Source organism: Aotus nancymaae, unplaced genomic scaffold (genome assembly GCF_030222135.1).
Source record: "Aotus nancymaae isolate 86718 unplaced genomic scaffold, 86718_ANA_hifiasm-v0.15.2.pri h1tg000019l, whole genome shotgun sequence".
NCBI lineage: Eukaryota > Metazoa > Chordata > Mammalia > Primates > Aotidae > Aotus > Aotus nancymaae.
In genome coordinates, this window is record NW_026988431.1 from 41071035 (window position 1) to 41142146 (window position 71112).

General features: G+C 44.1%; 2 protein-coding genes across 5 annotated transcripts; one reads left to right on the forward strand and one right to left on the reverse strand.

The window, feature by feature from the left end:
- Window positions 1-12091: 12091 nt before the first annotated feature.
- On the reverse strand, window positions 12092-32818 carry ZIC4 (Zic family member 4). 4 transcript variants are annotated; one of them, XM_012437144.2, is made up of 5 exons: window positions 32413-32818; window positions 28754-28838; window positions 21804-22421; window positions 16962-17277; window positions 12092-14881 (listed from the first exon to the last, which is right to left on the reverse strand). In XM_012437144.2, coding segments are annotated over exons 2-5 (1005 nt in total). In that variant the 5' UTR covers window positions 28824-28838; window positions 32413-32818; the 3' UTR covers window positions 12092-14880. The 4 variants fall into 4 exon arrangements, with proteins under 4 accessions (XP_012292567.1, XP_012292566.2, XP_012292571.1 ...); XM_012437143.3 differs by lacking the exon at window positions 32413-32818 and adding an exon at window positions 30011-30489; XM_012437148.2 differs by lacking the exon at window positions 21804-22421.
- A 3328-nt stretch (window positions 32819-36146) lies between these two features.
- ZIC1 (Zic family member 1) lies at window positions 36147-40003 on the forward strand. Its single transcript, XM_012437149.3, has 3 exons — window positions 36147-37128; window positions 38565-38728; window positions 39397-40003. The coding sequence occupies exons 1-3, from the start codon at window positions 36147-36149 to the stop codon at window positions 39592-39594; spliced, it is 1344 nt and encodes a 447-aa protein (XP_012292572.1). The 3' UTR covers window positions 39595-40003.
- The last annotated feature ends 31109 nt before the right edge of the window (window positions 40004-71112 follow it).

Genomic DNA, 71112 nt, shown 5'->3' on the forward strand with positions numbered 1-71112 from the left:
ATGAAACTATCAGAAACTATATGCACTTAAATACATGACCAGCTTTGTACATCACAAATGGTGGTATATTCACCTCACCTTCCGTGACACTCCATTTGAACAACTCCGGAGACCCCAAAAGTTTGCACAAGACAAATCCTGTTCCCACTCCCAACCCACAATCTCTCTCTTAATTCTCACTTGTTTGTGGCTTTCTAACGTTGGGCGGTATCAATGGAAAAGCACTCTCATGTTGGGTGACTAACATTCCCATCCACCAGAGATGGGGTCCTGGCATTAATTGTCCCAATAAATTGAGATATACTGTGCATAATGCAATGGAGCAATATGGTTATGGTCCACATGTATGACTTAATTAAGCTATTTGCAACTTGATGTTGCAAGTCAACGGGTGTGCAAGTGGATTAACAATTGCTGGCTTCCTTATCCTCAGAATGGCGCATAATTACTTTACTAGTGGCACATATTAATTTTTGATGATTGCAGAATCCATGTCCCCTGCACCAAGAACCCACTTAATAACTCTCCATTGTGCATTAAAAAAAAGTAGTGTTTGGAAATATTTTGAAGTCCCTCCCAACATTTTAATAAGTTCTTATTGTGGCTTTTAATGGGCTGCCGTTTTATTCCTGATGTATTTTTTATAAAGGGGCAAAGGCTAAACTCCAAGTTCTTCCTTTGAGAGGGAATGGGAGTTCTCCTCTTGCCTTCCATGCAGAGATTTCCTCTTGCCTATGCTCTAGATGCCAGGTTGCCAGAAGAGGATGTAGTGACCAGTATAAAGGTATGCAGCTGAGCCACTGCCTCTAAAATTGCCTGACCCCTCATCTCTCTCTCTCTCTCTCTCTCTCTCTCTCTCTCTTTCTCTCTCGCTCTTCCTTTCCCTTAAAGATAAGTGAGGACTGGAAGTGCTCTGCTCCTTCCAGCACCCCTTTCCCAATTTCACCAATGCTACAATATCCCAAATGCCACAAAACTCTTCATGATCTAGGCTTAGGAAAGCAAGGCGTCTGGCAGCCCCACGGGTAGTGTGTATTAACACGGGTTGATGAAATTTGCAACCAAGCTAATAAAATTACCCAACCTGATGACAGAGATGTCGACATTCCTACTTCCTGGGCTCCTTGCCCTTTGTTTAGAGTCAGATGGCTCCAAAACCCTAGCTCACTTTCACTCTGGCTGGGGATGGGTGGCGACGATGTGCATTTGTTCTATGTGATTAACTATTTGAATCTTAAGTCAAGGTTGCTTGTTTGACCTCTCTGGATTGAACTAAATTCATCACCTATAATTTTATTAAAAAGCCCAGTGGCCATCAATCATAATGAGAGCATGGGGAGCCAACATTTTCCAGGAAAACGTGTCAACTTCATTGGCACATGGTGCTTCCATCATCCCTTTTCTATTGTGAGTTGAGCAGGCATATACCTGGGGTTTCCTCTGAGGATCCAAGGTCAATGCAGCACCCAATGGGTGGTGGCACTTGGGACGAGGGTTTGTTATGATTATTATTATTTTCCTTGACTGGATGAGTTGGTGTCCATTGATTTAAGTCAGTTCTAAACCAGCTCCCTACTTTAGATTAGTGAGAAAATTTGGCAACTTTGTGTCCTAGCCTTAATCCAAATGATATTTCATATAATTCCAAAAGGTGGAATTAGGATCAGGGCTGCTCTTCACTATTTCTGATAATGCTGTTATAAATCACTTTGAAATCACAGTATATCAGCCAGTACATATGCTGGAGTATTCATGTTATTGCCTGCTAGTGAAATAAATATAACAGCAATCTCATTAAAAAATTTAAGAAGGGTAAAAATTTCCAATGGTCTTTTAACCCAACTCGGCATTAATTCTTTAAAAGTAAGGTTGCAGAGTCCCTGTTTTGAATGTTTTCTGGTCAAAGTCGATTTGTTCTTATACCTGAAGCAGGTGATGTTTCTGTAGAGACATCTGAATGACAGCGGGAGCGAAGGACAAATCTAATAAAGCCTAATAAAGCGTGAGCGCCGAAATGTCATTAAATTTACAAAGATGAGACTCAAAATCACTAAAAAGGTAAATGTCTTCATTAGTCTGATCTCTGAAGACTGTCGAACATTTCATTAATTTATAATTTATGATTGTTTGACAAATATTGAAAAGTATGTAAATATGAGCGGGATAATGTCTTTTCTGCGGGAGATGAGGAAATGACCCAAACTGTACGTGCCTGCAAGATTACACACAGGACCTAGCTCTCTGTTATCAAACTGTGCCGCCCCTTTAGCCAACATATTGTGCAAGTGACAAGTGAAATAGTGCAGATAAACCAATGGTTTAAAACGTAATAAAGACAACAGCCATTTGCATTTTTTACATTTTATTACAAAGGTAATTTACTATGACACATTTCTGAATGTAATTTATGAAAACATGTTAAAGCAATTACATCGTGTATACAGCCCTCAGAGCTACAAAATTCAGATAAATAATAATATTATAGATCTTTAGAGACTTTCACTATTGAAAACATATCATAAAGGGAATCTTCTATTTAAAAAATGGTTTGTACTGGAGAATATAATGACATTAAAATTTAAACTTAAGAATAAAATGTTGAAGAACTATAGAAAGTAAATGAATACTATGCTTTGCTGGAGTTGCAAAATTAAATCTTCATGATGACAATTTGCTTATTTCCCAGGGTTTATTATCAACAATGTATTTTTTTTCTGGAGTTGTTAGGCACAAAGTATTAAAGGCTTCTTGGGAGGGAGATACAAGATGAATGCATGATTCCTTTTTCAAGTTTGTGAGCTGATTCTTCTCTCCATTTCTCTTTCAAACTAAAGCACAGGGCTGTGCTAACTTTGAAAAGTAAAGGAGGAATCTATTCCCTTTTGGTCAGTACTGTCTGAACCAATCCTTCAAGCACATCAGACTGTCAGGAGTTATCAAAAACGGGAGAAAATTTCATGGAGGAAGATGAAAGAAAAGTTTGCATAATAAAACATAAAATGAAAACTAGGGACATTTCATACCTCCTCCCACTCCCCAGATCAAAATTTATACTGTAGTCATTCCTTAATATATTCTAAAACTGGTAGTGCATGATCAGATACTATAGATTCAGCCTCTAACTATTCTTAACAAATTTTTTTTTTTTTGGAAGGAGAAATCTTCCTTTCTTCTGTATTTACAGGAATGACACTTTTCTTAAACATTTTAGCTTTAAAAATCAATCCTAATGCAAGCCTGAAATGGGACCTTTTCCTGCCTGTGGGGAACTGCCCTGAGTTTGTTTCATAACTTTGAGATAATCTGTAGGGTCTTCTGTACGTTTGTCTGAAATATCCCCCAGGGAACCCTACCTGCTGTGACAGACTTAAAGCCACAACACCCCTCCCACCTATATTAAATCTCTTCAACTAAAGAAAACAGCCCCTAGACCCAACTTGGGTACAAATTGTAGTGGCATTGGGAGCATGTGATAGTTGCACTGGTTTCTTCTCTTTCAGTTGGCAGTCCTAGCAGCCCACAGCAACTAGCTTCCAAAACTTCACATTCCTCTGCCGTTCAAACACTCAACATCCTCAAGCGTGGGTGTAGAGGCAGAGGCACTGGAACCTTTGAAGCATGTCCATGCCCACAGAGTCCATTCAGCTACCAAAGGTGGGCTATCGCTAAAGCTGGGCTATTGCTAAAGTTGGACCATCGCTATGTTCAGGTAGCCAACTCTTTGCGCTGAAAGAGTGGGCAGGTGAGTCCCAGATCTACCGAACCGGACTCCTGAAGTCCTTACCATATACTCTTGCTCTAAACCATCTCTTCCTGATAGGCGTTTTGGGACCCTACTGGCCACACTGCTGACGATCCTATCACCGTCAGGCAAAGCTAGCACCTCTCTCTTGTCAAGGATCAGGCAAGTCGGCATTGCTGGCGGACAGGCTGGCAGCTCGAAGGGCTTGAGCTCCAAGATGCTATCACTGACCCCTTTTCTTGCCTCTCATTGGCGTGGATCACCCTTCTACTTTGCATTAGAACCTATTCTCACATTAACACCAGGAATTGCCCCATCACCGATCCCTATCCCAGCCGAGGCCGGGGCCTAAGTAAGTCTGAGAGCTCCTGAACCGGGTCGCAAAGCTTCCCCCCATTACCCTACAAAGCTCGATCGGTCAAGGGGGTGGGCTGTGAGTTAGTTTTAACCAGGGTTAAAGTCAGTCCTCGGCTCCAGCCTTTGTCTCTCTCGGAATGTTTAGGGGTTGCATATGCTTTTGTGTTGCAAACAGCAAGCGGGGTCCCCAGGAGTCCCTGACCCCGTGCCTTGGCTGGAGCGCCGTTTCCCTGGACAACTATGGCTGGGCTGGCCTCCCAGCAGTAATCTTGCGCAGACACGCTGCCACGCGCAAGGGCGCCAGCGCAGACACGCAGCGCCCCTCACACATACAAAGGAAAGTTCCCTCTGAGAGAAAGAAGAAAAGAAGGAAAAGGAAAAAAAGGAGAGAAGGAAAGAAGAAGGAAAGGAAGGAAGGAAGGAAAAGAAAGAAAGAGGGTGAGGGGAGGAAGGAAGAAGAGGAAAAGGAGAAGGAGAAAAAGAAAAATGAGGAAAAAAAATAATAATAGATATGAGTTCATTTCTCAGGTAAACTACCCACCAAGGGGGAAGTGTAATGGGGAGGGATGTTGAATAAAAAGAGAAGCGGAACGGAGAGAAAAATGATACCTGCTGATGTGTCAACACCAATAGTCAAATAATCTCCTAGTAAAAAATGAAACAGTGAAATGGCTGCATTGTTTCCTGTTAAGCTTTCTGTGCATGACCCCATCTATATCTGCACCTCCAGGCTTTGATGGCTTACAGTATATGCAAAAACAAACTTTCCCTCAGTGTGTTTTTTTCTTCTTCTTCCCCTCTACTTGTCAAGCTTTTCCTTCCAAACTGTCAGATGGTTTTAAAAGAAGGAAAAGGAGAGGAAGAAAAAACCCTCCACCATCATCACCACCCAAGAAATGATAAATAGTGTTGCATAGCTAATCGCTGGAGGGCGCATTTACCAATTCATAATCATTTATTCTTGGTGATGTATGGCTCTTACTCCTAAATCTGAAAAGCTTCTATTTGAAGGTGTAAATAGCTTTTTTTCTTTCCTGCAGTAAACCTTCCTACATTAGCAGTGATTGATCTCGTGTACAATTCGTCCCAGAGTGCTATTTTACAGGGGGAACACTAGCTTTTGGAGATTAACTGGGGAGTCTGTTACATATTAATGAAGCCGGGAGATATACTAACGTTTTGGTAATTTAGTTATTTGTGTCTATAGCTATCGTCGTTATTTTCTTTTAGACCCCTGCGGTTGCTATCCATCGAATTAAAAAGTGGTCCTTAGAATTTTTTTTCCACTGGTAACTACATGCCATTTAATGTGAAAAACAAATGTTGACTTCTCTCTTGAAGGAAGTGTGTTTCTTGGCAAGACATCAAAGTGTTTTATACTGTATTAGTGGGTTATGTTAGTTTTCTTACCCGGAGCCTGATCTGAAGTAATAAACAAGGAGGAAGAAAAAAGAAGTCTTGGACATCTCTCTGCTAGAAAAACTATTTGATCTTCTATGATAAAGGGAGGAAGTTAAAACGATAGGAGAAAAGTGTTCTTGGCCAGAAGTTCCTCAAAACATGTAGTAATCCAAACTGAATCAATGTTGGGAGTGGAGGTGGGGGAGGAGGAGCAGAGGTTGCTCATTGACTTGCAACCTGATAATTAATATCCTGCCAAATGAGACATCAACGTCATTAATGCCTGTGTGTTCCTGGAGAGAGATTATGAGTGAATTCCCATCCAGAATGAAAGCCATATCCGACAGAGTTTGCTTCTCCGCCCAGGATAAAATGGTATTAATCTTCTGTTTTCCTGTAGGATTTGTATAGGGTGAGAGTTTTCCTAAAACACTCTGTTGCCACCCACAAAAGAGCTGGGGCATTATCAGTGGGCAGGAAGCCCCTCCATATGCCTCCACAATTCCCTCGGCTCTCTGGAGAATTCAGGACTACAGCTAATTGAGGACATGGGGTGAAGTGGGAAGAAAAGTTTGCAAAACGCCATGGTCACAGTGCAGTGAGTGCTGGCACCTGCCTTGTGTAAGAAATGTGGATCGCTTCTTTCCACTTTCATGAAGTCCAAAAACTGCCTGATGAGTTCCAGTTAGCCCAGGGATTCTGCATCACATCGCTAAAAGACACATCCTCTCCTGGGTGCCTAGTATATGAATATTAGCCCTATTGCCCTTCTGACCACCTACATCCCCCACCCACTAAAAAGGAGGTCCCCTACATTCCCCTCTCAGGGGCCAGTCGCCATCCTCCTCCCAGAAGCCCGGATCTGAAGCTCTGGAGAACTGGGGCCTTCCAGCCTAGCGTTTGCTGAGAGGGAAGCCTCAAGAACCAGCAATCTTTCTGGAGCCGTGAAACATAGAAGTGAGATAGTGCCAGTTGGGCACTCCCCTTTTGTTTTCAGGGGGGCGATTTATGTCCTTTATAAAAATGTGGTTTGGAAAAATAGAAAGGGCCTTGAAAACGTTGTTACAATGAAAAAGGGACAAATTAGAAGACATTTTCCATGATCAAAGGCGAGAGGGAGAGAGCGCATGGGCATTCACAAAGCTTGACTTATTCACTCCCCTCCTTTGCAAGCCAGGGCAACAAGCGTGTCCCCCATTGACAAGGAGCCCTATTCAGACTGCAGGTGCGAAGTGGGCCGGCGTGCCCGGCCACATTATGTCAAGGTTGTTGGAGATTAGTGTTCGGCCCTAATAACTAAAGCGCTTGATTTACATTGGAAAAAATCCCCCTCAGCCGTGAAAACAAAATCGTTGAACGCGTGATCATTGCGAGGGCGGCTGATATCCTAATACTTGCATTGTTCTCGGTCTGGCCCAGGCGTGCCCCGGCCTCCTTAGGAAGGGCAAGGCCTGGACTGCTGGCCTTGGACCAGGTCCCCAGTCACACACCCTATCAGGGTCTGAGAAGAAAAGGTAGTGGGTGGGGCCTGCTTTAGTGAGGCCTAAGGGAGGCAGAGAGAGGTCTTCCCTGAGAGTCCAGATCTGGGATCTGAACGGTGGCAAAGCCTGAGATAAGGAATAGTGGGGGCTCCAAGGCCTCCACAGGTCTACCACAGTCAAGTGTTCCAAGGCTGAGGCGGCTCCAGCTTTACTGTGGTGGAAGAGCTGGGGAACTTGTCTTGAAGTATTGCAAGAAAGTACAAGTTTACTCACAGGCGAAGAACACTTTGGGCTAACTAGGGAGCTGAAAAACTTACAAAGGACTAAGGCACCCCCACTGGGTTTGACTGCCTCCCAAAACGCCGTGGAGTGTTCAGGCCAAATTTATTTCCTGTAAGAAGAGCCCACTTCAGAAAAGCCCAGAACAACCTATATCCCATGACTTGGGGTTTTTGTTGTTGTTGTTTGTTGGGATTTTTGGGGGTTATTTTCTTATTTTTTTTTTTCATCTTTCCTGTTTTGTTTTCCCGGGAATGGGGTGGTCGTGTCCATTTTGGCCTTGATTCTTTGTGCCCCTGTATGCGTATTTCAGGGCAGATTTTATTCCCCCTTCCACTTTCTGTGCCTCCTAGACACCACCCTCCCCCACCCATGAGAAGGGATCCAAAGAACAAGAGATCTGTAGTTGGGACTGAAGAACAGGCATTTCAATATGGATATGTATCCATTCTAACTGCAATATCTTTTGTGGAAGTCAAGCTACTTAAGGCAATTTCCATAAGATCCGTCCTAGAAGAAAAGGTTCTGTGGGGACAAGGTGAGAAAGCTGTTAACTATTGTCTGGCCCTGAAAAGGTCGTAAGTCAGAGCCTCAGTAGCTGACCTGTCAGGGGAAGGTATAAAGGCTTTATTCATGCAGTTGCTGCAATGTTCTCAGCTCTCACAAAAGTGTTTTTATGATTCAATTTTCTTACCTCTTTTCTTAATTAAAAAGCTGAACCGTTAGAATAGCACCTGCATCGGTCTTGACAGTGCCTGCATACTAATTCCAGAGTCTTTACAGCTTGTAATTATAACATAAAATCAGAGATTGAATAAAACAGAAGGATTTTGCTCCCAAAGCCCCGCTAATCCCCTTTTAAAAGGGTCTGGTGAAATAATTCACAACAGTTCCCGGAAGTTGGATTACCACTCAGTTTTTTTTTTTTTTTAACTTTTTACAATGAAATGGTATTTTACACTTTTAAGGAGGCTTTTTTTTTTCTGTAGCAGTTTTTTATTACATTTTTTAAATAAAAGAGACTTGGCCAGCTTTGAGGACAATAGAAAACATTTCATTATGAATTTCTTATTAAATGCAGTGGCAGAAAATGTAGGGAAAATTTTGTAGTATGGTTGAAACATTTTACTCAGGTGAAAGTGGTTAAAGTGTGATGAGGAACTGCTTATGTGCATCAGGCAACACACTTCTCTCAGAGGAAATAAATAAGCAAACCTTTTGGGGGCAGATGCCTATTTTTCTTGGCTTAGAAATATAAACATTTCAGGAAAAACATTTTTCACCAAGATGCTGGGTGTATTCTTTAAAGGATTAATGAATACATTAATGAGTTCAAAAGCTAGAGGCCTCTGTTAAACCCCAAGTAAGACCTTGCAATGGCACAAATCAAGGACCTTGAGCTGTCTGCAGTTTCTCCTTAGTTTTGGCAAAGAACACTATTCTCATCTGGCTAATCTAGCCTTTCATGGGCTAGCCTTCAGTCATAGACAAGAGAAAACCAAATCGTCCTTCTGATAGCCTATATACATCATTTAATGTTGTTATTGCTGGATTTTTTTTTCTTATTTTTGCAATTGTACACTGCATATCACAGCTACGATGATAGATAATTCTCCAATTTTGCTTTCTTCCCTCTGCAAACATTTCCCAAGGCTGCTCATTCATTGTGAGGTTTGGAATCATGCACAGTCTTGCTCACCTTGTTTTGAATCGATTGTCCTGTATTTTTGCCCATGTAGTCTACACTGGCTGTAAATTAGAAGAAAAAATAAAAAAAGGAAGAAGATGGGTCAAGTTTCAAAATGCACCCTCATGGTCACAGTTACACTAGATTGACCTGTACCTGTACCTAAGGTATTTTTTTCTTTTTTCTTTTCCACGCAGTTGCTTTGGACGTTTGCAAAGCCACTGGACAGTTCAGGGACAAAACTCAAGAACTCCCCAAACTGTCCACTGAATTTCTGTTTTTCTTGAATGACTTTGGGGTCTGAGCTCCAAAACATTCCCAGGAAACACTCACTTGTTTTTCTCATTGGAGACATTTGGGTGAAAAGGCAAAGCTATCCTGATGCCTAGTTGGTGACTGGTGGAGTATGTAATTTGGGGATCTTTGGTTTCTTGTTGACTAAGATGTTATTAATTTTTATGAAATGAGGATTTAGTAGGAAAAAAAAAAATTGTGAAAAAGGTCCTGATTCCTTATTGGGAAAAATGTACCTTTGTGTGACTTGTGCTCAAACACCCTGTCCTCAGCCTCCCAGCTGCCTGCCCCCTCTCGCAACTCGCACTTTCCCATTTTACACACCCAAGGCTTGAAAAACCCAAACCGCAGAGCTTATGATAAAATAAATTGACACAAGGCAGGCTGAGCCATTGTGTTTACTGCAATGCCAGTCTTAACAAGTCATAGGGGTGACATTAAGGCGATTGGTTTCTTCAGCTTCTTTCCTCACCAAAATAAACTCAATTCTCTCTAATTTTTCTTGTGCCTTTAAAAACTAATTTACAATTTTCCCTCAGTGCCCGGGTGCCCCAGGCTCTGGAACTCTCAGAGAATAAACTTCTCAGACAGTTGATCTCAGAGAACAAAGTGACATCGGGGCTCTCAGCTATCCTTCAGACTGCCTGAAGGAGGTGCACGCTGCTATGGAGTTTAGGGTCCCTGAGAGCGTCACAATTTCTGTTAGTTATCTGATTCAATGAGGAGCTGGGGGAATGTGTCTGAAAGACAGAGTCCTAAGATAAGTAACAGTAATAACAACTAGCACTAGCAAGTACATTCTAAATGTTTAAAAGATTATTTTATTTAACACTCAAAACAAACTTGCAAAGGAAGTTCGTTTTAATTTCATTTTACAGATGAAAGAACTGAAGCACAGAGAGGTTTCATCACTCATCCAGGGGCACAGGGCCAGTAGGTGAACAAGCAGGGCAGACTGCTCCTCTTCTCCAAGATCTTTTCACCAGGCCAGCACAGTGTCTACCTGGTTCTCTAATTCATAATAGCGAAGAAGAGAGCTGGCTGAGGTGGAGGGATCATTAGAGCCTATAGTGCGCCCAAGCTTCCCTGAGCATTGCCACTTCAGGGTGGGAGCTGGGTAACTTCCTCAGAGAGCAAAAGAGATAATTCTAGGATGAGGCTAGCCAAGGGCACTTGGGGACCAGTAAATTCAACCCTCAGTCAAAGATTACACTATTCAACTCTTCCAAACAATAATGCCTCAAAGGAAATCTAAGCTCTCCTAGTGGCTGGGGGCACTGAGGTGTCTTTAAAAGCACTTTCTCTTTCCTCTTCTACTGCCCCGCAATTGGAACTTGGAAGATTCAAAGACAGGCCTTCCCTTCTCCAAAACCTGGTTAGGGAATGCCAAAGACAGCGGAGCCTCCCGGGCACGCTGTCTTTTTTCTGCATTCTAGGGAATGATTCCGGCCTCAACTCCTGGATGCACTCCCGTGCGAGGCTTTCCTGGGCAGAATGGGAAGGTGCGGGTAGAAGGGCTGGGATCCTCTCTGGAGCCAAAGTCAGGCACAGCTGTGAAGACTCCAGGCAGCAGGACTGAGCAGAGAACTCCGAGCCCCAGAAGAGCCCTGACTGGAAGTGCCGGGTTCATTCCTAATCCCCACTTGCTCCTCACCACAAAGCTCTGTCGGTTAAAGGGCTTTAATGAGCGCTCTTTCTCAAAGAGGCCGGGTGGAGGAGAGGCCCCTCTAACCTGGCCCTGAGCCGGAGGTACAGGGCATTCCGCGAAAGGAACGGGAGGGGGCGCTAACTCCAGTGTTAATGCCCAGGGGCCTCCTTCCTCAGGGATTCCATCTACTCGGACTCATAGTCTTGGTTTCCCCTCGTGGCCTCCTTTATCACACCTGCGCGTCACCCTTGCGCTTTGCGAGCTGGGGTCCTTTCTCTTAATGTTTTCCCCAGGACTGCAGCCCTTGCCCTACGAGTTGAGTCTCCACGGTGTTCTCTAAGGAGACCAAGCATTCCCACCCCAGGTGTCGTTGTCTTCCCACTCCATCCAGCCTCTTGCCCCAGCCAAGCCCACGAGAACCAACTTCTCAGGAGTCGAAAAGGTGTCAGGCTAACTGCTCGCTGAGGTGGCGCCTGAGCAGTAGGTGCTGGGGAAGCAAGGTATGCGAGTACCTAGAGGTCCAGTGACCGTGCAGTGGAGGAGGGAGAATGACTGTGGTGATTCATTTGAAATAAGTCTGCCAGTGGCTGGGCCAGATAAGAGTGTGCATGCATCAGATGCTGAAACCCACCAGATATTTAAATTGGGGCCCAGGGAAATGTCATGTGGGCTGTAGCCTCCAAGTCTTCAGGCATAGACCTTCGCAGTTATCTGAAGGGAGCCTTGAGGTCTGAAAAATCGCTTCTCCCAGAGGGGCGGGATCCAGCTAGGAAGATCCCTGCGGGCAACTGTGCCTGAGACACTCCATCAGAGCTTAGTCAGGTCTTACAGCCGAACTGCCCCATCTTTTTCTTTCCTTGTTTTGATTCCCACCAGGTACTGGGCTCTACTCTGGGAATTCAGAGGTGGTTTATTAGAGGTTGCTCTGATTTGGAAATGTAGAAAGTTAGCTTTTCCTGGCAGACACTGAGAGCATCCTTTCAACTTTTTGATTCTACACTGTTAATAAATTGGTTGGTGACGTCAGTGTCATTGGGACTAGAGAAATCTTTCTCACAATGGCCACTTTAGGGGGTCCCTCTATTTTTCTGTCTCAGAGATATTTGTGTGAAGCAGTGAAGAAAGACTGAGGAGAGAATTGGAGGCTTCTGGAGGGCCTCGAATCTCTCCCGGGATGAAGAAACAATAACAGGACACCAAGATTCAAAAGAGGAAGGGAAACGTCACATCATTTATTTCCAAAGAAAATAGCCAAATGGAGCTCCATGTACACAAAGGCCTTTGGAGGAAAAAGAAATCACAGATTTAATATCATTTACATTTACATATTTACAAGATCAAGCCATGGCTTTCAACTTTGTTGTTCATTCAACAATCACTTTCAGTCAAACAACTTTTTATTTTCAAGTTAGTTCATAATTTAAATGACACTAAGGAGACAGATGATAAATCACAAACAGTGTGGGTAGAGAGGGTACAAACAGTCTAAGGTCTCAGCCAGGCTTTTGTGTGTATGTGAATTATGATTACAAAGTGTTTGCCTGTCTGTGTAATTCACATTCATTGCAATTATTACATTTTCCCATAAATTAGCAATATAAACAAACATATGGAGACCTCCAGTTAACAAATAAAATCAATATCAGAAACAACATTTTGCAGCAACTATAATAACAGCATGGGTTACAGCTTGGAAAAACTTCTTTACAAATCATTTATTCAGCACACACAGTGTGGGGGGACCAGCACATCCTTATTTATTTAAATCACCTTTAAAACCACAACAGGAGGTTTTGGGAAACCTGAACTGGTTTCTTTCCTGGGCACAATATAAAATGAAGAAATGCACATGTGGATGAGGGGAAGGATGGGCATTTACATGCATTTTGGATCACTATGTTGTAGACCAAAGCTTCTAAACTTCAATTGCCAAGATTTTGAAGGAAACAGGAAATTAATAAAACATCTCTTTCCCTCACCTATTCTCCTTCTTATCAATGGCAGAAAGGGCTTTCTGATTGCTGCCAGTGAGAAGAAACACACAATGGGTATATTTTTAGCAGAGGTGTCTTTGAAGAAGTGGGAGATATTAACAATTGCTTGGCTGCAGTCTTAAGTTCCAAGGATCCTGGGCAAGAATATTAGGAGCCAGAGGGGTACCCAAAAACCCATCCAGGTGACCTAACTTGTGCTCAGTGAAAGCCAGAGCAGAAAGAAGCAGACACTCAATTATGGACTTAGGGTTTGTATTCTGCTTGCTCCTTCTCTGCATTCTTTTCCTTAAGTCCCAAAGCTTGTGCCAAGGGCCCCCCAACATCTGCATACTTCACCAGGCCAGGCCCTGACCCTGATGTCTAGGCATTGCTTTTGTTTATCCCTTAGCAAGACTTAGCCCTAAAGTTACGTATTGGTGCAGTGTGTGGATTTTTTTTTAAAGAAGTTTGATTTTTATCTCTTTAGAAACGGTTTAAAACTAACGGGGCAGAGGGAGTTTGACAGAGAGGAGAACAAATCGCTGACAAAGAACCTTTTACGTTTCATCAGCGTTGTTAGGACGACAAGCAGGAATGTCTCAGATAATAACTCCCACTTCAAAGATTTCTCAGCTCAATAGAAAGCGGACCATCCTTTTTATTCAACCACAAGGACTGGCACTAAAGAAGACTCCACTGTTTGATTTTTTTTTCACCGTGTTTATTTTTCCCCTATTCACTGGGGTACTTGGATAAAATAAACAACAAGACAATTAAGGGAACATGGACTTCTAACTTTCCTGCCATCTTCCCCACATCCCCTTGGCCTTGGGCTCTTGAGTTTGCATCTAGGACAAGTTCAGGCCTGAGGGTACCACACACACTGTCTTAAAAAGAAACAAGTTTGGGGGGTCGCAAGAGACTTCTGGGATGGAGAGGAAGAAGAGTGGCATGGAAGCCAGAGTGGAAATGTCCCAAGGGTACAATTTGAACTCCTCAGACACCCAAGGGTGACTCCCTTCCCCACAAGTCCCCACCAAATTTAAGCCTCCATCCTACTCAGGAGTCAGGCGATTTGCACAAAACTGAGCTGGGAATGCTCATTTGTTAAGCTTCTGAGGCTGCTTTAAAATTATTTACTTCTGACCCTGGAGCCTCTTTGGGGCGCAGTCAAGATGCACGGAGTCCTGCTCCTCCCTTTCCTGAAAGTGTCCCCTGAACCAAAGCCTCCCACATCAGGGTGCAGGGTGAACCCCTAAACGTGGGCAAGTCGGGTTCTAGGAAGGAAGTATATACTGGAGAGCGCAGTGACAGTATTAAATGGCGTGAAAGCAAAGGTCAGCGCAAATGTATCTTAATAGAGTGTCTGTAGTGAAGTGTGCCGCCTTTGAAGCGACCGCTCCCCGCGCGTATTTCCATGGCGAGCCTAACGCGGCATGCTGATGCACCGTCAAACTCACACTTTCAACCCTAAAACCCGACTCTTTGAACAACCCGAGCTTGATTAGACCTTTCTCCTTTTCTTTCCCCTCTTACAAACCATTTCCTCGCCTTTAGAAACTCGCCATCAAACCCAAATGCGCCCTCTGATCACCGCAGAAAGCAGAAACAAAGAGGGCTGAGCGGCGATTCAAGCGGCTCTTTTCTTCCTTCACATTATTATCCATTTTTATTATGATCGGGTACAAGTGCCCATTCGCGTGGGTTTTGTTTACCGGAAATTAAATGAAAATGATTTAGTCCGCGTCAAACAAAAATATATACTTGTATACACAAGAAAAAAGCTCTGTTAGACGTAAATATTATGTCCTTAATGAAAAGCCTGGACGGGCTCCAGGCTTGGCCTTTCAGGATTTCAGTGCGACTTGCCCATTGCCATAGAAATCCTAACTTACCATGAAGATGCACCGTGGCGAAGAAACACTGCTTTGTGCGCGGACCCTTTGATGTCGCAGGCGCAAGATGCGGGGCGCTCAGCTGCGCGGAGCGAGATTACCTTGCGAGCAACGCGGTGGACATCTGTAACAAGCAAATGAAAAATTAAAGGCGATTAGTGGCCGACCAAACATTTTTGTTTTATTTCATTATTTTAGATGGGGATAGAAGGCAAAATGGGGAGCCCACAAACAGAAGAGAAAGAAAGGAGTCCTACTTCAGGAAGGGGGACTTTTTAAACATCGGCAGAAGCAGCAAGTTCCGCAGATGCCCTCTGCACCTTAGTGGTGGGGTCGGTGTTTCACGGTGGGAAAGAGTTGTTTGTTGCCGACTGCCTGTGCTGGGTCAGGCAGCCTCTGGGCCCTATTGTGTTAGGGGGAGGCAGGAATTTCAGTTCTTTCTCAAGGACGGATTCACTAAGGGTGTGTTTGGAAGATTGCATTTTTTATTTGGAGCCATGAAAACAGTTCCACTCCAGTTAGGACGTTATTTCATCTGATGAAAGTTGTGGGGGCTGCAGGCAGGAGTGCTAATTCTAATTGTATCTGAATAGGAGAGAGCAGAAGAAAATTCATCAGTGGCAGGGCCAAGACTTGTTTGTTGGGCTCAGCTTTTAAAATTGAGCTATTTTGTGGGGTCCTCCCCAGAGGGAAAATCCACCTCCCTCCCCAACACACACACACACAAACACACACTGATTTTCAAATTCTTAGGGGACTGGAATGAATCTGCCAAAGCTTTATTATTTTATTTTCCTTTTCTTCTTCTTGTTCTTCAAATCTTAGCTAGGATTCTGGGTCAGCCCCCTTCTCCTGCAGACAGGAGGGAAAACAGGACCTGATTTTTTTCCCCTTTGGCAACAATTGCAAAGGCCTTCCTCTCCCCCGCCTTCAACATCTGGTTGTTTTTTTCTGGGGACTTCATACACAGCATATCAAATACACATTTAATCTAGACCCACTGGGTGTTTGCCTTTACAGTATTTATTATTGTGGATCATTTCTCTTGTCCCACCTCCACCTCTTTAAAAATAAGACCAACATTGTGCAATTGTTGACAAAGACCATCACCGAATTGACGCTATTCACCGAGACGCTGCCGCCTAGGTCAGGTCCTTCCACTTTAGAAGCCTCGACTCAGTGACGTCATCGGCTCGCTCTACACCCGGAGCCCAAGCACCTACGAGACTCCACAGGCAACGCCTCGACAGGGGTTGGGATGGGAAAAGGACCCGAGGAGGCCTCACTGCATTGAATCCTGAAGCCTCTCTGGCGTTCCTTTGTCTGTATTTCCTGTTGTTTTGAATTCACTCCCTACCCCAAGTATACAATGTATATCGAGTCTGTGGACGACAGGCAGATGTTTCTCTGTGTGCCCAGGCCACTCCATGGGGGTGGGAGCGTATAACCACCACCCACCCACCCCTGCCGAAAAGACGGTGAATCTCCCTTATCTCCTTTATAAGGTGGCTGGAAAATTAGTACTTCTGTATTTTTTGTTTCAGAGGATAGCTGGGCAAGGGGAAACCATAGGAAGGCAGAGAGGAAAGAAACTGGAGTCAAGAAAACGGCTCTGGAATTCCCTTTGCCCCCTTCTCTTGATCTGAACTTCTGAGATTGAAATTAATGTGGGGCAGGGGAGGATTGGAGTGCAGGTGGGAGCGCCCAGTCCTCGAGAAAAATATTTCCCATTCTGTGAAGCATGAGAGGACTTTGTGGCTTTACTTTTGCCACCTACAGTTGCCAGAGTTGCATATAAATTCTCCAGCTTTTTTCCATCGCCCTGTCTCTCTTCACCCCTAACACTGGTTTTATGCTACACAATTATGAAGGCACGAGTGGGGGTGACGATGCTGAGTGTGACTACAGAATAAATATGGGGACCATATTTGTCTTTTAAAATAATGGGCATTATATTAGTATATTCAGTGAGCTCTAACGACAATTATTGGTGGCCGGCCGGCCTTCCTTCCTTCCGCCCTCGCCCTCTTCAGGCCTCAGAAACCTGGCCTACTCTGCAGACGGTGTGTGCCGAAGCAGCAACCACAGAGGCAGCCTTAATACCGGAGGCAGCGGTGGCGGCAGCAACAAGGCCAGGTGGTGGTGCGGGGCTGAGGGGCGTGGCGGGGGCAGCCGCGGTGGGGCCCAAGCCCTGACACACGTACCATTCGCTCAAGTCGGCGCCACGCGCCGCCACCGCCGCCGAGGAGGCCACCTGAGACTCGTGGTCGCAGTCTGACGAGGGCGACACGAGGGCAGACGGTGTAGCCGAATCGTAGCCAGAGCTGGGCGGCGGTGAGCGCCCGTGCACCTTCATGTGCTTACGCAGCGAGCTGGGGTGCGTGTAGCACTTGTCGCAGCCGCGCACCTTGCACGTGTATGGCTTGTCGCTAGTGTGCACGTGCGAATGCTTCTTTCGGTCGCTGCTGTTGGCGAAGCGCCGCTCGCAGCCCTCGAACTCGCACCTGAAGGGCTTCTCGCCTGGCGGAGGCAACGCAGAAACATTAGTGCTCGCGGATCGTGTTCCCTTCAGGTGCTCGCCACCCTCCCCCATTCATCTCTCATTTTCTGGAAAACGACTACAAAAGATTTTCGGAAATCCCTTTCCATGGCGCCTCAGGTCGAGCACCCCTTTCCCTCGCGCAGAGAGCGCCCCCGGCGCCCTCTCCCGAGCGCCTCCATCGCTCCCCCCCTTCCCCGTCTGGGCTCTGGGGGAGGGTATGGAGGAGGAGCGACAGTGACTCCATCTTAGTCGAGTTTCCATCCTCGGAAATCCTGATCCACTCGGGTTGTTTCCTCCAAATTTTCTCCGCTTGGAACCAGAAGCACCTCTGCTCGGAAATACATTAACGGGGGAGGTCACATCTGTTGGATTTAAAGTTGCTGTTTCAGCCAAACGTCTCTGCCGCTACCCTGCCCAGCCGTTCATCCCTCCCCACCCCCATCCTGGCCCAAATTGTTTCCTAAAGTAGGTTTTGTGCAAACGCCAAAGCGATGAAATAATTTAAGGATGCGCAGCCGATGCACATAGTATGAGCATAATGTGGATTCGTGCTGCAGGGAAAGGTATTCTGAGCAATGATTCACTTCAGAGGAGATTTTTACAGGATATGGAGCCCCCTCCCTCTTCCTTTCTACCCCCTGAGGGCAAACATTTAGCAGCATTCTTCAAATCTTGCCTAAACCTTCCGGGATCCCTCCAGATACGCGCGCCGGCAATAATATTTTATTACGCTGCTCCAGAGGCCTCTCGGAGACCGAGCTGTGGGCAGCTGGCCCTCCCAGTCCAAACTGACTTGCGAAGTAGACCAGGGTCCCCAGACCACCCCCACCTGGCTGTCGGGCCTCTCAGGCCTAAGAGGAGGGGTTGGCGCGGTAGGCTCCCCACAGGCTGAGCGGGATCCGAGGTCTCTACTGCAACCACGCCCTGGAGCGCTGCGGCTTCGGGAAGAGAACAGCGGCTGCTGTCAGGCCGGGCCCGGATCCGCAGACTGGAGGGCGACTGGGCGGCTAAGACAGACCTGGGAGGGGCTGGGATCGGGGGCTGCGATGCCCTGTAGAGCCGAGGGAAGGCGCGAGTGCGCATTAGAGTGACAATATTGGCCGGACCGAGCCCCAATCCGGGAGCTCACGGCCACCTGAATTGGCTGACGTGTGGGAGAGGAAAGGACCCCGAGAATCCGGAAGCCTAGATTCGTGCCGGAGATGAAGTGCTGCGGAAATGGGGGAAGAAGGTGTCTGGGCGCTTTAAACAAATGGCTGCCTCCCAGCGCTCTGAGTTAAGGGACCGGCTACCTGGCGTCTAGCTGAGGAGAAAGACGCACGGCTGGAGAACTGTTGCCTTTGTAGTTGCTTCTCCCGCCGTATCTGGGGAAGATAGGCGCTTTGGGGCCGGTTTGAACAAACAAAGCCCGGATTCCCGAACCCTGCTGAGGCTCGGACAGAGACGTTTGCGCATAACCCGCGCTTCTACGCAGTCAGTGGCTTCTGAGCCCGGGTCTCCGGCACCGCCCAGTCGCTGGATTCCCACCTTACAAGAGTACAGCTAGTACACCCGACCGTCTGGAAGGCACCTGCCATTTCGCGGGACACCGGTACCATTTTATAAAACAGTGGGAGAAAGATGCAGAATAAATCAGTGTTCCTATTTGCCCCTTGTTTTCGCTCCTCTGATTACTGTCAGCATTTGCAAACCCAAAACTTTTTTCCATTTCCAAAAAAAAAAAAAAAACCTTACAAAAAACCATGAAATTCAGGCCCTGGAAAAGAACCAAGGTTATTTTGAGAAAACAGAGGTGAAATGGAATTTGAGGTTGATGCTCCCCTCACCCGAAAACAAATTCCCGCCAAACACTTATCCGATCTCGTGAGTGCCTCGCTGGACATTCACGTAAAACAAAAACAATGATTTCGCTCCAGACGAGGAGCTGAGGAGAAAACAGCGGGGCACTGAGGTGATACCCGCAGCAGGGAAGTTCGCAGGCCCCTAGAAGGCCAGGTGACGCCGAGCCCCAGCTCGCTCCATAGCTGCAGGAGGCGCCCTGGTCTCCGCGCTTGACATCACCCCCGCCCCCCGCCAACACCCGGCCTCCAGTCCTTACCCCTCCCTTCAGCTCCCTGCGCTGCGCCCTGGGTGGGTGGGTGAATGTGGAAAGGCAGAGTTAGGCTAGGCCCCTGCAGCTCGCTCGGAGCGTCCTAGGCCTGGCTGCGCTGTGAAAGACCCAGATTCTCCTCCTAGAGGCTCCGCAGCCCGGAAAGGCCTCCTCTCCGACTCTGCGCGGAGCCCGCCCGACAAAGTTCGGAAGCTCGGGGCAGCTGGGCCAGCGCCATTTTCTCGCACTTGTGGCTGGATCTGGTTGTCCCGGCGACTGCGCTCCGGCGCGGTCTCTTCTCCTCTACCTCGGATCCCCAGCACTGACTCGCTATCAGACGCCGGGGAAGGTGTGGCAAGCTCCTGGCCGAGGGGTCCCGGGAGAGGAGCTCGGCGGCAGTGGCGGGGCAGAGAGCTGTAGCTGGCCTGCGCCACCCTCCCTGAGGCACCATTGTTCCGGGATCGCTGTGACCGCCACAAAGTGAAACCTTTCGGTGCTGACAGTCGCCTCCAAAGCCAGACCCGGGATTCAGGTCAGGGAGAATCTCAACTCCTGAGAATTTTGCTCCTGTTTGCCGCTTCCGCGACTCGAGGAAATGAAACGCCATTAATATTTGAAAAGGCAATTATTTTCCTGTTGAATCGAGAACTGTCTTCATGAATAATTTGTAGTGAGGTCTATTGCCATTTGAGAAACATTTTGTTTGTTTTTTTTTTTCTTTCTCTCTCTCTGTGTCTCACTCTCTCGCTGCTACTTAGAAGGGGGATTTGAGGAAAATGCCAGAGCAGGCAAGACTGTAGTTTACTGGTGGTGGTTTTTTTTTTTTTTTTTTTTCCACCAGTAATGAATCAGGCCCGAGAGCCGAAAGAAAGCACAAAATTCTGTCCTGAAAAGACGAAAACCTGAGCCAGCCCTGGCGCACTGAACTTGCTGCTCTGCTGTAGGTCGACTGCGCTAAGAATTTAACCATTTTCTGCTTCACAGACTTCAAACAGTGGGCCGGCAAAGAGCAGTAAAAGTTTGTTTGTTTTAAAAAAACAACCCTGTCATTAAAGATGAGTTCCTTCTCCAGCTCGGGACTCCGAGTTTACCTTCCGGGAGTCGGCCGCCAGCTCCTGGAGTAGCAGGCCTGGGGCCAGGATTCGGGTGTGACCTACCGCCCCTTCCCCGAGATAAAACTTCCGGGGAGGGTGTGAGATTCGTGCGACAGGATGGGGAACCCCGGAAAGAGCTCGGAAAGAGCTCAGGGAAACCGTACACTTCCAGACAAACTTTAGAAATAAAGTGCCAGGCTCCAAGTGGACTTTGGTCTGGTCTCCGCGTGTGCCAGTGTCCGGGCCACGGACCTTCCCAGGGAAGGGAGAGTTGGGGAGAAGACAGAATTGAGCAGAACTAGCCTTAGGGAGTTCTTTGACTCCAATTATTGTAGATGTTCCAGCAAGAGTAGGAGTAAGACAAGGCACCGGACAGTAGGAGAAGTGGGGCACCGAGCTGGAATTTATTTTATTTTCTCCTGTCTACACCAGCCCCTTCTCCCCTCCCCCAATTGGGGAGGGGAAACGACGTTGATTTCTTAAACTTCCAGGGAGGAGGAGCGAGAAAACCCTAGCTAAGCAGAGTACAAACAATGGCTGCTAAACTAATTAATGTAACTTCACAGGCTGTTCTGGAAGTGTGAAAACTTTCTCTTTGCAGTTGCATTAATTAGAGATGCTCTGGCCAGAGGAGTTCAATTTTGTAGGCTCTTGCAAGGGACTTTTTTTCCTGTTAACTAGAAGTAGCAGATGTGGTTGACACATGTCCCCGTTTCCCGTAACAGCTCCGTAAATGACATTTAAGGTGGATAGGTCCCGGTAGGTCTGTGCTAAAGCAAAAGTGAGGGTTCACAAGCATCCCTAGTGTCCGGCCACCAAGGCTCAAAAAAAGGTACAAAGTTAGCCCATTCGACCCCCAACTCCTAAAGAAGGCTCCAGGGCCTGGTAACTTAGTAGTCCAGGTGGGCCAGGTTATCAGGGTGACAGGTGGAAGAGTTCTGCCGAACAATTCCAAAGGGACTAGGGAAAAAGTTAGACAGCTGTTCGTATGTCTTTACGACTTTGGGGAACAATGCTGTTTCTTAATATCTTAAAATCAAACTCATGAGCAGAGAGCACACATTTGCACACACAGGGACTTAGGCACGTTCACTCTTGTCCCCCAGAACAGAAATCCCGCACTGTCCTCCCTACACACAGCCTCCGGAAACTTCTGTGATTCTAAGAATAGAAGTGCATAATTAATATTTTATGGCCTTGGCTAATGGAAACAACACCAAAATATTTCCCCCCTCCCCTCAGTTGGGACTTGAGGAAATCCAGACCCGAGGGCCTGCTTCCCCAGAGGGTCCGCACGCGACAGACAGCGCCGAATACTGACCTGTGTGAGTTCGTTTGTGTATTTTGAGATTTTCTGATCTAGCAAAGACCTTCCCACACCCCGGGAAAGGACAAGGGAAGGGCTTCTCGCCCGTGTGCACGCGGATGTGATTTACAAGTTTGTATTTGGCTTTGAAGGGCTTGCCCTGGCGCGGACACTCCTCCCAGAAGCAAATGTGGTTGGCCTGTTCCGGGCCGCCGACGTGCTCAACGGTGACGTGCGTAACCAGCTCGTGCATGGTGCTGAAAGTTTTGGAGCAGAGGCGCGGGGGCGCGGTGCCGTCGGCCGCCAGCCACTTGCAGATGAGCTCCTGTTTGATGGGCTGGCGCATGTAGCGGAAGAAAGCGCCAGGACCGTGGGGCGCGGCGAGGTTCACCGTCAGGTTCATGCCCCCGTAGCCATGCAGGGCCGCGGCAGCTGCCAGGGCGTCGCTGCGGGCCGCAGGCCCCGGAGGGAAGGGCTCTGGCCGCGCGTACATGTCTCCAGGGAGCCCCAGACGAAGGAGTCCATTCAAAGAACGGCTGGGGGAGGCCTGGGGAGGCTCCTCGTGGAGGCCCGGGAACACCGAGGGGCTGGAGGCGGCGGTGAGCTGGGGGCCATGGTGTCCAGAGCTGCTACCTGTTGTCGAAACAAATAGCACGCATGAGAACGGGTGGCGTGGGCTGCGCGCTCTTCCCTGGGCCCCGGGGGGCAGGCCCAGCCCAGCCGCACTACGGCCTCTGCGGTCAGCGGTGGAACTCAGAGCCAGACGGCGCCAGCAGTGAACCCGGTGGACAGAGAAAGGCCGAACGCCTTTGACGCCGTTGGGCCGGGTTGCTGTTCGGCCAAGTCCCCTGCCGTGCCATGAGCTGGTGAGGGACGGTAGCGGCAGAGTAGATGTACGGGGTACTGGGAGGCACAGGGCTGAGCCTGTGGGTTGCTGGGGTTTCTGCTCCAGAGGGGTCGGACCTGAGTCCCAAGCGCACTTTGGTGGTCAACACTCTGGGGCGCTCCGGGGCACGGTGCCCTGCCGGGAAGTGGAGGTGATAAAAATGATGGTGTTGGAGGTGGTGGTGGTTCTGAAGCGCCCCAGCCATATACATTAGTTTCAGTGCCCCGCTTGGCTGGGAGAGGGCGGCCTGCTGCATGCCGGCCCTGGCTGCCCGCAGCTCCCTGTACCGGCCCGCTAACGCCACTGTCACCTGACTGTGGGGAGGGGAAAGGACAGCCATACAAAAAACTTCTGCAAAGTTTTTTTTTTCTTCCTCTTTTTCTTCTTCTCAAGGTTTGGATTTGGGTGCCCCCACCCCCTTGGTTATTAATGCCTACGCGAAATCCTGTACACTACAGAGGCAGCAGCAGGGCGCGTTAGGAAGTCAATAGAGATTCAGGGCCGTGGCCCGGGCCCACAGAGAGGAACAATCGCCTGGGTCGCCCATTGGCCCGCGGCCGGGCCCGACGTCAGTGATGACAGGTCCTGCCGCACGCGGTCGGTCTCTCTCTCCCTCTCTCTCTCTCTCTCTCTCTCTCTCTCTTCCCCGCCCCATCCCCTCGCCCCCACCCACACACACCAGGCTTCCCTCCCTCACTCCACCCCCACAGCATCTCACGCTTCTACTGCTCATGCGCTCTGACCCGGGCACAAATCCTTTTCTCTCCCCTTGAGCGCCTTCCCCCTCTCCGGAAAGCTGAGTGGATGAGCTTTGCCTCAGGGCTCCTGAAAGTACTCGGGGCTGCGTTTTGCCACCATTCACAACTTTGGGGAGGGAGCCTTGCGCTGAGCCTAAAGTCCTCTCGGGAGCTCAGTCGGGGCTGATCGGTAGCAACGAGTGCTCAGAGATGGCGGTCTGGTTGGGCAGTTTGTCCCTGTAGCCAGCAAGAGGAGGGGATCGGGATCGAGGGACCAAAAAAGGCTGCTGCCTCGGGGGCCAGGAGCTGAGAAACTCCTAGGCTAGCGGTCCTTGAGCCTAATTTTATTTTTTCGCTTTCTCCGAAATGTTTTGTTTCTCTCGTCTTTCTGGTCCTTTTCGTCTCTCTCATTTTCCCCAAACCCGCTACCTCACTTTGTCTTCCTTTCTTCTCCCCTCCCCCTCTCTTTTCTCTCTACTCTCTTCCCATTTAGCCTGGCAGGCCCCTCCTCCCCGTGTTGGCGAGCTCGTAGACGCGCGAAACCCAAGGATCTGGCCCTGACCAGGGCCAGTATTAGGTGGGAAGTGGTGACGGCCTGGAAAGGCTGGGCTCGAACCCATGCCTTCCTGAGAGGACCCTCCCCGCCACAAATCACACCCACCCGCGGGCTGGCTGGCCAAAGAAACAAAGGAGTCGGGCGTGCATCCAGGAGAAACAGGTTTTCGCTCTCAGATCTTCCTGGGCCAATCAGGGATCCTGAGCTCTATACCCTGCAGTCGTATGGAGCCTCTGGGAAAAAGGATTTAAGGGTGACTTCCACTTTCAGCTTCGGCTACTTGTTGCCTGCGGTCCGAGCCTCCTCTGCCTCCCTCCTAGCTCGTCTTAGGCCTCTGTAGAGAGTGCACGTTGAGTTTCCCGGTCCAGGCTCTGAGAGGGCCTGCAGGCCCGTGGCCGCCTCTCACAAGATGGCCTCGAGTACTAGGGGCGCCACCTTAGAGGGATGGGGGTCGGTCCCAGCGGTGGAAAAACTTAAGTTCTGGCCCAGTCGAGTGTGGCAGAAGCCCGGGGGCGGGGGTTGATGGGCTGTGAGGGCGGTCGGGCTTCCTTTGTCTGTGCTGACCGGCTAAGGTCAGCTGCTAGGTCCGGCGATTTAAAGGGCTGCTGGCCGGAACTCCTGCCTTGTCGCTGCAGCCAAAAATGCCAGCCTAAGCGCTTGGGCTTCCCTGGCGGCCATAAAAAGTGCCCCCTAAACAGAGAAGGGCTTGTGGTTTTAAGAAAAGTTTTAAAAATTGAGTAAAATATCCCATACTCCTTCGCAGAGGCAAGAGATTCGGGCAGATTACCAGCAACGCTGACTAGAAATGGCCTGAACTGTCCCTCCCCCAACCTCCAGCACCAAAGACTATTCTTACACATTTCCTGGTTAGTAAATAAGGCTTTCTTTTAAATTTTTAAAAATAATTAACTGATGTATAACAGTTGGCAGATTCTTTGAGACCTTCATTTAATGCATTGTTCCCCCCTTGGGTACACTTTAGGGAGGGATTAACTTCTACAACAAGTCCAGATCTTTCTGCTCCTCCTACAGGAAGAGCTTAGGTAACTCTACCAACAGATACTATGCCAGTATTTTTTTTTTAAGGTAGAGGAGAGTATTTGACTGCAAAGACCCCCACTTTCTACTCTCAAAACCAAGGGCCTCCACACAGCAGTTCTGAGACTAGACTCTCAGGATTTGTCTCCCTGGCTTTCACCTTCTCCCATGGTTTACCCTCCACCAACAGGCAACGCCTATGATCCTTCCCTTGCCTTCCCCTCATCCAAGTAGTGGCCTGGCCAGGTTTCCAGTGAAAGGTTTCTACATCTCAATGAGTCATTTAATGTCTCCCCACCTCACAGGTGTCTGTTGAATCATGCAATTGTCTAGGCAACTCTGGACTGGCCCATGAAGGTCTCCAAAAAGCAAAACAAAAGCCGGATGTGTTCTTCCCTGAGACTCCTTGTCCAGCTGTTTTTACTATCCTCATCTCAACACGGAGCTTAGTCAATTTCTGTAGCATTCAGGTTTAAGTGCAGGGGCACGTCTGCAATAATCTGGCAATTAAAATATTTTTTCTCCACTGGAACCTAGGTAATCTACAACCAATAGTTCAGAATGTTTGTCAAACTCATCCGCTTTAGCTTTAAGACTCTGATTTGCACAAATATGGATTTCTTTCTTTCTTTCTTTCTCCCCCCACCCCCCAATGGAGTCTCCCTCTGTCGTCCAGGCTGCAGTGCAATGGCACGATCTCTGCTCACTGCAACATCTGCCTTTCAGGTTCAAGCGATTCTTCTGCCTCAGCCTCCCAAGTAGCTGAGATTACAGGCACCCACCATCATGCCTGGCTAATTTTTGCATTTTTAGTAGAGACAGGCTTTTACCATGTTAGCCAGGCTGGTCTTGAACTCCTGAACTCAGGTGATCTGCCCACCTGGGCCTCCCAGAGTGCAGAAATTACAGGCGTAAGCCACCACTGTGCCAGGCCTGATTTCTTAATATATATACTGTGACCCCACCTCCATCAGAAGCTTTGAATAGCAGCACAGACAGGAGAAGAGGGGGTTTTAGTTGTTTAAGGCTGTGGACCCCTTAGGGAGCCTGTTGAGCCTGTTGAACTCTTAACAGTCCAGTATTTGCTGTCCATTTTCATCATAGAAGAAAACACTAACTTTTCAATAGAAGGCTGTGAAAATAAAGATGCATTTTTTTTTCCTCATCCAAGTTTATGGGCCCTCTGGAATTCTAACCACTGACTCTCTGGACTCCAGGGATAAGAAGCAGAGGTTTTATACACATAGGCTGCTAGCATACCACACACTTTCTGTTAGTCACTTTGCCTTTGAAAAGCTTTGAACTTGCCTATGACTTTTTTGTGCCAGCAGCAAGAGGGCAAACACATCTGATTCAGCCAAAATCAAGGACAGTAGGCTGGCCCCATGGAGCTCCTTCCCAGATGCAGCCTTATCTTGAAAGCCAAAAACATCTGGGACCCATTCTGGGTAGCTGCTTCTTGCTTGAGTAGCCAGGGGTCAGTAGACCTGCAGGTCACTGAGGTTGCCTGATCTTTGCAAGTTCCTTAGAGCCATATGGTCTATATCTTGGTTGGCTAAACGCAGCAATGGCTTCAGACATTCTCCTAGAAGGATATTTCCCCAGAGACAGCAATAAAGAAAAAAAAGAAATTGTACAACTAATATTTACAGACAAGAAACTTTGGGCAATTATATAAGGGTCTTCAAGGTATATCTTTGGAATAAGCCCCAAAGCAGTGTCCAGCTAGAGGTGGTGGGGCGTCAACATCCGAGAGACGTATTTTAGTCTAGAGAGATTGTTTCAAGTCTTCCAGAGTCCGGGAAGCAAGGAACCCAGGCTACAGAGATTATAAATTGAGCAGGCTAAGGAATGGTGTCTCCTCAGTGGTTTTCAGAGTTTCTTTTCCAGAAACATCTCACTATACCTGCCCCCAACACCAAATGCTTGACTGAAGCATTCTATTCCTTTCTATGCCTGGAGCTATAGCATTGTTAAGTCTATTTTTCTGCTTCATTTGTAGAGAAAAAGAATATCCCACAACCCACAGATATTTAGCAGATGTCAAAAAGAAGCACTGGAAGCTTGTTTTCATGGGAACCTATTTGGAGCATATTCTACTACTAGACCCCATATATCCCTCAATCTTCAGAGTCTCTGCAAAGCAGTGCCCAGAATCATGCCCTAAGCACTTTTGCTCACCCTGCCCAGACCAAGACAATGATGTAAACAAGTGATTTCCTAGTTCTACTTTGTAGAAATAGGGCATTTGGTAGCCCTACCATCTACCAGAGCTCCTTAAATCACTGGTTTGAATGTCTGAGCTCTTTCCATTGGAAAGGAAAAAAAATGTAGGATATTTCAGATCAACAGCTGGGCTACTTTTTCATTTTAATGTTTTAAGCATTGTTAAATTAAATGATGATTGTTTGTTGTAAGTTATGCCCAGATCAGGAGCTGGGCCCTAATTAGCTGTGGGCCACTGTGTTAGAACCTGGCTAGGAACAAGTCTTGTTTTCTGAATGTTCTGCATCTAAATCAGTAGTCACTTGTTCAGTTCTTTCTTCCCTGTTTCTGGTCAGGTTGCCACTCTAAAGAGAGGTAAATTTCTTTAGAGGCTAGTCACAGGCAGACTTCAGGATTTCTACAGAAGGAGGTTGCCTTTATTCTTATGCAAAGAAATAACAAGCCCCAGCAGCCCATCCATATTTCTAAGTCCAAATTGTGCAAAGGAGATGAGATCTATTAGGATTTTGGCAATAAAGGAGGATATTCTCCTCTGCTATGAAAATTTGAGCTTTAAATATCATTAATGGGACTGAGTAGGGAATAAAATATACTTGGATAGTCTTTAATTTCTAAACAAGGATTCTACAAAACATCCTGTGACAAAATCTTAGGAAACATTGCTTTTGGATTTTCCAAAACAGGATGTTCTAAAACAGCATTAAGGAATCAAGACAACTGAATTTACATAATAACTCAAACCTCTCTTGAGACTTTTTTGCCATCAAATCATCCCCAGATAATATAAGAGATCCATTTCCTGAGTTGTCCATTTGACTTTTGTTAAGAAGGTTGCTTTGCCTACCAATGAGGAAACATCTTTGGAAGCAACCACGAGCTAGTGATACAGTTGAAATGAGGAAAACTAGACGCCTGGAAGGGAAAACACCCAATCCTAAATCATATGCTTATTCTAAATGGAATATTAAATTAAATTCTTCACAATGAAGGTATTCCTGACAGAGCGGCTGTCAGTCACCCCCTGTTCAGACACCACATTGTGGGAACCTCATCGCTACCACATTGCAGAAGGCTGGTATCCCTGGTAAAGATGATGTATATCATGTAAACCCTATCACCCAGATCAAAGTCTGCTTTTTTCATGGAAGCCAATACATGTCAAACCTCATTCCAATCAAATCGTCTGGAAATGAATTCAAGATGAATATGTCATAGAATAATGTGACAGTGGAATTGCAGAAGGTCAGGGGTGGTTGTTTCAATGAGAGAGTCATCAAATATTAATTCTGGAACGTCCAGATGAGTAGGCATTGAGGGGGATTAGCCGGCTGCTGGTGGGACGTCCTGTCATTGATTTGTGTGCAAATGTATTGAACACCAAGGTGTTCTAAGTTTCATTTGAACTCAAGAAACTCCCCCCAAACTCTCAACCCAACATAAACAAAGGGCAAAACAAAACTTCCTACTTAAAAATAAGAAAAGAAACCAGCAAATCAATATTCAAAAGAGGATTTTAACTTACTTGACTCTTTCAGAGTGTTTCGGTAAAGCCGTAATCGTTTCCTCATCACCAAGGATGTCTTGTATCTCATTTTCTGAGTTTGAGCCTGTTTGGGGAGAAAAGAGTGACAGTCACTAGTTAAACAATTTTATACACCTGTGTGGCAACATTCCGTGGTTTGAATGTATGAATGAAAGAAGGTATTGCTCTATAGAAAGCTTTCGGTCTTTGACCATTTTCAAATTTTGAAGCTGAAGAAAAGGCTACTGCCAAGAACTGCCCATCTTGCAAAATGATATATCTTTGGTGATAAAAATATGGAAAAATTGTAATTTTCCAGCAAGGCTTTTATTTGAAATTCCTTTGTTGTTTTACCTTGCAAATAGAAGTAAGCTCTCTTTTAGTCAGTGCTCAAAAATCTGTAGATTCTCGAATTTAAATTAATTATACAATTAAATTAAATTAAATTAATTGTATAAACCCCATTATTTTTCTGAAGTTTATTAATTGAAATTTAGTGAGGTGTGGCAGGGAAAGCCTACCGAACTCTGAGAGGTTAGCAGTTCAAATTTGAGTTATAACTGTTTGAACTGAGAGGACAGGAATTTCTTTGCAGGTTTTCAAATTCTGTTCTGCCTGTGGTGCTGCAGAATTCCTTAGACTCACATTTCCCACACCCCAGGCCCATTTGGGATCCATCACTAGTTGATTTTTTAAAGCTAATATAAAATTTGTCAGATTAAAAAGGTATAATTTTAATCATTTGGTTCGAATCATCCACATTTCATAGTCAAGAAGGGTAGAAATAATCCCCCCCAAGATATACACATTACTTATCAGATTCACTTTGTGGCTAAAGCTACCAAGCCATTGGCCATCTTAAATACTTAAAGCCATCCTGAGGACCTCTGCATCTGTCAGGCAAGGCTGAAGGCAGTTGAGCAGCCAAACAGAAGCATCTACCCACCCCGACCCTCAATTTGGCCTAGAAAGAAAAACAGTCATTGAAAAGGTCTCAGGCTGGACAAACACAGCAAGTCCTCTGTCAATGGGGATGTCTGCCCACAGAACAAGCAGTTGTTTAACTTGTTGAACCACAGGCCAAATCCAAGTGGGGCTCTGTTATCTTAAAGGGTATCCAGTTCTCTGTGCACAAAAATCTCTCTCTCTCTCTCCCCCTCAACCTCCATCAAGAATTCCAACTAGCTTGGTGCCTTTTACCCTTCCATCTTCCCTCCTTTCTAGGTCCAAGCCTGGGAGGCAGGGGGGTAAACTCACCTTTTCCCAGAGGGTATTATTATTTTCAATTCTTTCTAACCAAAAGGCATTCTTCCCCAAAGGTAATAAGCTCCTTCCAGCACAAATCAGGAAAGAAAGGAGGCCTAACTTTGCATTCCTACAGAAGGGCAGCATGCTGGGCGTCCTCGCTCTGAAATTTCCTCATGGCAGGATGTCTGGCATGGAGAAGTCCTGGTTGGTTGGCAATAATAGAATTTACTTTTTTTGCTTCTGAGGGAAATGGGTGTAATATTCCCTAGAGATTTCTGTCCACTGGCAAGGCTACCTCAACCCAACTTCTAAGAGGACTGGATCACTTCTGCCTCAGGTCCTGTCAGCCTTTTGTGCACTACAGACCCATAGACATGCAAACAAATGTTGCAGAGGTCGGACTAGGGCAGGCAACAGGAGACCGTAGCATTTCCATCACCCAGCCTATACAGGAAACCAGGGTAAACATCTCCTTTGGTTCAAACTCTGATACCATTTAGCAAACAAGCCAGTCATCTTGCTGAAGGGTAGGTGAGAGGATTTGGGAGGAATCCCTGGGCCCCTGGACCTGAGGTCGGCAAACAACCCCGGAATATAGGAACTCAGTTTCGTTTTTCCCCAAATGCTTGCTCCCCACGTCAGCTGCAGCCTCCAAATTTCCAGGCCATAGCACATCCTGGAGACTTTTCGGAGTCTTCCTTTCTGCCCCCGCCTTGAGAAGAGGAATGGGTGCTAGGGAGCCCCAGTGATTGATAGTGCCGGAGGCGAGCCAAGAAGGTGGGGCGGTAGGTAGGTGCAAAAAGCACCACTTTTATTTGGAGGAACCTCGGAAGCTGCAAGTAGTGGGGTCGACCTAGCCAGCGCAGGACTACCCAAGGTCAGAGGTCAGCTGCAACCAGAGACTTCATTCAGTTCCGGAGCTGCTTCTTAGTGATTCGCCGGCAGGCTCGGGAAAGGCTTGGCCATCTCTCCGCTGCAACTTGTCCCTGGCGGACGCAGAGCAAAAACCCTGAAAGCTAGCTGGCTGGCTTGGAGCTGCAAGCCAGAGCGGCTGCCTGATTTCCCCATTTGCACCCCGGACCTTTTTGGCTCCCCTCCATCCGACCCTCAAGCGCCAGGAGGTTGAGCTGCTGAGACTGGGTTAGGCAGGGGCCTTTACTTATTCTCCTATTCTCTAGAGGGAGAAGCTCGGGTTTCCCAGCTCGGGGCTGAAGTGTGGGCAGCCTCTGGGTGCCCAGAATAGTTTCTATCAGTAGATCACCTGCAGGATCATCTTGGGCATTTAACCCTCCCTTTGAATCACCCCTCCCCCAACCTTCAGGCGGCTGAGATAGGAGAAAAATCAGCGGAGTGCGGTGGTATGGGTCACTGCGAGGCCAATACTGTCGGAAAGCGGGGAAAACATGACCTTGGAATCCAAAGACTTTCCTGAAGACGGTGACTGCCGAAGTGCAACCCTCCAAAGCCCTCTCCGCTTTCCTAAGACTTTTCCATGGGCCATTCATCAACCCCAACTTTCAGGTCCAACTTTTGAGCCAGTCCTAGCTTTCTTTCACAGCTCAACTCCTTTCCCTCACTTGCCCCTAATTTCCAATGCCTCTAGGTCTACGCTAGGGGCCAGAATCCTAGGGGCTGCAGCCTGCTCCCCAGAGAACTAGTTGCTGCTCTTGCTCACATTGGAGAGAAAGAAAGTCAAGTCTCGAACCCACTGCTGGCCATACGCTGAGAGCAGGTCCCAGCAGTCAGCTTCCTGAGGCAGGACCAAGATGAGGGAGGACAAGGAGCCGGCCCGAGGTGGACTCAGGAGGCATCTGCCCTCAGGTTGGGGTGGAGAAGTTCCATCGTCTTGCTGCCAGCTGGGCTAACTTGGCTCTTTGACCCTGGAGAGGGGAAGCAGAGACCCGCCTCACCATTCCCTTGGGGGCAGAGCAAAGAGACCGCCTGTAAAGGCCCCCTCCTGGCACCTGCTTTGCTCATTTATCGCGAGGGAAGCTTGGGGCCACGATTCCCCTTCTTGTGCCCAAGGTGGGGCACCCAGACAATTTACAAGGAGAGAAGGAAGGGCGGGCAGGCAGGCAACAAGCTGCTCCTGGTTCCTGTGCCAGTGAGAGCCCCATTTGTCCCCCTTTTCCCTCCTCCTGGGAGGAAGGGATGGACTCATCCTTAGCGCTGCCCTCTGCGGAAGGGCCCCCCTCTGCGGAAGGGTCCCCCTCCTTCCCCTTGGTGTCAGTGGGGTGGGGCCTGTATCCACGGTTGGGCTGGGGGAAGGAAGGAGGAGATGGGACAGAAATACTGGCTGGGCCTCTTCCCCCACTGGGGTTTGGGTGCCAATGGCCCCCTTGAGAGCACTTGCTACCTGGTCGCTGGAGGTACTGGTCTCATCTGTCTGCCCCCTGGACTGATGCACTTACCCCTCTCCACCTGTTGCCAGGATCGCCTCATTTCTGCACATCATTTCGGGGTGGCTGAGAGGGGACCACAAACCCCTCCAAGCCTCTCTTTTGTGGTTCCAGCGAGGCGGTCATCCTTCATTTCTCCTTTTCCAGCTTTCGGGAAGCAGTTAGGGAATGTATGATGAAGCAGAAATGAGCCGTCAGGATGATATTTTAATGGCTTATATGTCACGTTGGTGCATGTGGCTTTGAACTGGAGCCGCTCGCGTTTCCTGCAGAGAGCGCCGCAAATCCCACTTGATAACTTCTACAACCCACAACTTTTTTTTTCTCACATTCACTCTTACCCTGTATATTTGGATGTGTTTCCTAAAAATACCCTCTTGTCAACGTCCCCGTTGGATTTTCCACAGACTGGAGAGGAGAAGACTGACTTTTCTTTTTTGAAGAATTATTTTCCCTCTCCCCCTCCCAACAGCTACCCTTCCCCCTTCGATCCCCTCCCTTGTAGGATTTTTTTTTTCCCTGAAAGGCGGGTGAGGTGGGTTCAATATCTGTTCTCCCTAGTGAGAGGAATACAGCTTCTAGAGAAAACTTCTTGCAGATGAGGTTTGCTCAGCTCCAGGGGAAGTAGGATCCCTTATAGGTAAAAAGACTTAGTGACTCTGATATATCTTTTTTTTTTTTCTAAGAAAAAAAGTGTATAATAATTTTTAAAAATGCCTCAGCGCTTTCTTTCCCTCCACTCCTCATTCCATTCCATTCCACTCAAAGTTGGTGGGAAATGCTGGGCTGCTAGACTCAGACTTGTTGATGGGAATAGAGCAATTGATTTTTTTTTTCTCTCTCTCTAATTTCTATTTCCCAGCACAAGCACAAATGCTCAGCCAGGTCCCTTCAGGCACCGAGAAATTATCCCTGATACCCAAGACGACTTTTGAGCAAGCAGATCCTATGAAAAGTGCAGTCCCTCTGGCCAGCCCCAAGCGAGAATCTAGTCGGTGAGAAGACCAGAAAACCAGAAAGGCGAGGAGCGGCAGACGCTGACCCTGCCTTCCTCCAGCCCGTGCAGTCAGCGCCGGCGTCAGGGCAAAAAAATACATTCATGTTCATTTTCCTCTCTCTGGGGCACTGGTGAGTTTCCTAACCGGGCCGCCTGTGAAAGGATGAGTTGAGGTTTCTTTGTCTGGAAAAGAGTTTAGGGCTTTGATTCAGCTGCAAAGAAGCCAAATGAAGTTAGAAACAAAGGGTAAATTGAAGGATTCCGACTCTTGGCTTTTTGTGTTTTCCTTACTAGAAAATAATTAGACCTAATGAATATGCAGACGCTTCAGCTAAACCCTCGGCCAGGGCTGCTGAGTTTTAAACAGAGCTGCGGAGAAATGCAACCTTCAGCCCCACAACCCCCCGCATCCGCGAGCATTTTTTGAAATGCATAAATGTTGCTTGGCTTAATTGATTGAGTCACAGGGATTTTTTTTTTTTTTCCTGCTTTTAAGTACCATACTCCCCTACCTTTCAACAATCATTTTAATATATAGTCAATGGCTCTTTGTGGACGGGACAAAAAGAAACTACGCGCAGTTGTTGAATAGACTTTGCGCTAGGCAAAGACAGGTTAATCGAGGGCCGCATCGCGAAAACAAGCGAGTGTTGTATGTTTGCACTGAATCCAAATGTCTGCATTTTCCTAACTAAATCAAAGGGAGTGTTATTTCTTTTTCTGTTCACTCATCTGAAGGTAAGTAAATTTTCTCTGGCGATCAAAAGCCTGGTCGGCAACAAAGACCGCGCCCGCTTTTTCCACCGTCCTGGTGTGGCGAGTTGCGGAATTTCAATAACTGTGACAAGGGTGACTGATTTGTGAACTAGAAAAGGTTTGAATGTCACAAAATTTACATTGGTCCTATCTATTGGGGATTTAAATACCAAAAAAGTATTCGGGGATCTCTAGGGAGCTTTGGGCAGCCCAAGGGAACAATGGCGCATTGGGAAATTTACAGTTTTACCTGAATGAAAGGGGCCCAAGTAGGGAACAGGAGACCAGAGAGACAGAGTTAGCGGAGGCAGTCGAGGGAGACTAGGGAAAGAGAGAAAAGAGAAAAGGCAAGAAAGCGAAAAAGAAAAGGAAATTGTCAACAACGTTTCAAATTTGCCATTAAAAAATTACAACCTCAATAACCTGGGAACTTAAGCGCTTTCATCCACGTGTGTGTGTGTGTGTGTGTGTGTGTGTTTGGGGGGGTGCGGTGGTGCAGGAAGTCTGATTAGATAAAAGCGAAGAATACAGAAGCTACCGGTTACACTGAGAAATTGCATTTCTTGTAAAGAGAGCATAGTGCCCGTGTGCTCCCAAGATCTTAAATTATAAACGGGACGGGGACTAAGCAAGAGGGAAACAAACTTCAAAAGGAGCAAATAACAAAAGCCTTTTTTGCTGCCCTTGAATGGGGGGAACGGGGGAAGAAAGAAAAGAAAGTTGCTGAATCGGGACATTCTGGAAGTGCCTTTGCTGTGTTTACCAGCCCCATCCCCGCCTCCTGCGCCAGGAGACGCCCGAAGTCTCTAATCTCTCAGCGAAGAGTAGGTTTGGGGAAGAACCGCACGGGGGTGGGGTGGGGGGGGCAAGGAAGGAGGAGGAATGCATACAACTGTGAGAAGGAAAGGAATCGTGGCAAAAAAAAAAAAAAAAAAAAAAAAATTCCGTGAGAAGAGGGAAAAAATTTGGCTAAAAAAAAGTTGCTTCTCCTGGCAGTCCTGGTTTGTCAAAAGGGGATGTCAAGCGCTTTACAATACCTGGGATTGATGAGGCGGGCGGGCCAATGAGCTGCGCTCGGCGCCTCGGCGCGCCCTCCGTTGGCGCGGCGGCTGCAGGCGGGGGGAGTGCAGGCGCACCAATGGGCGCCAGCGTCCGCAGCACGTGACACCTCCCCCTGCTCCCATTCATCAAGGGGGGGACGGTGTCGTCCTTTCAATTCATTTATCTGCAGGAATGATTGCTGCTATCAGTCTCGCGCTCACCGCCCGGCTGAGGAGGTGAAAGTTTCTCCCCAGGAAGATAAACCGCAAAAGACAATATTGTGCATGATTTGCGCCTTTTCTTTAGCTTTTTCTTTCTTTCTTCTCCCCCCACCCACTTTTTTTTTTTTTTTTTTTTTTTTTTTTTTTTTGCAAAAAGCAGAGAGGGAAAAAAGGAGAGTGAAGGAGCAAGGAGGCGAGCCTGAGAGAAAGGAGATAGAGAGAAAAGAAAGAGCGAGGGGCTAGTGGAGAATTGAGGAGGGGCGCGCGGCGCGCGGCGCGCGGCGCGCGGCGGAGAGAGGGAGAAGCAACCGCGGTTCTGGCGCTCACATTCCTCTATGCTACAAATCCAGGAGGAAGTTTTTTTGGGGGGCTGAGATGCTCCATGCCTTTCCCCGGGCAGCCTTGACACGCGGCCCTCTCGGCAGAGACTGAGCGGCGAGAAAGTGTGAGCCGGGCCGGCAGGGTCTGCGTGGCGGGCGCTGGAGCTTGCCTTACTCGCGGCCCGCAGCCGTCCTGCTACTTTGCGTTTGGCCGGGCCAGGGCCCCGGCGCGCCGCGCCGTTGCCTGCAGGCTAGGACTTCACGAGGTGGGTCGACTCCCCCTCCCTCCTCCTCTTCTTCCTCCTCTTCCTCCTCCTCTCGTTCCTCCTCCTCCTCCTCCCGATTTTCCCTCTTCGGCTGGCGAGGGTGGGGGGGGGCGGGGGAGGTCGGGGCTCGCCCCGAGCAGCCACGATGCTCCTGGACGCCGGCCCCCAGTACCCAGCGATCGGCGTGACCACCTTTGGCGCGTCCCGCCACCACTCCGCGGGCGACGTGGCCGAGCGAGACGTGGGCCTGGGCATCAACCCGTTCGCCGACGGCATGGGCGCCTTCAAGCTCAACCCCAGTTCTCATGAGCTGGCTTCGGCCGGCCAGACGGCCTTCACGTCGCAGGCGCCGGGCTACGCAGCAGCTGCGGCCCTGGGTCATCACCATCACCCCGGCCACGTCGGCTCCTATTCCAGCGCAGCCTTCAACTCCACGCGGGACTTTCTGTTCCGCAACCGGGGTTTTGGCGACGCGGCGGCGGCAGCCAGCGCACAGCACAGCCTCTTCGCTGCATCGGCCGGGGGCTTCGGGGGCCCACACGGCCACACGGACGCCGCGGGCCACCTCCTCTTCCCTGGGCTTCACGAGCAGGCTGCCGGTCACGCGTCGCCTAACGTGGTCAACGGGCAGATGAGGCTCGGCTTCTCGGGGGACATGTACCCACGACCCGAGCAGTACGGCCAGGTGACCAGCCCGCGTTCCGAGCACTATGCTGCACCGCAGCTGCACGGCTACGGGCCCATGAACGTGAACATGGCCGCGCATCACGGCGCCGGCGCCTTCTTCCGCTATATGCGCCAACCCATCAAGCAAGAGCTCATCTGCAAGTGGATCGAGCCCGAGCAGCTGGCCAACCCCAAAAAGTCGTGCAACAAAACTTTCAGCACCATGCACGAGCTAGTCACGCACGTCACCGTGGAGCACGTAGGTGGCCCGGAGCAGAGTAACCACATCTGCTTTTGGGAGGAGTGTCCGCGCGAGGGCAAGCCCTTCAAAGCTAAATACAAACTGGTTAACCACATCCGCGTGCACACGGGCGAGAAGCCCTTCCCCTGCCCCTTCCCTGGCTGTGGCAAGGTCTTCGCGCGCTCCGAGAACTTAAAGATCCACAAAAGGACGCACACAGGTACGGAAACCGCTGTAGGACCCCTACCCATCCCACTTGGGCCTGGGACCCAAAATCCGAAAGTCAGCGGCCAGGTCGCACAGATGAGCCTCGGTGGGATCCGGGCGTCAGGTTCCGGCAGGCAGGCAGGGAAAGTGTGCGCTGATTTTTAGTTTGGGGATTGAAATTACGAAAAAACAAAATAAAACAGAGGGCGGACAAGAAGGATCTGGAGATATAGATTTTTAAAATGAGGAACAAAAAAGTTCCGGAGAACAGGAAGCCAAACCTGGTTTGGCGGAGACCTTGGTGCTTTCGAAGCCGGGGAAAGTGGCTGACTCCGGGCAGCTGCGGAGGCGCCAGCTGCTCAGGCTGCAGACAAATCTAAACGCTTGCTTGCTGCTAACATCTCTCTCCAGGTGCTTCATTGAGGACTTTGCCAAAGGAAAGAGCTGAGGAAATTGAGGCGAGCGGGGTAGGGGGTGCAGAAAAAAACAAAATAGAGACAGAAATAGTTGAGACAGAAGGGGGAAAGGAAATAATTTGGGATTAAGGAGGCTTTTGAAGTTTATGCACATTTGAAGAGTTCAATTTTAGTAGTGACTGGTTTTAAGCGTGGGCTTGAGGGGTGGAGAAAGTCCAAGCAAAGCGAGGAAGACCTTTTTGTCTATTAGACTCCATGAGGGTGGTTTTCAAAACACCGGATCCCCAGCTTTGGCCTTTAAAAATAATCAAGACACAGGTCTGGAATAGTTAAAAAAAAAAAAAAAAAAAAAAAGTTCCCGTGAGCTCAGGGTTGTAGTCTGGCATCAGGCAAGACATTCTGGGCCCCTTGCGCCCACGAAGCCAGGAATTGGGTCTCCTTTCCTATTCTGATTTATCCGGGTGAGGTCTGAGGACCATGCTTGGGACTTTGGGTTTAACGCCGAGTCAGGGGAGAATTGGCGGCGTTGAGTTCTCTCCCCCACAGATTCTGCCATAAAATGTGAGTGTCTGTAGGGAGTGGGGTGGGTTGGAGGAGGCGATGAGGGGTTGCGGAGCGTCGGGGAGGGGGCAGGAGGAGGAGAGAAAAGCAATAGGGCAGGAGAATAAGCCTCAAACGTGAAAACTAGAAACCCGGAGCCAGGTAGAAGTAATCTGAAATCGTGTGTATAGCTCTGGTTAACACGGCTTTCCAGACCCTGATGCTAAAAACCGACTCCTCCTCCTACTAATTTTTTTAAACCTAAAAATAAAATGTAGATCTAATTGTATTAGAGATTAAAATAGAGTTAAGATATTTATAATTCCGCTGCAGATATATGAATTTATTGACGTTCTGGGTTTTTAAGCTTGCAAAGTGCTAATCCTGGGCTGCTGGCTTTTTGTTTTATTTTATTTTTTCATTTGTTTAGTTTTTGAAAAGCGGCCGTGGAATTTTTTCTAATTGGACCCCTCTGATTCTCCTTTCGCACCAGGGGAGAAGCCCTTCAAGTGCGAGTTTGAGGGCTGTGACCGGCGTTTCGCCAACAGCAGCGACCGCAAGAAGCACATGCACGTGCATACGAGCGACAAGCCCTATCTTTGCAAGATGTGCGACAAGTCCTACACGCACCCCAGTTCGCTGCGCAAACACATGAAGGTAATCGCCGCTCTGTCGCTGCCCCTCTTTGAGGCCGGAGCTGACTCGGCTCTCGGCCGGGGGTCGGGCGGCGAGTGGCAGCCAGGCGGTGGCGGGAGCCGGAGGAAACGGGAAGGCAAAGGCTCCACTCCTTGGAGCTGGGCCGAGAGGGTAGGGCGGGACCTGGAAAAGGGGATGGGAGTGCCCAAGGCTGTTTTAAATTAATGGTTTCACAATAAAAGTTAAAAGAGGCGAGTACGAGCAAAGGCCGCCACTGAATTTGGCCCAGAGCTAGGGCTTTTGCAGGGGGTTGACGCTGCCGAAACTGAGGCCCTTGCTCCTGGCCCCCTGGAACTGTAGAGTTGGACTCCGGCGCCCAGGCCTGAGCTCTGGCTCACCTAAATGTGGGCGAACAAAATTCGGGGAAGGAAAGTGCAGTCTCTGGACTCAAATCCAGCCTCCCTCTTCCCAGACCTATTTTTCTTTCGTGAGTCCTGCGGACGCTGACTTTCCCAGGAGCACGGCGCCTGCAGGCCGGTGCAGGGGAACCAAGCCCCAAGTTCCGCTGATCTGGCCTTTACTGCAATTGGCAAGGGGTCTAGGAGGACGGGCACTCGCGGTCTTGGCCCCTCTAGGCAGCCGCCGCACTGGCTCTTTATGTCCGTAAAAACGCGACTTTATTCCTGCAGGTCCACGAATCCTCCTCGCAGGGCTCGCAGCCTTCTCCGGCCGCCAGCTCAGGCTACGAGTCCTCCACGCCTCCCACCATCGTGTCTCCCTCCACAGACAACCCGACCACCAGCTCCTTATCGCCCTCCTCCTCCGCGGTCCACCACACAGCTGGCCACAGCGCACTCTCTTCCAATTTTAACGAATGGTACGTTTAAAATCAGAAACAAAACACCGAACAAAACCCTATTTAAGAGACTGATCACACACGTAAACACAACATTACTGAAAGAACCCTGCGAATCGAAACAGCCCCACAGACCCCGCAATCCTTTTTTAAAAATCTGCCAATAGACCCAGGACAAGTAAGAGAGGAAGCATCAATCTTTTAAAAATTTCCTTTCGCTTTCAGAATTTTTCTTTTTTTGGCAAAGGCTTGGTACCCAAGGTGCGGTAGGGGGTCGAGAGGGAGGAGGCCGCCTGACCAAATGCCGCCAACCCCGAGCGCCAGTTTCTTGTTGGATCGGAACGGGCTCTCTGGGGCTTCGGCTTTTTTTTTCTTTGTGCTCTTGTAAATACAGAATTATTAGCTTAAAACTGTACTGTTGAATTCTGTAAATAGTTATATCTCGGTTGGAGAGGGTGGGTGGGATTGTGGCGTTGTGGTCTTTGCATTGGGGTGGGGGGAGGGGCAGGGTGGGTGGGGGGAGGGGGAGGGGTGGGCGGCCGAAAGCCAACTGTTTGTACTGAATGGCAAGAATGTTCTAGTAAATGTGTACCAAAATGTGAATTACTTTGTACGATTACAGTCTCCACGTCGACCTAACCGAATATTATTGGTATTAATGTGCTTTTTTTGTATAAAGTGCAAACATTTCGTCCCAAAGTCTGAGTACTTTAGTGCAGTAAAATGTTGTTTCACGTCCTGTCAAGAATTCGTATAGTACGAGCCTGGATCTGCGTGTCAAACTGTTCCATTCGTTTATGTAAAGTGATATTAAAAAAAGATATAAACTATAACTGTCCGTTGCTTTTGGCAAAAGATACAACCACATAATGTATATAATTCCTAGTTTCCATATTTATCCGCATGTAAAGGGCCGGTTTATCCATGTTACAGCTCTTCAATATTTATGGCTAGAAGAACTCGTATGTACACTTTAGTTTCCAGAACTGTTTGGTAACCTTTCGTACCTTATTAAAGATTCTTAAATCTCAGTGATTGTGGTAGGAATTTCTTCTTCACCCACCAGCAACCTGCTGCCTCTTCTGCCAGTCTTAAAGGGTCTCCGGAAAATCTCTCCAGTCTCCCTTGCCTTCCCTTTCTGTCATTGCAGGTCGTATAAACGTGATAAATGAATGCTACCCTGCTGGCTCTCCGAGAGAGTGTAATTAGTATTTATATCAAAATTTATGAAACAAATTTTAGGCCGCAGTATAATTTAAATGACCTTTGCAGATGTAGAATAACAACCATAAAAATAACAGAAATAGATTGCACAGGCGACATCAATATTAATGTAGACGAATTGTCAGAAGCTCAGGGGCTCGCTCTGCAACGTTGCAAATGAACTTGCAGTGGAGGGTTCCGCTGCCCCCTAGATTAAATTCCCCGGGCTGAAACCAAGTTGCAGATTTATAATATCATATTTTAAATTGCTGTCTTCAATTAAACCATTTATGACCATAACTAATTTTCAGAATGTCGATGCATGCTTTTCCAGGCCTTCCTTCTTTGTACAAAAGTAAATGTCCATAAAGTGTTTCACTTATATTCTTCAAACATGATGCTAATTTAAATTAATTACTTCCTATGATATGTTATTATTCCTATGATTTTACCACTGTTATTAGTTCTCTCAAAAATACATCTAGGGAAGAGGATTAAGTAATTTGATTATCTTTCTATCTCTTTTATTTATTTCTCATTTACTTAAGAAATTCGTTCCATTGGTTGGCGTTGATACAGTAAATTTGTAAATGAGCAGACAATATAAAAAATCTAAATTACTTGTGCTTAATGACTGTGGCAGACGCGTTTTCTCTAAATCAGATTGTCTTTCTTGCAGTTTAGTTTGATAGATTTGCAAGCTATGCTGCTTCCATGAAGTTAGCTGCGCTGGTAGGAACGCAGGCTTCTTTGTCTCTGGTTGTAGCTTGCATGATCGCCCCATTAGGCAGACTACGTAGCCGAAGATCACAAATCAGGCCCTTGGCTGTAGCTGCTAGGGTGTAGAGGTACAGAGCAGACAGCAGAAACTGACCTCACTTCGGAAGGAGGACCGTGGACTTGATTCTTTATTATACTGTATGTGTTCAGGAAGCCACAGGCCATATTTGAGAAAGAAAACAAGAGGAAAAACCCCACAAAGTATGATAATCCCTTAAGATACATTTATTTTAAAGTGAAATTAATGTTTCAGATTATACCATTGGCCAATTACAAGACAAAAATGTTCACTTATCTTTAAGAATCCTTTGTTGACTTGTCTTTTCATCTCTTGCTATTTATATTTGTCACTGTTAGTCAACAGTCTTATTTGCTGAGGAAGGAATTTGCTGCACTTACTATAGCACATCAAACACTGGGGAGGGTGGTGTTTAACTTTTTAAAAAATGTTATTCTGATTATAACAATAATATTGGCTTTTCATGAAAAGAGCGCCACCTTGCAAGGTTTAGTGAGATTTATGAAAGTTGAATACCTAAGCAGGAATTGCTGCTTCCTCCAAAAATTTGCAAACCAAAAGCTAGCCCCAATTGGTTTGGAAGTTTGAAATTGATTAACAGTGTTGCATTTGAAGTGACTCCAGACATTAGGTCCAATAGTTAAAAATAGAAAGAGGAATAAAGATGCCTCCTCTCTCTAGAAAAGATAACACCAAAATTAATCATCCTTCCCACTTTTATTGAGATCAGGTTGTCTGATAAGCTGTTATGATTGTGATAATGATAAACATGATAATAGTGGTACTTTCATAAATTTGCTGGTGCATTTAAGACGATAGTAAATGATGAGTTCATCTTTTCTTTAAATATTTCTATTCCTAAATATAATTTTACTTGAAATTTGGAATTACGTGTCTAATTTTTGTTGTGTACCTGATGGTTAAATATTACACTATGACATATGATTTAAGTAGGATATTTTAAAGAAAAATTTTAGGTGTAAATGTTTACTTCAAAATGACTTCATATTTCAAACATCTATTTAGACTTTGAAGGACAAATAATTTTTAAAAGAACATTTGAAGAGTAGTGTGTTTGCATTTGTGAATAATCTCATGCACAGCAAAGAAACATAATAGAAGCCAACATTGAAGCCAACATTTAAGCCAACCCTAGTGTGCATTCTCTTTTCCAACACCTATTTCAAAGAAAAAGTCATTAATGATGTAGGTGGCCTAAAATAATGCTTCAAACTTAAATGTAGTCTATTATTTTGCTGGTACCTTTAATGTCTGCTTCTTGAGATGTATTCTTCATATTTTTCTTCATGGGTTATTAGGTTTTGAAACACATGAATGTGAACAGCAAAATATATTGTTAGACTCTCTTTAGCAGGAGCTGAAGATGCTGCAAATGGCTGTTTCCTGTGTGTAGCTGTAGATTTTTACTTAGGCAGAATGCTGTCCTGGTTCATATTGCAACTGCATTGTATTCTGAATACTACCAAATGATTAGAACAGCTAACAAGTTATTAAAAAGTTATGTTGTGTCAACAGAAAATGCCTGAGTATAAGCAATCATGTTTGAGAAATGAAGAGAAATGAGTTGTGGTATGTGTGTGTGTTCATTTATAGACCAAGCATATAAATATACAAACACCATTTATATGGGGGCTAAGTAATTTTCAAACATTTCAGATCCTTTGTTTTCTTCTTCAAAAGCTACCCCCAACTGCTTTAAGCATTTGCAGCTGATGATTTTGATTTTTTTAAAGTCAAGCATTCAAGTTAACCTTTAAAAAGCAAACCACCTCCAAAAGAAAGATGTAACCTTTCAATTGCCCCATCTGCTTATCTTTTCCTTTTTTCTTTTTTAGCTGACAATGAAAATAGCACTAACCTTCTTTGCTGATGGGCCTGGCATTTAGATGTTTTTATTTGTTGATTGTGAAGTTTTCTCAGAACTTTTAAAGGGCTGGCCACAGAATTACACCCCCAAGTACCTCACCCAGCCCAAAAACCTTCTAGAAGTTTTCTTTTTGAGGCCAACATTTAATCAGTATCTGGGACCCCTTGTGAGTCAGTGCTGTTGGAGTTGTTACCTGAACATATTGCTTTTCAGGAAGTGACTTGGAGAAGGCCCTAGGCTTTAAAGAGAGGATTTAGTTTATGATGTTATGAGGAGTTGCTGTATGTGGTCTGGCACACTCAAAGGCACTTGCGCCCTTCACTGTGAACTAGATATAAAGACATCAGCTCTTACACATTCCCAACTTATGTTTCTTTCGTTTTTCCAACTTAAAATACTAATTACAAATTTATTCCCTCCTCTCTAGTTACAGCATCAAGTACAGTTCTTAAAATTATGTGTTCATATTTGGGGGATAAATGTTTTCATAAAGATAGTCACAGTTGATATCAACTGTTTTAGAATTCTTGAAAATAGTGTGGCAATGGAAAGAATGATCCTATCTGTGCCGTCAAGCCGCTAAAGGTACAAGTTACCTATGGTAATCTCTCTTTCAGCTTTTTAACCACCCTGTCCATCCTCTGTAATATGTACCATTCAAACTAGTTAGATATAGAAAGTAAGATTATTATGGGTATGCATACAGCAATTTTAAAAAAATGATAACCACTAGTTTGGGGCAAGAAATACAAAAAATGTTAACTTCTTATAACATGTCACATTCGATCCTTTTCCTCAAAGTTTATTGCAAATAATAGGTGCAAAATATGAATAATGTTCTCTTTAAATCTATGCAAGCCTGGTTTGCTACAGTCTCTTCTTTAGCAAGAGGAAACACATCAGGCCAAACCAGGGGCTATTTTCACTGTGGAAGTTGGGATCTGTCATCAGTTCCTAAAGTTGATACCCACTTTAAAGTGAAGAACTAAAACAGTATGAAATTTCCAATTGATGTTATATACTAAAGGTGAGTTTTTAAAAAATCGGGTTTAGCTATCTAGAGTGGAAATATCATTTGGCAGTGAAGATGCCACAGACTGACAGTGTGTCAACTGTCCACAATACTTTGACTGTCTCTGATGGTTGTGAGACATCTCCGTAAGCATATGCAGGAGAATCCACGGGTTGTGAAAATTAAACAGTGACATTGTCACCTATAGCACACACAAGAATCAACTGTTGAGCATGAGTATAAAAATATTGGAATCACATTCTTAAAAACAACAATAGCAAGCAAACCCAAGTCGTCCGACCTTAGCAAACTTTAAAAAATTGTTATTTTACATCTTTACTTTGTGTAACAATGTCCATTAAGTTACAGAAAGCAGGAACGTAAACGGTGGGCGAAGCTCGCATCGCGATTCTTTTTTAAACGTTTTCCGTCCATCCGGGAAAATCCTAGCCTCTAGTTAAGAAAACTGAAAGTTGTGGAGAAAGAACGGGGTAGGACGGAGTGCGTAAAGGAAAATTTTGGCATTGGTGGATTTCTCGAAAGCGTGGAAACAGTCTTCCGAGGTCGTTGTAGGGGGTGCAACAGCGAGACTTCCCCACAACACTTCCACGGAAGGCTGGGTCGTCAGCGTCTGAGGGACCCTCCCGCCACCCCGCAGCCCGGCGGGGCGCTTCCCAAATCGCCGCGGCAGGCTCTGGCCGGGCCGGGCGAGCTGTGCGCATGCGCGGCCCGTGGCCCGGGGTTCCACGTGCTGATGAATATGCATGAGACTCCCCCGCCCTCGCGGGCTGTAGAGAGAACCACGCAGAGGCTCCGGCCTGTGAAAGTCGCTGGCTGGGCTCCCAAAACAGTGCGGCGGGGAAGCTGCACGTGTTTGTTTTCAAACCTCGCTGGTTTAAGTGAGTTCACAATGCGGAGCCGACAGCAGAGGCTAGAGCAACCTGGGGCTGCTGCCATTGGGACCGCGAATTGAGCGGGCCAGTCAAGGCCTCTCCTTCGCCGGGGGCCGGGGGCTGCGAGGTGCTGGAGCACCAGCCGGCCACACCCCAGTGCACCGGGTTGTTGGGTTTCCCGTTCACCCTGGGCCCACCAAGGAGGCCTTCTTCTCTCCCAAGCCGGAGCTGTCGTCCCGGCTGTTCTCCTATCCCTAGCCCCTCGAAGACGTCCCCTTGACTCACTGAGCCTGCCCGTAGCCAGAGCTCAGGCCCGAGGTGACCGGGGAGGGGCGTAGGGGGTTTTCCTGGGCCCTACCCTCTTCCCTTGCCCAGATCCAAGCCTGGGTGTCGGCTTGTCTTTGTCTCTCCGCCTCTCTCTCCCACTCTTTAATCCTAGTTCCTCTTGCTCTCTGGCATTGCCCCAGCCTCCCACCGCCCCATTTGGGAGACTAGGAGCCATTTGCTTAAACGACTGTTCTAGAGTTTCCACTTGAACCTTTCCAAACAATACTAGTCAGCTTGCCTGTCTTGGAGTTGAGATGGTCCTGTTAAATCGAAACGTGGGGACTGGTGGGGGAACTGCCCTGGCCTCGAGGCCGGAAAGTGTAGGGTTTGGACACCTGGGTTCAGTCGCTGGATTATTGCTTTCCTCTCCTAGTGACATCCTTGGGGATCTGCATGGTATTTTGATGGCCAGTGTGCTGACATTTCCAGAGTGAGCGCATAATCTGTCTATGTGGAGTGGCCAATGCTTGTAAACAAAGGGGAGGAGCAGTAAGGAGGGTCCCTGGGTCACTCCATCCTCCGATGGACTGACATCTACAGCCTTTGGGTGTTTTAGTCAGAATCCTGGGTCCCTTAACATCAGAAGTGGTTGCTGACAGGTTCCAATCCTCTAGATTTTTACTTTCGACAGAACAGGTAGACTCACTTTTTGGAGCCTACCCTTTCACTGCCCTCACTGGGAACAGGAGACGCCTTGGGTCAGTACCCGGCTCACACTGCGGTCCATCCCAGGGCCAGCTCCATCTGTGCCAGTTCTGCAATATGGGGACCACAGTATCATTTCACCTGACAATCACCACTCCCCAAGCCTTCAGCATTGAACCTGAGAAGGCAGAGAGGGAGGCTTTGGAAATGTTCCTGCCAGGACAATGCCTTTCTTCCTAAGCAAACTCGCGAGTCTTCGAGCTCAATAACGGGAGGATGACTTAAGAGCGTTTGCTCTAGGTCTCTTTGCTGGACTTGTCGATCCTCACCCACTGCCACCGAGTGCTAGGCCCACAGAGGCCTGGCAGAAGCCACTCAATCCCCACTACCCATGACTAGGAGGAAAGTGGCCGGAGCACGAGGGTTCGAGTTCTTCAGTCCCAGGGTTCCGGAAGCCAGAGCGCCCAGCGTCTACTCAGGGACGCAGAATCCCTCGTTCCACGCCCCCATTCCCGCTACAGGGGCCACTCCAGAAGAAATCCATTCGTAATTTGGGTCCCTTTGTGTTTGAGTATTGTGGGGAGGGGGCGATCTAGATTCTGCGGACTTCAAGCTAACGATGACCTGTGTGGGCCTCACTCTGAACAGAAAACTCAAACCCAGCGTGGGTTCCCTCGTTTTCTCCAAAAGGCCAAGGCCCAAAGAACCCTTTTCATTTGGCTAGGGGCTTGAGGGAAGGGAGGGGCGAAGGCGGAAGCGGGTCAGGGTCTGCAAGCCAGCGGCCCAGCGCAGCGGACTTGTCCGGCTGCTCAGCTTGGCAGCCAGTGTCCTTGCCGGCAACGCGGTTGCCTTCTCCTGGGCTGGAGAGTGGGCACGTCCCTTCCCCGCCCCCAGGCGTCCCTAGGGTCGGCGCCAGAGCCCAGGAGCCCCAGAGGCTTTCGCTCGAGGACAGCGAGGCGGGCTCTGGGTCCTCTCCCAGCCAGGCCGAGCTTAGCATGTGGAGGTGGCGCGGGTGCGCGGGCATGGACCAAGGGAAGGGGGACCCCCAAACCGCACTGGTGCTTTCCTTTCCCTCCACTCGCGCCGTAGCCCTCCCCAAATTGCCCGTCTCCGGTAGGACTGACTCTGCCTGCCTGGCCTCTCAGCTACCAACTTTGCCCGCAATCTAGATCCCAGACCTGGTAAGTCGCGTTCCTCCCTTACCCGGCCCCGCCACCTTACTAGCGGACACGGCCCGAGACAGAGTGCGCGCGCGTGGCCTGAGGCGCGCGCCGAGAAGTTGGACTGATTTGGAACTGCTGCGCCCATTCGGCCTCTGCCGCTGCGGTGTATACGTTTGTATGCCGAACACGCCAGGGTAGTCAGGGATATCGCAGGGCTCCCCAGAGAGACGCGAGCGAAAAGAGTGCAGGCCCACTCTTCTGGATCCTCTTGGCCCTGTGGACACCAAAGCCATCTTTTGAGAATAAGCTTTCTGCCGGTCTCTAAAAGGGGAAAGGGACAGCGGGGGAGGAGAATTATCCCTTTCCCTAAGCAGTTTGTAATCACTAAGGTCTCCAACAAAGTTTACTTGGCGGTTTTCATTTGAATGCTGTGAAATTGTTATTATTGCTATTTTAAGTTAAGGTTTCTAAGAGTCACACCTTCTCAAATATACGTGCCTCTTGAGGACGCTTCAACAATTACCTTGTCCACTAACTGCACTTCCTTCCCACTGGAAAAAATAAACTTAATTTTTCAGTAGTTGCCTTAGGTCACGTCGTTTACATGTCACTAATGTGAAGAAAGAAGGGAATAAAAGAAAAACAACCTTGGCATTTCTAGTTGGAGCTCCTTGCGCTGTATTATTGAAATGTGAAAGATGGATTTTGGGGTGGGAGGGGGAGGTAGGGCGCTGGAAGAGGGCTTTTGAACCACGGTGCCCTGTTGCAAGGGGCTGACCTTTGGCTGACACAGCCACGGAGCAGGCCGTTCGTTAACGAGGATTTGATACATTAGACATTCGAGCTGGGCGTGTAAAGCTACACTCTCAATCCAGATTTCGCTCAAATTAGTGTTCGAGGAAATGATCTTTCCAAGTCCTGAGGTTTAATCAAGTGTCAGGTAGCCTGATCGCTGCCTGAAAAGGGCAGCGGAGGGTAAAAGGCCCATTCCTAGCTCCTTTAAAATAATAATAATAATAATAATAATAACAACGTCAACAAACAAAGCAAAACAACAGAACAGAAACCTGCTTTGAATAATTCCTAAAATCCTTTAAGTTGCCACTTTGAGGGAATGCTTATAAATAAGGTTAATCACCTTCTTTTAATGAATTCCGTTCTGAGAAATCCTCACACCAGTCAAGGCTGTGAAGACAGTGTCACAGTTATGGCAATATTTTTTTTGAGGTGTGTATGTGTGTGTGTGTGTGTGTTTCTGTTTTACTCTCTAGAGATACTAGAGTGTGACAATTTATATCCACCAGACAGTGGGGCACATGGAAAGGGGATAGTCATAGTCACAGGTTTTTAAAGCCTTTCGAAAGTAGAAGCGTCTCGATTTAATTTGGTTCGACTTATCCCCAGACTTTGGAGTTCAGAAAAGGAAGGCAGGCTGGCCACTAAGTCCCTGGCCTGGCGCTGTGCAGCTGAACTTGCAGTGTTTCGGCCTCGCAGATGGGGATGGAGTTGGAGGCGTCGCTGCAGCCAGAACTAGGAGGCCACTTGCTTGGAGAGTGAGACGGCTCAAGCGGTATTTATTGACTGGCTCGAGAAAGGTCTTCTTTTACTTAAGTTGTCATTAAAGCGCTACGTTTTAAAAGCGCATTCCCAGAAAATGCTTTTATTCTCTTTCCCCTAGTAACAGAGCCCGCTAATTGCTTTCAACTGGAGAAGGGAGAAACTCACTCCTGCCGGAGGTCCCAGCCACTCTCTGGTGGAAGCTGGAGGGCGAAGCGAAATTGTGTTCTAGCTCTGAGCCCCGCAGCCCTCCAATGGCTGACTTCCTTCAGCTGCTGTCCTGGAGAGCGGATCGCAGCGGCAGAGGCAATTTTCCGCACCTGGGTGTTGTTTTCTGCCGCCGGGTTTTGCCCGAGCCATGGAAGGCGCGGTTCCTGGGCCCCAAATTTATTCCAAGAGAAAATGCACAAAAATCAGTTGTGGTTTCAAATCTTTATTCAGGGAGTCCCTGCCACCACTCCCCCTCTGTTCTCCGGCTGTAAATGAAAAGATAGAAAGTTAAACGAGAAAGGCAACCACTATCATGAAAAAAAGATATTCTGAGGATTCCAGGGAAGAGAAATTACTCCCCAACAGCCTACGTTGGAGAAATCCAGAGAGGATAGGGCCCATGAGAGCCATAGGATTTTTTCCAGACGGAGTTGTATAGACTCAGTCCCAAGCATGGGCGGATGGCTTCCCAAACTCAGGTCCCCTGTCTCACTACTTGGGCAACTGCAGGGGATTGAAGACACTTTTCTGGACGATAGAGGCCAAGGCCCCCACTGGAAAATCAAATCTTTCCATAATCTTGATAACTCCCCAGCGTGGGAGGGTTGTAAAATTTGGTCTAAGGTGAGAGGAATGGGGAAAGAAGGGAAAGTTGGAGGAGGGTGGGAGAGTAAGAATAGAGGAAAGACTGGTTAAGTGCGAGGTCGAGTTCATTTTCTCTCAGTGGCGGGTTCCAGCACCAGCTCACGGATGAGAAACTCTCCCGCAGCCCCAATTTCCAAGTTGTGTCAAGTTGAGGTAGAAACGGTGGGTCTATTTCGTTTAAGGTCCACATTTTTGGAGTCAGTGGAAAACAGTATTACAATGTCCCATATAAGAGTGGAGGGAAGGAAGCACTCACTGTTCATAGACTTGCCCTGTTTCTCCCTGGCCTTTTTATTCTAGAATTTCCAATCCCGTTTTACCCCAGCAACCTATACTCGGGTTCGGGCCTCTAGACTCCGTCGTCACAGCCTGGGGCGCCTATGAGTACCCCGGAGCTGCAAACGCTGCCATTCTAACTGCTACAGGACTTTCTGGCAGGCGCGAGGAAAGCCCCTTTCATCAGTTCTGAGGTTTTATCCGTCCCTGCCCTGGACTCCCTCCCCGCAGGCCCCCGGAGCTCCAGTCCAGGCCACCGGGGGACTGCTGGGGACCTGACGCAGGCAGCTCAGCCGCTGACGTCAGGGGCTGCCGGCGGCTGGAACCCGAGCCCAGGCCACAGGCGCCAGGCGCGGGCATCATTAATTATCAGGCACGAAATGTTGCAAAGAAAGCGCAAGCTATTATGCTGGCAGCTGATAAATATCTATTTTTTTCTTTTGGGAGGAGGGAGCGGGAAAGGAAAAGGTAAAATGCAGTAAGAAACAGTTATTTGGTTTGTTATAAGGCGTCTTAAGGTTTACTAACTTCTCACCCTCCTCTCTCCAGGTCTGCCCCTTGGGTCCACTCTTTTGTAGGTATGAACTCCGCACTTTCCACTTGGTTTGGGGGATTCCTAGTGAAAGTGCCAATACTTGTTCGTGTGGGAACTGCGGTGCTACAATTTCCTTGTAGATTACAGCTCGAGGGACTGTCAGCCAAGGGAGTATTTGCTTCCTAAAGCTGGTGTATCTTTTCCATATCACCCCTTCCGTTTGGTCAGATCCTTAGCCCAATATCTGATATTATTATTGTTCTTATTAAGTAAAAAGAAAACAACAAGAACCCCTCCCCACAAAGACAGGGCCAAAAGAAACGAACAGTGCAATTCGGCATCAAGAACGCAGCCTTTCATTTGTAACAGCAAAAGCAGCTTTCCTTTTTTTCTTTTGTTTTAAAAGGAATTGTAGAGTAGCTTAAAATGGAATTTTAGGCAGCAATGAAGTCTTCAGAATCATATTCGTTCTTGGTTCTAGTTCCAGTGAATTTTCAAAATCCTTCTTCTGAGGATCATTGCCGAATAAATACAGGGCAGAGGAGGGTCATTGTGAAGCGAATTCTCTCTTGAGCTTTTCCTCGCAAAGGGGGAAAAAATATGTCATTCATAACGGAATTCCACAGGTGATAGTAAATCGATTTCCTGGAAAAAGAACAAAGAGACATTAGAATTAAACTTTAAAACCCACCCAAATTTAGAGAATTTTAATATCAGTAGAAGCAACGCTCTGCAAATTCCAATGACTTGAATATTACCTAATTTGTCATAACTAATTTCGTTACAATTAACTAACTGAATTAAAAACGCCTTCCAGGAGAACCTGTATATAAAAATATAGCTCACAGGTATCACTGAATATTGTCAGTAAATAACAGCTCTTGAAAATACAAGATTATCTTTATAAGTATGCATGTAAATGTATTTGTCAGTATCCACAGGGTCAGAATAAAAAGCTCTTCAGTTATTTTATAGGAGGTAAAAATATCCATAAAAGTACTTTACAAGGCAAATTGTTTAGTGTTTAACAGACAGAAAATCAATTAACTAAATTTTAATTCCCTTTTGGAAACTTCATATCACTGTAGATGGACTTTTATCCAGAATTATGTTGGTGATGATTTTATTCTGAAATTAGTAATTTATTTTTAACCAATAACTGCATGGTAAACACTTAACATATATATATTGATGTCTCAGAAATGTACAGTAATTATTTTATAAAATATGAGTGAAAAGGAAGTTCATTCTTATATAAAGTATAATATTTTGGGGTATTTACATCTTTATGAAGGTGAATTTTAGAGAGCTAAATTGGTCACACTAATACATGTATAAAATTTCTTAAACATACATCAATAAAAACATTCAGGAGTTGGTGTGTTAAGAGTATTAAAAAGAGATACCTGCACACACACACACACACACACACACACACGACCAATGAAAAGAAACCTCATTTGGGGTAAATAAAAACAAGAAAAAATTCAGGGTCCAGTTTTTTTTCTTTAACCTTATTAACTATTTTTGTGGCTTGTAACACTTAGACTTTTATTTAAAATTTCAAACATTGTGTGTTTATGAGATTAAAAAATATTTGGAATTGAGGGCAATGGTTAGTCAGCATTCAGTAACTTCAGTGCTGTGTTTCTATTTTATATACCACTTCTTTCATGTACTATAAATCTTTCTTGAGGAGTCCACTATTTTTGGTACAGCAGGCTGAAGTTTATGGGTCTAAGATATATTCCAGACTACGTGTATAAGACTTCGGCTGGGAAAAATCCCAGGAAATCCACTAGATTTAAAAAGTCAGCTAGCATTATTATGGTTTTCAAATCAATAAATATTTACAGATTTACACCAATAATTAAATGGAAGTGTCAAATTTTAATGTCATTATGTGTATTTGTCTTCAAATAGGTGATTTGTATAATTTAGATAATATTCTATCAGGGTTCTGTGATTTTTGGTGATGTTTCAGTTATGATTTCACTCTCTGACCTGGTAAAGTCAGTTGATATCCTTGGCTGTTAGCTTTCTCACTTGTGAACTTCAGTGCCCTGGACAAGATGCTTCCTCAATTTTTATACAGTTCTGAAAGGAGTGATTTGCTTACAGATTTTTTAAAAAAACTTTTAAAGATAGAATTTTAATTGTAAAAACATTTAAATCAGGATAGTCTACTTAACTGAGTTGGATATAAATGCAGTTAACTAACAATTCATATTGTAAAACCTTATTGTTAAGATTTTTCTTTTTCTGAGAGTCTTGTTTCATAAATAAGCACTCTACTAAACAAGGGATATTACAGAAAACCTACATTTCTCTCTTAGTTTGAAAAGAAACTACTGTCCTAATATTTTGTTTATATGAATGATAATGCATATTTTTCTGAATTGGAGATGGAAGGTACCTACAAGACCGAAGCAATGTTAAATTCAGTTGTTAAAGGACTTGCTGTTGGTAGAGAACTTTAGGTTCGGTCATATGTAAATAGATGTGGAATATGTTTGCTATATTTGCTGAAGGCTATACAAATCCCACTATGTAAAGTAATAAAAATAAGATGAAAGCATAACAACTCTTCTGCATATTCTCATTGCTAGATCATTGTGAAGGGTGAAATATATGGAGTACATTATTCAACTTATGGGTTCTGCAGTTGTGGCTTGTTACCTGCCTATCAGCTGGCTGCACCTGAATGGATTAATTGATTGATTAAATAATCAATTCAACAAATATTAAAGACAAATATGACCATTGTTATATAGGCTATGGCATTTCAAAAATAAATTCCAAATACTTTCTACACTCCAGGAATATAACAGGAGAGACATATACAGTTAAACTATATACAAAGTAAAATATGGTATTTGCCATAAGAGAAGCACACATAAAATTAGAATTTTTAAACTTTTTAGTTCCCTTTAAAAGATATTGGGTGTTATGTGCTCTTTTAAATAAGAACAAAATATATCTCAAACTTCTCCTTCATCCATCCCCTGTTCTCTTTTCCTTCTTGCCTCTTCTTCCTTCTCTTCTCATCCTTGCTCTGGAACCTAAGGCAATATGAAATTTTAAAAAAGTACTGTGAGCTTGCTGTCTGAATCCTCGCTAGGCCTCTGTCTTTTGGGGGAAGTTTTGTGCCTGCCCATCTGCAGTTGGGCTTAGGCTCTGTGAATGCTGGGCCCCAGGGCTGGCCAGAGCATTTTTCTCCCAGGATGTCCACTTCATCGTTGAAGGGGGTCAGGCCAAGTAGAGATCAAGTTCTAACAACTCCAGAAAAAGATTTGGAAAAACGACACTGCTTGCCCATCAGAACACTTAAACTTTGCAGAATTGTGCAGTATTCCTCCCCCTTTTATTACTTGTTAGATTTAAATACAGATTTCCTTGTCACTAACAAATAAGCCTTTTCTTACTTTTATTATAGTTCAGTTGTTCGTTTTTATTCAATTTAAAGTATTTACTATAAAAGTGTTGGAATACTGACAAAATTTTTTATAAATTTTCAATTTATTCTGAAATGTTAAGTCATATTTTTCCTTTCCCTGAGGATGACTTGTTCTCTAGCAGTATTTTTAAAGAAAATTTTATGTCCTGCTTTTAACATCTGATAACCCCCATGAAACCAAGGAATAATTTGTGTTCTTTGAAACTGGTTGCATTCGAATTCTATAAATTCCTGTTTTTCACTCCTTTGTTGCTGTTCTTTGGGTCAATTTGAGAGTGGTGCAACATAGAGCAGTTTGAATAGTACTTGCTAGCTGTTTAGATGAGTGGCTTTGGTCAGGAGCATTTGCAGAGAGTGTTTGAGTACTTCGTTTTGTGTATACTTTGTCATTTTCATGTGATTCATATTCTCTTTATAAAAAACTTTATTCTGAACAATTTTAAATATATACAAAAATAAAGAAAATAATATAATAAATCTTTATCTTCCAACTTCAAAATTTATCAACTTATGGTCCATCTCATTTTGTTTATACTTCCATTCACTATTCTCCTTCAAGATTATTTTGAAACACATCCTAGATATCATATTATTTATATGCAGCTATTTATTATTTAACCGATATATAGTTAATGATTGTTACAAAGCAAATGGCTTTCAAAGACAACTAGTATGTTTTCTGAAACACTGCCTGTTTTGAGCTTTTGGGTTATTATTCTCACTCCTTTTAACAAAGTGCTGCTTTTGATGCCAGAGCCTTTATTAGTCACTGGAATCAAGAAGCTCTGTAGTTCTCTAGAGGAAGAGAATAATTCATTTGATTATCATTATAATCAATGAAAATGGAATTTTCAAGTGAGAAATCTCTTAATTCCCAGGGCCCAATACTTATGGTAGAATAAAAATAATTCATTCAAAAGTTTCTGAGTGTAAGAAGATATGATGACTAAGAATTTGTGGGTTTTTTGAAAAAAAAAATTCATATGAACTTGTACTGATATGAAGAAAACTATGGTATGAAAAACTGTCACTAATGACCACTGGATTTCAGCTTTGAACCACCTAGAGTGACTTTCCAATTATCAATAAAATAATACATATGTTTATGCCTGTGATTTAAATGTATTTGTATTTCATTAAATTATATAAAACCATATGTTGTGGCTATTTTTTAAGAAAAAAGCACTTATCTTTTAGAGATCTATGCTGAACTATTTATGGATGAAATGATATGATAACTGGAACTTACTTCAAATAGCTGTGGGTGAGGTGGGAGGGAGTGAATGTAAGAAGAACCAAGATTTTCATTGCTGGGTGATGGGTACTTGGGAATTCATGATAGTATTTTCTCTTCTTCTGCATATGCTTAAATTTTTTCTTAAAAATTTTTAAATATGACATGAAAAGACAGAAAAAAATTCCCTAAATGTTGATATATCCATTTATCTATCAGCAGACTTCTCTGCTGATAGATAAATGGATATTCATTAAATTCATTAAAATATTTCATTAAAATATTTTAACTTTAAAATTAGAAGGGTAGAAGTTTATTTCCCTCATCCTGGACAACCTAGGTATGTAGTTCAACAAAGCAATGAACCTCTCTCAATCTTGAATTTCACATGTACAAAAATACTTTCTCTGGTTTAAATAGGGACTCATATTTTTCCAGGCCCCCTTATATATTACATATCAATTTCTAACACCTACCTTGCAAGAAAAAATTGTTTAATAATTTAAACTTGCAGTTACTTGAATGTTTGCCATCTAATTGTTCTGACATCTATGAAAATATCTAGTTGTTACATTCTGCTAGTAGTTGTTTTGTACATTGATTATGACAAAACCTCTCTCAGTATGTGGCAAAAATAATGATAGTTATAGATTTTTAAATGAGATTATTGCTATAGCATAATGCTGGGCCATTCACTCCTGGTGGGAAATGTGGACTTTTGAAGTTCAGAATTAACTCCTGCCTCATTGTTTCTTCTTCCGTAGCACACCTGACCTTTACACTTTATTTCCGTGCCATTCCTGCTGGAGTTTGAAAACACATTCACAACCTCAGCCATAATTCATTATAAAATTTGGGATTAAATGATAATTTTCGGGCTTGGGTTTTTGTGGTAGGCCTTTATTTTTAGTTTACATTGTCATTCCACATTTTATAACCAGATCTGGAATATTAGAGATGAGAACAAGCAAGTCTCGCAAAATGGCAAAATTACCTTTCTTCCAATCTTTGTCTGGCTCACAAAGTGTAATACTGTCTTAGTTTTCTTCCCTAAACTGCTATAACCAGCTTTTTCTGCCTGAGACCCAAATCTCTTCTAAGGTCTATAGCCCTAGACCTTACCATGAGACTAGGACATTAGAAGCATCCTAGTTTTTTCCTCCTTGCAGCTAGATCCTGGTCAACACATCTGCAGCAGCAGTGGTTCTTCTTATAGCACTCAAAAATAATGGCTCATCACTGTGTTTTGCCTGTTGTAACAGAGCTTTGGTACCAAACTATATCTGAACATGCCCAACTTGGAAAAGATGCATCAAATTGACTGACCTTTCCTTGCCCATCCTTTGCAGTCAAGTAAGCTTTCTCTAGACCAGTGTTTCTCAGAACTTGCATCCAAATCACCTAAGGGATGTTTGTTAAAAATTGTATTCCTGGGCATCAGTTTAAGTCTAATAAACCAGAATGCCTGGGTTAGGAGTGGTGATCAAGAATCTGCATTTTAATAAGTGATATTTATTTATTTATTTATTTTGAGACAGAGTCTTACTCCAGTCTCACAGGCTAGAGTGCAGTGCGGTGATCTTGGCTCACTGCAGCTTTGACTTCTCAGGAAATCATCCCATCTCAGCTTCCTAGTAGCTGAGTGCAGGTGCAACACCACACCTGGGTAATGTTTTTTTTTTTTTTTTTTTTTGTATTTTTAGTAGAGACTGGGTTCGGCCATGTTGCCCAGGCTGGTCTTGAACTCCTGGGCTCAAATGACCCACCTGCCTCAGCCTCCCAGAGTGTTAGGATTACAGGTGTGAGCCCCTACTCCTGGCCTAACATTGTGCTTTAAAATTGCCTAATGTCTGCACTTTCTACAGTCTGAATTTTGTTAGACATTCAGAAAAAAGCAAAAACTGGTTGATCCCTTAGCAAACAAAGCTGGTGGTCTCAAATACTACTTGTACTTTACCCCTTATTTCAATCCATAGCCTTCTTCTTGATCTAGCATTAGAATGAGAACATATACATGTTATTCATAATAATAATGTACCTGAAAATGCCTCTAAATTTTTATATATGATACATAGTGGTGTTTCAATACATATAGTGTATAGTGATCAGATTGGGGTAATTTTAACATATCCATTATTTCAATTCTTTGTGTTTGAAAATTCAATATCCTCCTTCTAGCTATTTGAAATTATATATTATTGCTAACTATAGTCATTCTACAGTAGTATGGAATATTATAACTCTTTCCTCCTATTTAGCTGTAATTTTGCACACTGTACAAGACTTTCCCTATCTCTCCCTTCCCCCTACCATTTCTAGCCTCTAGTAACCTCTGTTCTACTTTTTACTTCTATGAGGGAAAGCACCTTTTAAAAAGTTAAAAAGCATCTAATAAATGCAATGTATTGTTTAACAAACAGTCAGTTAATGAACTCATAGTCTATTTGGGGGCACTGTACAACTTGCCCCCTGATTATAGTACCAAGAAAATGAAGAACATATTTTCTCCCAAGGGAAACCCATAATGAAGATCACATACACACATAATGTTACAAGAAAACAATTGGAAAGCAACATACTTGATTCATATTCCAAATATACTCTTTAGTTATATAATTCTGGGGGTCCTGGGAGATAGAGAATAATTATGTATCAATGCTCCCATCTATTGATGTGTCTATCTATGATTCTCTATATTCATCTTTTCCAAATATCTACTATTCACCATCTCTGTATTTATGTCTTTAACATGAATGCAATGCAATTAGAATATAAGCTCCATGAAGATAAGGATATGTTTCTAGTGCCCAAAACATGACTATTACTTAATAGATATTCCATAAAATAATAGTTGATTGACTGACTGACTGACCAAATGATTGACTGAATGAAGTTAATCAGAAAAGACTTCCAAAAGATGATGAGTGTAAGGGAGATGTCATAAGTGCCTACAGATTGGTTAGAAATGGTTAAATTGCTGGAGGACTGCAGGGCTGTAAGACAGAACTGATTTTAGTAGTGAATATCTCCATGTTTGACAATTCCAGTTAGTCAGCTATGGGCAACTTAGTAACCAATGACTTTGATGGTAGTAATTGTGATTATGTGGCTCATAAAAGGACTTGTTTTCCTTTTGATCTGAGACTGTTATGAAGTGTGTCTTAAGTGAATTTGGGGATATAGGCATGAGAGGGATTTTTTGGATTGGAAATTTTCTCTAGGAATTGTGTCTGCTTGCACACACACATACATTGGATAGTAGCACATGTCTTCTAGATCTGAATAGATGTGGTTCAGTTGTAGCAGACATTCCTTTGCAATTTCATTTTCAATCTATACAAAAAAATATTTTCTCTTAGAAACTAAGTGAGGGTAATCAGAGTTGAACAGCTACTGATCATAAACTACTTGCACACAGACAAGATTCTAAATACATCTTAAAAATAATTTGGCAATATTTTAATCTATATTATGTGTGAAATTTTTATTGTTAAAAACACTACTTGCCCATATTGCAATTTAGTTTGTTGTCTGTATCCCAATGCTAAAAAATGGTGATGCCATGTGTTAACATATTTTTAAACTGCAATATTCAACATTTTATTCACATGTTTAACGAGCATTTATTTTTTATTTTTTATCTTAAAAAATTTTTTTAATTATATTTTAAGTTCTGGGGTACATGTGCAGAGCCTGCAGGTTTGTTACATAGGTATACACGTGCCATGGTGGTTTGCTGCGTCCCTTCCCCCGTCATCTACATTAGGTATTTCTCCTAATGTTATCCCTCCCCAATTCCCCCATGCCCTGCTATCCCTCCCCTATTTCCCTCCAAGCCCCAGTGTGTGATGTTCCCCTCCCTGTGTCCATGTGTTCTCATTATTCAACACCCACTTATGAGTGAGAACATGCAGTAACAAACATTTATTAATGCTTCCTATGTGGCAGGACCTTTTCTAGGTTATGGAGATATAGAGATAAACAAGTTAATGTAAGTCCTCATGGAGCTTACATTCTAGTAGGGGGATGGGTAACAACAAAAATATTGAAAGGACAGAAAAGGTAACTTCAGATAGTCACAAGTGCTGTGCTTGAACTAAAACAGAGTGATGGGATAGAGAGGGTTTTAGAGGGTGGAGAGGTTATGGTAACCAGTGATGGCCTTTCTGAGAAAGCGACATTTGACCTGGTACCTAAATGATGTGAAGGAGCCAGACATGGAAAGAACAAGAAAATAACAAGAGAGTCTAGCTGAGGAAAGAGAAATATAAAGGCCCTGGGGTGGCGGGCACCTAGCTGGCATGTTAATTAAACTAGTCATTTATTCCTTTTCACAAATATTTGCTGAGAGCCTATTTTATGGTAAGTATAACGTATTTTACATTGCTGGGGAAATTGTGATAGACAAAACAGCATCTTGGGTTTCAGGTCTCAAAGAACTTATGTTCTCATGGGAAAGAAAGACAAGACAAGAAAAGAAAGAAAGAGAAGAGAAACAAGAAAAGTATTGGATACTGGTAAGTGTAATATCAGATGAGACAGAACAATATGATAGACACTTTTTGGTTGATTACTTTAGCTTGGGAGGATAGAGAATGCCTTTCTGAGTAAGCAACCTGTACAATAGGAAGGTGGCAATATGAAGATCACACTAGCATCACATACTCCCTTTGGATATTCCAGAGTAGGGATTGGGACATAGTAAACTAGGCTGAGGAAAATGTGTGACTCTGTGGAGCTACCTGTAACCCTCACTAATTTCTCTTTTACTTATGAACTCATATGGGAATTTATAAATTGTTTAAATTTATAAAAAGGGGAAGCAACTAATAAATTTAGGTACTCCATTATTAGAGGTAAATTACATGCAAATCACACACCATACATTGGGGACATTGAGGCTGAAAATAGTTGTTTAAATTGATGGGATAGTATGGCAGAATTAAGGGACTTCTGTTAAATAAAGAATAGTTTTAATAGCAATGAACCTTAAGAAGAAATAATGAGGGTAGTGCAAATTAATATATATTTGAACAACTCTGCAAGACACCAATCCACCGTGGTGTTGGCCTTCTCATACCTTTTGGTTAAAAGCATGTATTCAGCATTGAGTACATTTTCTGGTATTTTGCATTTTTTTTTCAAATGTTGGGGTGTTGCCTTAGTTTATATGGAGGAAAAGGTATTGTATATTTAAATTAAGAATCTACTATTTCAAGGAATAAAATTTTATTTAAAGTAGCTCAAGTTAAAGGATGCTTATGAAAGGAAAGAACGTGGACAGAAAACAAAATGTAGTTTCTACATGTGAATGGCACTGAGAAGTAGGAGGCCATTTGCTTTCCATCCTCACAGTTCTCTGACTTAGTCCACAATGACCCAATTCTAAATTAAATTCTTGTGAAAGATAATCCGATTTTTCACAGCTTGAATGAGATATATCTCCTGGTCCACAGGTATACTGTAATGTTATGCATCATATTATCATTAACAAATAATAACTCCATTATATAAAAATAATTACTATATTATATTAAAAAACTTAAAAGAGGGATAAAGTATTTTGATGGTCTCCTTTACCCACTGCCAATCATGACCCATTTATCATTATCCTACTCCCAACTCTCCCTAAGCTAAACTTGGATTGAAGACACATACACACACACACATACACACACTTCATAGAAAATACATAGTATCATATAAATTGTTTCTCTATTTAATAAATATTAATTATATGCACTGGAGATTCAACATTGAACGAAATGAACAAAAATTCTTGCCTTCATGGAGCTTACATTTTAGGGTAGGCACAGACAGAAAACTAAGTAAGTAAGGACAGTCCTGCATTGTTTAACTATGGTAATATGTCCTTAAAAATGGATAATTAGGCAATGTTGTTGTCTTACAAACATCATAGAGTGCATTAACATAAACCTAGATAGTACAGCCTATTACTTATAGGCTATACCCTATCTGTGATAGCTACAGTTTTATAAAATTCATTTTTTAAATAACAAAATGTGAATGTCTTTACTCGTTGATCCATCAGCTACAGAATGGATGCTGTGTTAGCAAGCATGAAAACAACATTAATCTCGTGGATTTTAATTAGAGCTCTTGAGTGACAAGTTGCCTTGTCAAAAAGCAGTACTATGTAGTTCTAGAAGGAAATTAAAAGTGCTATTCTAGTAAACACACAAATCATAAGCAAGTGAAACAGCTGCTCTGCTCATATGGACAAAGAAAGACCTATTTTTTTTTTCTGAGTAGTAGGTCTCAACAGTAAGTTTAAAATATTTGGGCAACTATTCTCTAAACAGATATGCTGTCATTCAGTCTTTGTTCTTCCATTTATGGCACATAGGCAGAGTAGATTTAGCATAATTCTTAAGGGCCATAGGATTTTTGAAATGACAAATTCACATTGGCTCCAATTTAAAGTTACGATCTGCATTAGCCTCTAACAAGAGAGTCAGGCTATCCTTCCAAGATTTGAAGCCAGGCATTGACTTCTCTCTAGCTGTGAAAGTCCTATATGCTATCTTCTTCCAACAGAAGGCTGTTCTGTCTAAACTGAAAAATCTGTTGTTTAGTATAATCACCTTAGCAACTACCTTAGCTAGATCTTTTGAATAACTTGCTGCAGCTTCTACATCAGCATTTGCTACTTCACCTTGCACTTTTATGTTATAGAGATGGCTTTCTCTCCTAAACTTCAGAAACCAACCTCTGTTAGGTTTAAACTTTCCTTCTGTTGCTTTCTTACCCTTCTCAGCTTTCATAGAAATGAGGAAAATTAGGGCCTTAATCTGGCTTAGTCTTGGGCTCAAGAGAATGTTAAGGCTGATTTTATCTTCTACCCAGGCCATTAAAGCTTTCTTCAAATCAGCAATAAGGCTGTTTCACTTTCTTATGATTTGTGTATTCACTGGAGCAGCACTTTTAATTTCCTTCTAGAATTTTTCCTTTGCATTCACAACTTGGCTGTTTAACACAAGAGGTCTAGCTTTTGGCCTGGCTTTTGACTAAGTTTGATCTTCCTTACTAAGTTTAATCATTTCTAGCTTTTGATTTAGTGACAGATGTGTGACTCTTCCTTTCACTTGAACACTTAGAAGTCACTGTAGGATTATTAATTGCCCTAATTTTAATATTACTGTGTCTCTGGGAATAGGGTGGTCCAAGGAGAGGGTGAGTGACAGGGGAATGGTTGTTTTGTGGCAAGTCAAATACTATCACTGCATAATGATAGTATTTGAGGACCTGAGGCTAAAAGAGGCCACCAACATTAATACAGAGATAGAAGTTTACGGCCTGAGTCTTGGATACTCAAACATTCAGAGGTCATGGTGTGTGGCACCCCCAAACAATTTCAGTAGTAACATCTGAGATCTCTGGTCACAGATGACCATAACGGATATAATAATAATAAAACAGTTTTAAATACTGTGAGAATTACCAAATGTGTCACAGAGACACAAAGTGAGCACATGCTTTATGCAGGGTTGTCACAAGCCTTCAATTTGTAAAAAAACAAAATATCTGTTAAAGGCAATAAAATGAGTTAGACCTATACTTTTTTATTTTTTATTTTTTGAGACAGAGTTTTGCTCTTCTTGCCCAGGCTGGAGTGTAATGGTGCAATCTTGGATCACTGCAACCTCCGCCTCCTGGGTTCAAGTGATTCTCCTGTTTCAGCCTCTCCAGTAGCTGGGATTACAGACGTGTACTGCTACGCCTGGCTAATTTTGTATTTTTAGTAGAGATGGAGTTTCTCCATGTTGGTCAGGCTAGTCTCGAACTCCTGACCTCAGGTGATCCGCCCGCCTCAGCATCCCAAAATGCTGGGATTGTAGGCATGAGCCACTGTGCCCAGCAGACCTATACTTTTATACAATTGGCTGTGCAGTAGATTATATCAGCATTGCTACAAACGTGTGTAATGTGTTATGCTACAAGATTACAATGTCTAGACATCACTAGGTGATGGGGATGCCTCACTTTTATTATAATTTATGAGACCACAGTCATATATGTGGTCTTATCATTGACTGAAATGTCATTATGTGGCATATGACTGAAATGTCATTATGTGTCATGTGACTGTATGTCACTATGGTACTTAGGAAAACTGTAAATACTGTGCAGAAAAATATGTCATGAAGATATACAGAAAATAAAATGGGTGATCATAGAACAGGTCAATGTGAAGGTAATATTTGAGCCAAGACTTGCATCATAAGCAGAGGAAACAGCAAGTGACCTGCATGCTCAGACAATATCAAGGAGTTCTATGAGCCTGAAACATAATGAACAAGGGAGGGAAGAGTAGGAGAGGTCAGAGTGACTACAGGAATTGGAGAACTGGGGGAAAGAGAGAACTGATCATCTAGGTTCTTGTTAATAAGTATAAGGACTTTAGATATTATCCTTGGTGAGGTAGAAGACACTGCAAGGTTTTCAGCAAAGTAACTTGATCTGTCATATTTCAAGTGGATTGCTATGGCTTCTGTGTTGAGATGAGACTGAAGGAGCAAATGGCAGGCAGATGTTAGGAGGCTATGTCAATGACTCAGGGAAGAGAGCATAGTAAGTTTGACAAATAAGTAGCAGAAAAAGTGGTAAACAGTCAAGATTCTGGAATGATTGTGAAGGTAGCATGCACAGGGATTTCTTATGGGTTATATCTGGGATGTGAAAGAGAGAGGTCAAGGTTGACATGTTTTTGATTTTGACTAATTGGAAGAATAGAGTTTTCATTAACTGGCATATGGAAGATTGTGGAAGGGGAAGATTTTGGGGGATGTGTATAATGGGAAAATCAGAAACTCAGTTTTGGGAATGTCAGGTTAGTGATGCCTTTAGACATTTATGTGGAATGGTCGAACAGGCAGATGAATTTTTAAGCCATCTGCATAGTGATAGCACGTGAAGTCTTGAGGCTAAAAGAGGCCACTAAAATTAATACAGAGATAGAATTTTAAGGCCTGAGGCTTGGGCACTCAAACACTCAGAGGTCATAAAGATACGGAAGAGCTAACAAAGAAGACTGAAAAATAGTGAGTAAAGAGAAGGAAAATCCAGGAAAGAGTTGTCTCCAGGAAGTCAAATGAAGACAATGTCTGAAGAAGAAGGGAATGATCAGCTGTATCAAATATTGATGGCAGGTCAATTCAGATGAAGAAAGAGAATTGATCTAGCAATTCAGTAACATGGATATTAGTGACTGAACATGAACATGAATAAGCGATATATGATCATGCAGATAAAGGTTTCTTTGGAGGGTGTTTGAAGGGAGAAAAGAGGAAGATAGGACTCTGAGATTGTGAGTATATACAATGAATAAGCTAGTCACATTAGATAACATGCAATTTAGTTACTCAAAAATATGTAATGAGATTCATGCTGTTCTTCATAACTCTAACTTATTTCTTTTAATCTTTGCATAGTTTTAAATTATGTGAATAAATACAAAGTGTTTAAGATGGTTGTCTAAGTAGATTTTAGCTCATGTACTTTAGTACCAAGAATTTCAATAATCCACACCCTAAGATACTAATATAAATAATGTTTGGAAATCAGAGATGTGGGTGAAGCTAAACTTTTTGAATGGTCATATGGAGACAAATGTGGACACTAGCCTGGCTGCAGTGGAAATTTCATCATGGAAATCAGTAAAAACTAAAGTCTTCCAAAATGGCCTCTCTGATTCCTCTTTTCTCTGCATTAAGACCGACATCAAGAAGGCAAACATTTCTTCACCTCACAAGAGACATCAGTTCAGGTCACAGATACTTTTGCCAGAAATATATGTATATATTTAAAACATTTAGGTCACTACTCTGAAACCCACTGTACCTTTTTGATTCTTTTGTGCTAAAGATTTTTATTGTTGTTGTTGTTTTGAGTTAGAGTCTTGCTCTGCCATCCAGGCTGGAGTGCAGTAGTGCAGTCATAGCTTACTGCATCTTGGACTTCATAGGGCCAAGTAATCCTCTCATCTCAGCCTCCCAAGTAGGTGGGACTAAAGGTTTGTATCCCTACACCTTACGAATTTTTTAAGTTAAAAAAAAAATGTTTGTAGAGATGAGGTCTCACTGTGTTGCCCAAGCTGGTCTTGAACTCTTGGCCTCAAGCAGTCTTCCTGCCTTGGTCTCCCAAAGTGCTGGGATTACAGGTGTGAGCCACCATGCCTGGCCTAAGCTAGAGACTGAAAGCTTTTTTTTTTTTAATTTAAATTTTTTATTTTTTTAAAAGGAGTCTTGCTCTATGGCCCAGGCTGAAGTGCAGTGGTGTGAACTCAGCTCACGCAACTGCTGCCTCCCTGGTTCAAGCAATTTTCCTGCCTCAGTCTCCCAAGTAGCTGGGACTACAGGCGTACACCACCAGTTCCAGCTAATTTTTGTATATTAAGTAGACCTGGGGTTTGCCATGTTGGCCAGTGTAGGAAATTGGTCAGTGTGGTGGGAGAAACTTTCGGCATTATGTCTGTACTGAATAAAAGCAACCAGCTCCAGCTGTTCGAGGCTGCTCTCTAATGCTGTTCTCTTTGGCCATTAGAGCCGGCAGTCCCCTAGCCACTGTTACACTGTACACTTGTGTCTGAGTACTCCTTTTATCCATTGCTCGGCCAAGGTCTGCAGGACAGATCTGCCAGGCCACGTTGTTCTCAAACTCCTGACCTCAAGTGTTCCACCCGCCTCAGTCTTGCAAAGTGCTGGGATTACAGGTATGAGCCACCATGCCCAGCTGAAAGCCCTTTTTTTGAAGCTGTTTGAACATCACGTTGTTCATGATGAGCATCCTTGCTTTCCTATGCTATTCTCTCTACTGTCAAAACAACTTATCTTATTTTGGAATGCTTTGTCATTGGAAACCCCATTTATTTCTGAACTCTTTCTTCAGAATGGAGCTGTCTCTCCCTAACCGCCCACATTGCACAGCTGCTGATGAGCCTTGTAATTAATGAAGATTTGCCAACAGTTGCACACTCATTGACGTTCTGAGCTTATTGAAAAAAGCAGGTGAGCAGCAGTTATTGGGCTGGGGTCTCTAACTGTATGTTGCCAATGGGCTGTAGATTGGCTATTGTCATTTTTAGTAAGAGAGTTCTGAACTCATATAAATTCAGGCTAATTATCCTTGGGAATTATGAAATGTAGACAAAGATAAATTTTCTAAATAGAATTAGCTTCTTCTGTTGGGCATATTTAAAAAATTGTAGTACAATATACCCTATGAATCTTAAAGAATGCCCAGATTATTAGTTTGGGCTTGTTGATTTATATTTCAAATTGCTTATAAAATAACAACTTCTGCCGCCAGCCTCACTTTCATTGTTTCAATGCTGAGAGCTTGACCTAGAAGGATGGCTGAAATCTCAGATGCCTGTAGGAGCCAAAGAAGGAAAACAAGTAAAGCTTCTCAGTATTAGAAATCACTAGGGAGAGGTAAGAAGTGGAGAAAACTCGAGAGAGGAAGCGCTGCTGCAGTCACTTGTTGACACGTGATAATACCTGCCTAGCACTAACACTCCTCAGTTTTTTTTAAGGGAAGATTTTAATGTGACATAGAAATGTTGTCAACTAACTCAAAGATTTGTTGTTGTTGTTGTTGTTGTTTGTTTGTTTTTTAAGCCCTCTCTAGCTCAGTGCATTGCAGGCCAAAACACACACACTCTGCAGGCTAGATTCAATCCCTGGTAAGCAGTTTTCCTCTTATATAGCCCAGAAAGATCAATGATCATGACAATCATTTGAAACTAGTTGTTCACAAAGACTTAAAAAACAACTGGCTGCTAATAATCTAAATATTGTCAATTCCAAGTTGTTCTGTCCATTTTCTGTTTTATTAAAATGTTAAATCCCAGTAGCCTGATGTTTGAAACCTGATGGTTAAAAGTAGAGTGACCATATATCCTGGACTGCTGAAGACAGCCCTGGCTTAGGCTGATAGGAGTTAGAACTATCAATCCTGCTCCCTTTCATTCCCAAACTGTTCCAGTATGGACAGTCAATTTTACAGACATCTTAAATTGTTCCTTTGGTCCCCCTTCCTCATTTATTACTTACTTTCTTATTTGTTCCATTTTAAAAAGCTGTCATGGAGCATTTTAAATATATAAAAACAACTCTGTATAATTGTAGCATTTTGGGACGCCAAGGCAGGAGGATTGTTTGAGCTCAGGAGTCCAAGACCAGCCTGGGCAATAAAGTGAGGCCCCCCCATCCCAAAAAAAATACACAAAATTAGCTGGGGGTGGTGGCACATGCCTGCAGACTTCTTCAGTCTCAGGAGGCTGAAGTGAGAGGATTGCTGGAGCACAGGAGGTCAAGGCTGCAGTGAGCTATGATCACACTACTGCGACTCCAGCCCAAGTGACAGAGCAAGACCGTGTCTCAAAAAATAAAACAATGAATAAAAAAATTAAAACCCCCCACGTATTAATAGTTACCCAGCTTCAACAACTATCGACAAATGGCCCATCATGTTTCTTTCATACTCTCACCTTACTCCCCGTTCCTATATTATTTTGAGAAAAATCCCATATTTAGTATCATTTCAGCCATAGTTTCTTATGCCTTTTAAATCAATATTTTCTTTGTAACAATCTACCATTAAACATTTAAATTTTAACACACTGTACTTCAAACTGTCCTTATTTTTCTCAACACCTTGACTTCCTTTTAGCCTTTTTCCTTTCTTCACTGTCCACCATGAGCCTGTGCTTTTTTCCCCCCAGTCTTAGTACAGAGGCACTTCATTAGTATTTCCTGAGAACTTTTTAGAAGTTGTTAAATATTTGTTGCTGCTTAGGGGAATACCAAATAATATTTGTGACTAGCAAGAACAAATAATTTTATTTTTTCTAGTCCTTCAATTACATCTATCTTGTCAAATCTTGATTTGCTCATTGGTTTTCCTCTTGGATGATTTTTGGTGACTTTATATTATTGGCATGTTATATACTTGGAAGATTCTTCCCAGATTCCAATTCTATGAAGATCTCTGTTATCTATTGTCACTTAGACATTTTTGGTTGGGTACATGTATTCTTGTAACTATGTCTTTTGAGAAACTGAGTTGCAAATAATCAGAGAAAATAAGTTTGGTCTTTAAATTTGGAAAACTTTTTCTTAACTTTTATTTCAGGTTTGGGAGTACACGTGAAGGTTTGTTACATAGGTAAACACGTGTGACGGGTTTGTTGTACATATTTTTTCATCATCCAGGTATTAAGCCCAGTACCCAGTAGGTATCTTTTCTGCTCCTCGCCGTCCTCCCATTCCCTACCCTCAAGGAGAGCCCAGTGTCTGTTGTTTCCCTCTTTGTTAAACTTAGATAACTTTTTTAAGGACTCAAAATAATTTTATTTTGTTAGAGTTTCTTGGATTTTTGGATTAACTTTTGGATTAATTTATTTATATTTGTGACTGTATATTATATAATCTTTGCATATATAATTTGATAATACAAATAATTGCTTCCTTAAATAAACCTATTTTGTTAGTTTATATTTTTTCTATTTGGGAACGCTGAGTAAAAAATCTTACATTTCTACTTCTCTTTGATTTCCTTCTGTGTTTTATTTATATTTTTCTTTTCTAGAAATGATGTTATTCAATAACTTACATTAATATTTTCTCTTTTATTGAGTCTTACATTGTTTTTCTGTTTGCTGTATATGTTGGTAAATCTCCACTTGTACTTCCTTCCCCCACCTTACTCAATCTTCACACAGGTCCAACGTCAAAATTTTCTAAAAGTGTATGCTATATATGGCTTAATAATAACTACACTTTATCCATTTCAAACCAAACTAAAGTATTAGATGTATTCTTGATGAACATATATCTCTCATACTAAATTGGAAATGTCTTGAGACCAGAATCTCAATCTTTTATATCTCTGTATCAATGTGTCAATATAGTTTGATATGGTAGATTATCCAAATATTTGCTGACTTCAAATCTACATAGGAAAACTAAATTTCATTTCTATGTACTTGCTGGCCATAAGTACATATGTGTTATAATTTTATACTTAGTAAGGATTTAAAATATGAGCAACATTAATAGGGGTCTCAATAAATTATAGAAGTTTTAGCCATAATTCCATCAGTTTAATGTTATGGATTCTACACAGTAAATCAAACTGTTTTTATTAATCCATTTTCCTTCCCAATTGCTGCTTAACTATATAATTAGATAATTTCTGCACAGTTTAAAATATTAGCATTGCCATATTTTGTTTGTTTTAAAAATTAAGTATATTGAAATATAATATATATATACAATAAAATGCACCTATTTTAAATGCACATTTGCAAAAGTTTCAAAAAGTTTTGACAAATTTGTATACATATGTAACAACCTCCACAATCAAGATATATAAAAACATTTAGTCACTCTATCTCAATCAATTCTCTGAAGCCCTGGATCCAGGCAACCCTGACATGCTTTGTGTCACTAAACTAGTTTTGACTTTTCTGGAGTTTCATATCAATGCAAATAAATAGTATGTATTCTTTTGCATATGGCTTCATTTGCTCCACATGATGTTGTTGTTTATATCAGTGTTTTATTCCTTTTTACTGCTGTGTAGCATTCAGTAGTGTGAACACACAATTTGTTTCTCCGTATACTTGTTGATGGCTATTAGGGTTGTTTCCAGTTTTAAGTTGTTGGGAATAAATGTGCTACAGACATTTTGATACCAGTCTTTGTTGGGTATCTATTGTCATTGGGGGCAGCTAGATATTTTAGTGTTGAATTGTTGGTTGATACATTAAGTACAGGTTTAATTTTGTGAAAACTACAAAAATGTACCATTTTAATTTTTCACCAAAACTGTAAGAGAGTACTGGTTGCTTACACCTTCATATGGCATATAATTATTTTTATTTTTCCTATTTAATATCATTTTGTAGTCCTTTTTAGTTTTCATGATCCTTAAATATATTTGGAAAAATACATACATATGTGTGTGTGTATATATATTTAATTGAAAAAAGGATATTACAATGTAAAGGAGTTCTTTTTCTAGTTATTGATACAAGTATCTGTAGCCTTACTGCACCTACAAATATTTTGGCCAAGACAGGCCTTGGGTAATATTTGGAAACAAGTAAAGATTTTGCTTCAAATCTCCTCTTTCCTCTTGGAGTTCATGTCTGTTTTCTGCACCTTATTTATTTATTTTTTTTTTTTTTTTCCTTTCTGCACCTTATTATTGCCATGTGGCCTGTCATTCTAAGTCCAACCTCTACCTCAGTTTTTTTTATCACTTTAGGACAAAAGGTTTTTAGATTTTATACTCCTGATTTTGTATTAAATGTGCCTTAGTGGAGAGAATTTAATTTTATACTCCTGATTTTGTATTAAATGTGCCCTAGTGGACAGAATTCAAATGCATATATATATATATACACACACACACACATATACATTCAACATATTTAATATATTAAAAATATTACATACTTATATTTTATATGTTTATTTAAATACATTATATTTAAATATATAACATATTTAAATATATTCAACATGTTTAATAGCTATATATATTCAGCACATTACATATATATAAATATATAAAGATTAAAAGCTTCTTAATCATTTGCTGTTTAAAGCTCTATCTCTTCTATTTGTAAAGCTGGCCCTGACAATGCATTTGGTCATTTCTAGATTTTTCTCTGAG

What these genes read in the sequence shown, in the direction of transcription:
- ZIC1 (XM_012437149.3), top strand. Translation starts at nt 36,147, where the DNA reads ATGCTCCTGGACGCCGGCCCCCAGTACCCAGCGATCGGCGTGACCACC. An exon ending in CCACAAAAGGACGCACACAG is followed by an intron (nt 37,129 to 38,564) that starts GTACGGAAACCG and finishes CTTTCGCACCAG; the next exon opens with GGGAGAAGCCCTTCAAGTGC. An exon ending in CGCTGCGCAAACACATGAAG is followed by an intron (nt 38,729 to 39,396) that starts GTAATCGCCGCT and finishes TTATTCCTGCAG; the next exon opens with GTCCACGAATCCTCCTCGCA.
- ZIC4 (XM_012437143.3), bottom strand. Translation starts at nt 30,145, where the DNA reads ATGCTGCCCTTCTGTAGGAATGCAAAGTTAGGCCTCCTTTCTTTCCTG. An exon ending in ATAATACCCTCTGGGAAAAG is followed by an intron (nt 28,839 to 30,010) that starts GTGAGTTTACCC and finishes CTCCCCAAACAG; the next exon opens with GCTCAAACTCAGAAAATGAG. An exon ending in ACACAAACGAACTCACACAG is followed by an intron (nt 17,278 to 21,803) that starts GTCAGTATTCGG and finishes TGCCTCCGCCAG; the next exon opens with GCGAGAAGCCCTTCAGGTGC.